We start from the raw sequence: 72089 nt of genomic DNA, 5'->3' as shown, positions 1-72089 counted from the left end.
GAGAGAGAGAGTAAAAAAATGGATAATCAAATTTTAAATCATTGTTATTATTATTTCAATGAAATCGAGGTATGTGTTCGTCTAGCATACGATGATGGGGGAGAATTTTCTGTTATTATCACTTTACATAATTACTATGATCGTATTCGTCTTTCACCTGATGAGTGGTATACTTTTCTATCATATTATTCATATATTGAAAACTACTTTAATTCTGTTACAAATTCTTCATTTCCTACACAATTTTCCATTAGTAAAAATTATGAAATATCATTGTCAGATACTCTTAAAGGTATTCGTCAGTGTTTTATTCACTCGTCAGATGACGATAGTAATGGTCAGGTAAATTTCTGTGTTTATAGATGGCGAAAACTCCAGCTTTATTTGCCGTGCATTCAGCGGGTCATAATTACTTGTTCTCAATTATGTAAAGATGTAACAAAGTAAGAGAGTACTACTACTACTACCAATCTACCGTCTGAACGTATTGCACTAAAAGTATTCACATTTTTGAATCGTAATAATAATAATAATATGTTATTATATTCATAATTATTTTGTGGTGTATCAGAATATGGAGTTTCAACATCCATTTAGTTGTATTATAGCTGGCCCCACTGGATGTGGTAAATCATATTTTTTAAAAGAGTTTTTAAAACATTATGCCAAAAAATGGAAAAATATAGTATGGTGTTATGGTGAGTGGCAACCTCTGTATGAAACTCTATCCTCAGGTTGTACATTTAAAGAAGGGCTCCCCAAAATAGATGATTTTTCAGCACAAGCGGGCCCACATCTTGTAATTATTGCGAGAATGTGATACACTAATTGTTGACTTTTTTACTAAAGGTAGCCACCACCGAAATTTAAGTGTTATTTTTATAACGCAAAATATTTTTCACCAAGCTAAAGGTATGCGAGACATATCATTAAATTGCCATTATATAATATGTTTTAAAAACCCCAGAGACCAGACTCAAATTAATTATCTAGCACGCCAATTATATCCTGTAACAAAAAGTTTGTGCAGGAGGCCTATCAGGACGCAACACGAGATCCTCATAGTTATTTGGTTTTTGATTTAAAACAGGGCACTCCCGACGAACATCGTATTCGAACAAAAATTTTCCCCTCAGATTCTTACAATTATGTTTATGTACCAGTAAAAAAATAATCTCAATAACTGTTATATTTTAAAACTCAATTTTAGTATAATAGCTACAAAAAATGATTAGCAAAGAGAGTGCGCATTTACTAAAACTTTTAGCAAAGGCAAAACCCAAAGTACGCCAAGCAATTTTACGAAATGCTGATACCGAATTAATTCGCTCTATTTGTGAATGTTCCTATAACGTATTACAAGGAAATGTTCCGTTAAACAAAAAAGAGAAAAATAGATTAAAAAGATATAGAAAGGAATTGAGGTATTCAGTGAAAACAGGTCCATCATTAAAACAAAAGAAAAAACGAATAATTGTACAAAAAGGTGGGTTTCTTACTGCTTTGCTTGCACCTATTATTGGAGGTATACTATCTAGTTTAATTAAATAATTATGCAGCATGCACAAAAGCATTTTAATTGCACCAATGTCAACCTATATCTAGTTTAGATGATGAGATGAAAAATATTTTAAATAATAAAAATATGAGTGTTGAAGAAAAATGGATACGCTATAAAGAGGTGTTACAAAAATATTTACACATTGTGCAAAAACCTACTGCAACAACATCAACTAGTGTTGGTATTAAGGAGGAGGAGGACGAGGAGGAGGAGGACGATGAAATACTATCTACTCTCCCCGAAAATTGTCTGCGTAAAGCAAGACCTTTATTATGTAAATTAAAACAAAATTCCAACATTCATTGGGATGACAATGGTAATGTTAATATTTATAATAAATTAATTCCTGGTGCTAATATAGTAGATCTAATAGCAGATTTTGTCAGGTGTCGCAAGAAAAATATTCCTTCCGCAGGTTGGGAACCCTTTGCTGTACTGTTAGCAAAATCTAATATACCTTTAGAGTATATAGGTAACCCACAGCGTATAGAATATATTCGTAAGCTGACATCATCATCTGCCGCTGTTGCTGATCCAAAACAGGAAGAAAAAGAGGAGGAAGAAGAGGAGCTACCACGTAAACGTAAAGTTGTCAACAGTTGACGTGATTATAAAATATGAAGAAGCTGGCCGATATTTATTATAACCCTTCACACCTTGCCTCGTTTTCAACTGCTACGTCATTATGGAGAGCTGTATAGAAATCAATTCTCACAGGGTAACCTTGTACACCAGGAACTTTTCTCACAGGGTAAACTTGTACAGGTTTACTATTTGTATTTGATTTTTCTCCTTTTACTCCATTAGTGTTTTTACAGGGACTGTTGACCATTTGGTTCGTATTCGGCATTTATGTGTTACACTGAAGTATTTAGGCATTTAACTGTTAATAATGAATGTACTTAAACTAATTATTGTAAACTTGGAGCACAGCATACTCCTCGGTATTTCGATAAGCTTATGAGGCTGTGGAAGACAGCAAAGAGAAGTTATGCGCTGGAATTATTCGTAACATAAGGCCCCTTGAAATAGTCGGCTCCGGGGTCCCAAAAGGTTTAATCCGCTCTGAGTGCTATGCGCAGAGACGCACGCAAAAATTTATTTCGGGAGGAGTCCGAAGCGATTCGCGGGGGGGGGGGGATCCAAACACAATTTCAGGCTAAATTATACTAAACTTTGTACCTAAAATTAGACTAAATTGAGAAAAAAGTCCGGATTTCGAGGGGGGTGGTTCAGAACTCAAGACGGCACGATTTTAAAAAAATAATTAAGTTTGTTCTTTATTCAACGAGAATGCTAAAAAGACGCTAACAACGCTGAATACTATCTTGTCGCCGAAAGTTAAGAGATCAGCGCCACGTGGTTTTTGAGAACAAACTGAAAATCGAACGCCCGCTGTCTTTTAACTTCAATCTAAAGAAAAGAGTCTCGCAAGTTAAGCATAGGTTTTCCGCACTACAGCTTGCGCTAAACAGAAATAAGCTTTTGTGTATAAGCCAAAGCGAAATAAAATAAAAGCAACAGGCAAGCTTGCGGCAAGCAAGCATGTTGTCTGGGAAAATTTTAGTGAGAACTAACGTATGTATGGGAAATAATACAATTTAGTTCGAAACCAAAAGAACGCTTATCGTGAATATCAATTGTAATGCCAGCGTATAATGAATGAGTAAACAAAAAAAAATTGAGTGTGAACAATATATGTGATTATACATTCTGAATGTTCATTATGTACCAATACGGTCATTTAACATAACTAATCTCTTTAGTAACTGTTAAATAACCCTAATATTAATGAAAGTATAGTAAAACATTCGCAGAAACACAAGCATGTTGGAGTTAATCTGAATTTATTGGATTACAGGTAATTTCACAGTAAATCCTGCAAAGAGGAAGCGTGAGACAACATAATCCGCAAGTAGGGATGAATTCGTAATCGCCGCATTAAGAAGACAAAGCTGCAAGAAATCCTTCTAAACAGAATTACTCCAAGTTCCCCCTGAATCCCCTGTAATTGAAGTTAGTGCAGTGATGTATTCACTGAACCAAGGTGTGCTAAGTGGTAGTATATCACCAATCTTAAAATAAGCCAGCAATAATATATTATAGCATTTTCAATTAATCTTTCGTCATTTTTATATTTTTTAATATACATATATCAATATGGGCTAAAAGGTTTTAAAAATAAATCGAAACAAGTTTATCAATAGAAATATATTTAAAAAGGGTGCACGTAAGTAAATGTAGTATGTGAATTACTTTTGATCAAATAAAATTTATCTTATGTATTTGTTTTGTTTCTAGTTATCTTTTCCGAGTTTCTTGCATGAATCATTAGAGGAATTGTTGGTATTATGTACAGGTATTTGTGTACACTATGCAAGTATAAAGAATGGCGTGCCAAGGATGGTGGGTACGCGCGAGCGCAAACTTAGCTTGGATTTGTTTTGGTTTGTGATTTAATTAGGAGGCTTGCATGGTTTTTACTCTAAGCACTACCACCTGCAGAGTGAAGTACTTTTTTGTTCTAACCACTAAGACCCCTTCAAGACGTAGAATTGACACCCTGAAGTTGGTAAACTGAACCCGGCCGGTCATAAAAATGGCTTGCCGAACAGAAACGGACGAGAAACGAACCCAGTCGGGTTATAACGTAATCCAGTTGGTATGCATTACTGAGCAAAATGTGTACGCAGCAGCTGTAGACACCGAACTCAAAACATGTTAGTACGTATACAGCTAAAGGAAGTTGATTGCAAGTGTCAGGTAGTCTAAAAATATCGAGGCTTTGTAGGGTAGAATTGAGAGTATGTTAGTTGTGATTAGAAAATAGTATAAACCATATTTGCACCAGTTTAGTCAATGGCTTATGTCATTTCTTCGGCAACACCATAATCCCGTTGCTAAAGACCTTCTGTAGTTTATGGTCAAAAATTGTGACACACGGTCTCAACAGATTTCTTTTTAAATCTTAAGTTACACTGCTCAAGGAGTTTCCCAGACATCGAAACAAACAATAGTCTAACAGTGCTATGTCCGTGCTATATGGTAGCAAGAAAGCTTTCGGTCATTTGGTGCGTGTGTGGCTTTAGGCTTTCTACGCTTGCTGTATTAACACGTGCTTTCATACAGTTTGCCTTTTGTTGTACTTGCATGCAATATTTTAGATGATTCGCAAAGCGTCGTAGCATCACTGGTAGTTCATTAGCTTATTGGCTTGCTACCAGCGTAAAACCCTTGAGTCAAGCTTGAATGGAACACTGAATGCAAGGTTGCACCCATTTAACTTTGTTACTGGAATCCAGTTTGTGGTATGCTTGCACGCTGTCCAACCAAGCCGGATGCAAGCTTACCAATTTCGAATGCAAGCTTATAGTACGCAGTTTGCAGGTTGTCTCTGCTCGTATGGTCATCTATTCTGAACCGAGTTCTCTTAGTTTCTGACAGGTCAAGTATGTAAGCGCACTAATGATGTTAGACTGGTTTACCACACTCTTGCTGTTGATAAGTTGCAGCCGTTTAATTTCAATTCCTAGGCACACTCGCATTAAGTGTCGACAATTCAGGTCCGAGTCTGTCGTTCTGCCCGACATCATCAGTTCGTGGTGCAAGATACTCTTTCAATTCCACCAAACGCACAGCTTAATCTACCGTGGTTATGTGTAAGCTTTGCCAGAGATTGTAGAACTTCTGGTCTCTTCGACTTCAATCTTTCCCGTATATTGATGTTGTAGGTTATCTGCTTTTCATCACTTGTGATCAACTGTATCAAAAATGGCTCGAGTACGTTACGTTTCAATAAGATTTTCAGATAAAATTTAATCCTGTATAATTCTTTGAGTCAGCTCATATGCCACTAAAGTGTCGTGCTCTTTTTTTCTACCTAGCGTTATGCAAATGACTTAATACTATTTGATGATGGACATTAGGTGATTGGCAATGTGATTAGTGCCGATCATATTTCTGGACTTTTCCCATAATATAGTCCACTACTTCTGTGCTTGGTCGCTCACAGCGAATTTAATTCTGGACATCAAAATTTCTGGAACGAAAGAGACTGAATTGTGTTTTTGCTGTTTTTCAACGTATCTTGTTCATAAACAACACTAATTTCTTTGCAGGCCTTCGCAGCATTTTCATCTTTATCGCATAAAATCGTAAGATATAATGCAGCTTTGCCGAAAGCGCACATATTTTCACGACATATCTTACGTCTCAATGCGAGAATTTCGATTCGTTTTCCATATACTTGCTTCAACCGTCGCCTAACGAATGATGTTAAGCCTTACTCGCTGAGACTCATTTAATCTGAGATTGGAGATACTCACACCATATTTTGTGCAAAAGGCTCACCTGATAGGCTTTTGAACTACCTGATAGTGAAAAAATGCCTCTGTTGCATCTTAGGACTTGAGATTCATAACAGCAAATTATTTTAGGTCTTCTCTTGGCCCTTTATCAGTGTATTTTCTACTACTATACAGCTCACTAAAACGTTTCTATAGGAGGAAATGGGAGTACCCCGATAAAACCCACGGAAACGATGTTCTCCACGACAAGGTTACTTGGTCGGGGAACCTTGTCGTGGGATGAACCAATCCGTTTCCCGTGGGTTTTATCGGGGTACTCCCATTTCCTCCTATAGAAACGTTTTAGTGAGCAATGTAGTAGTAGAATAAACATGATATGGGCCAAGAGATGCCTAAGTACATTTGCTTATGAATCTCAAGTGATGTAATGCAAAGTAAATTCAATTTTCTAATACTTAATTTGTTGAAAATATGAAATTCTATGTATCATATTACTTTTGTACTCAAAATGTGAATTATATCTTTTTCATTCCTTTCAGGCAGTGGGGAATTTCGGAATGGATACCATGGACAGTATTGCATGTATCTCAATAACATGCGTGACAGCAGTTTTCAAAAGAGTACTTTAAAAGAAAGTTGGAAGAAGATTGGATGCGGTGTCCTCTACTCTGTGACAATGAGTATCCGTGTAGAAAACTCACGCCCATCGTTAACTCCGAGAGAGAGAGAGGCTTAGTGAAGATATAAATAATTATTCACAAAAGGACAGCAAATGTAGCTGTGTGATTATTTGGAATGTGAAAAGTAAATCTTCGTGTTTTAAGAAGGAGTTGTCTGTATTAGTAGAAACAGTAATTGTAAAGTTTTACATTGTACTAACTTTATAGACTGAAATTGATTTAAACTAGTCGCAGAGTAAAACAATACGCTTATTGACAAAACAATAACGTGTAACAGATTCGCACTCTTGGCTTCATAGCAAAATATATTATTGTACATTAATTACAACTTGGTAGTGGTGATGATAATGATGAGGCCATAAAAATTGAACGTTTTATGTGAAATATGTTTGGATTGTAAAATAAAAATAGAAATAAAAAATTAGTCTATCGAAATCTATGTAAATGTTATTTTGAATCTTCGAAGTTTGACCTTTTAAATGACATTATTTTATTTGATTGTATTGCATTTTTAGTATTATCCCTCTATGCTTCTATCCCGTCGGCTAAGTAAGACGATGAGAAAAAATATAATGTGAAATAAATGTTCAGAAGCATTACATGATATGCATATTCTATCCTGCTGTTGCTTTAGCTAGCTTTAACATGTTAGACGGCTTTATTTTATTCGCACTACTCTTAGGAGAGTGAAATTCTAAATATATATCACAGGCTATCATTTACTACATACAGAACTCTATGTAATTGTCCATATAGATATCGATATAGGTTTTTTCATATAAATATTTTGAGTATTTGTTGTATGTCATATATGGTGCATTCAGAGCACAAAAGAATCAAGTACTTTGGTTTTTGTTCCTTTTAGATGCAATTCATGTTTGAGATATTTAATTGAAGTTCCTTTTATTGTTTATAGATTTATATGAAGATATTGTAAATGCCTTTTGAATAAAAAAGTTTTGGTTCTAACCATGTACTCCCATGCGCAAAAAAAAAAAATTGCGCGTATACTGTAACTCAAGATTTTTCGCATTTATTCCATTTTCCTTACGTTTATGGGTAAAATTCAGTTATTAGTATGTGGAGATAATAGAAGGCAATCCATCTAAGGAGATATTTCAAAAAAAATATAATAAAAAATAAAAATATAAGCAAAAAACAAAATTATGCTCGGTTTTGTGTATACTGGCAACGATGGTTTCTAGGGATTTTTCAGTAGTAGATCACAATTGCAGAGGGAATTCAGTAGGGGAGTCGAGGTGTTGGATCAAGGAACTGGATAATGGACTAAAACGTTGCATTTATTGGTTAAAACCTAGTGTGTAGATTGCCTGCCAAATATAAATTAGTTTCTGTAACTAAGATGTCGTACGAAAATATAGAATTAAACAGAAAAACTCTTTTCTTAAGGTTCGAAGTGATACGGACCATTGTTATGAAGATTATTTCTTTTAAAAAAGAAGCTGACACCACGTAGCCTCCGTGGTTCAGTGGGTAGAGTGGCGGAGTCGTAGTTATTTTATTATTTTGACACCACATCGAATCCCATCCCATCCCATTTTTTTTTTACAAAACATTATAATTTTCATGTTTATAAGAACCGAAGCAATATAATAAGGACAACTTACTGATATTTTCCTGTAATGACGTATTTATCCAGGATTAGAGAACTATTGTTAATAGCTATTGTTTTCTGTTCATGCTGTTGTATAGTTTCTCTCATCCTGTTTTCTTTGGGGAAAAACAACTTTGTCTCCAACGAAGTGTGAAGGATATATACGGACAGAAAAAGACATCTTAGTACCAAACGTGATTTATCGTGATGAAGTGGACTAGTTTGCCATTATTAAAAAAAAAAATTGAAGTTGGCTTTTCTTTAGGTTTTAGCTTTAAAAAATATTTTTTTTTCTTTATAAGACTATACTTTATGAGGCAAGGTGTGTGATCATACCCACAAATTTAGCTAGGGAGTGAAAGATAATTGTTTAGACAAACATTTTACAGGTTTAGGTGCGTGAAACACCAATACACCATGGTCTCGCTTATCCGACCATCCTTTGTTCCACATACCGTATGATCCGATATATCATTGCAAATAGCACCAATCGGCAAGAAGATCTGCAAGTTGTGGTCTTAATCTATTTTTCATGCTCTGGAGTCTATCGCCCAGCGCGCCCGTCTACACCTTGACTCATACGTCTATCATTCAGTGCAGACACGTATCCAGGTTTTCTATTCGGAGGGGGGCCAACACGAATCCTCGTAAGCACGTAATTCTAATGATCAGTGGCGTATTTACGATTTTGTTTCGGGAGGGGCTTTGCTAACTTTCGGGGGGGCTTTGCCTGGAAATGTGAAAATTCTGCAAGATATTTCATTTACTTTACTATACTAAGTAAGACTTCGTGGGGGCTTAAGCCCGGAAGCCACCTCCCTAAATACGCCACTGCACCTGGTATAATGGCATTATGGTATGTTCTTACAATTATAACAAGACAACAGTACATTGCCCAAAGTTTGGACAGTGACTACCAGAGCCGTAGCTAGAGAAGGGCCAGCAGGGCGCTTGCCCCGGGCGCTGATAGCAAGGGGCGCCGAACTTGCGAGAAGAAAGGAAAAGTGTTGAAAATGAATAAACGATGAGGCGCCCCGTAACAGTTCTGACGCCCTATTAAATCAATATTGTCGGTTAGCAAAGAAATGGAATTGTTAAAAATTTTCTTGCTCGCTCCGCTCGCAACTTAAACGTTCCAATAACAGTCACAAATTATTCACTTATTAAAGTAAGTAATTATATATGATTTATTAATGACGATGTGATATCAAGGTGCCGAGTAATGTCTTATAGATTACGCAGGAACATTTTCAAAGTCAAACGGTCAAACTCTAAAAATGTGTTTTGATGGTGATGAATTTGCTTAGTTAATCACGCCTTTGTACCCAAGCCTGTTAATCACAATGGTGAAAATGAAGATATGAAAATTAGAGGAAAATGAAATCTTTGAGTTTTACGTCCCACGGTTATGCCGGTTAGGCCAAAGGAGACGGTGATGATGAGTAATGAATGAAATGGTGGAATGAAAAAGTGAGAGGAGATAGGAGAACCCCGAGAAAACCCACGCACACGGTGTTTGTCCACCACAAAGTTCACTTGGTGGGGGCTGGAATAGAACCCGCGACCCCAAGCACCGGCGGTGAACGCTCTACCACTGAGCCACCGCAGTGCGGTGATATCAGAGATCAGGTCCGGGTCTCGAAGTTTGGGTTGTGTTGTAAACCTTTGCAACGGTTCAATCTCAATACTTGATTGCGAGAGATGAAACCATCAATTCAGCTATTAAGATGGTTTTATCTTGCACAATCAGGTATTGAGATCAAATTAGAAAAAGGTTTACGACACAAATAAAAAATGGGTGCCCGGAACCAATTTCTGATCAAGGTTGTGTTCAAGTGACAAAGACTTCCAACGCCACCACTTTCATCCTACAACTCCATGTTTAATAGGCAAATAAAAGGAACCCGAGACAAAGATTTTAGGACCCCATTTCTGAGGCTTCAGGGTCCGATCCCCTGTTTCTGACATCACCGCAGTGCTCAGAAGACCCAGACCTTTCCTACTTTACCATTCTCGTCCAACAACTCTACATTTAATAGGCAAATAGAATGGACCCGAATCCAAAATTTCGGTCTGAAGCTTTGAGACCAGGACCCGATTTTTGATGTTAGACTGTGTTCAAGGGACCAAAACCTTTTCAACGCTACTATCCTCGTCCAACAACTCCATGTTTAATAGGCAAATAGAATGGACTCGAACCTAAAATTTCGGACCTTCATTTTTCAGGCTTCGGGTTCCATTTTTGACATCACCAATGTGCTAATGAAATCTAGACCTTTCCATTCGCTAACGAAATCCACTCGCGTCCAAGAATCCCACGGTTTTTAGTCGAATAGAATGAACGTGACCGCAAAATTTCAGGATCCTATCTTTATGAATTCGGGGTTCGGATTAGATTTCTGATATCACCACTATACTCAAGGGACCAAGACCTTTCCAATGCTACTTACTCCTTTCAACAACTTCATGTTTAATAGATGAATAGAAGAGACCCAAGGCAAAAGCTTCAGGACCCCATTTCTGGGGCCTTGAGTGCCTGATTCAATTTCTGACAACCGATGTGCTGGGGACAAAGATCTTCCCAACGCCCTCATTTGCGTCCAAGAACTCCATGTTTAATAGTCGAATAGAAAAAACCCGAGCCCAAGACCTGGCAGTTTCTGGGGCCTCCAGGCCTTGGCTCGATTTCTGACATTACTGCTATGCTCAGGAAAACCGGATATTTCCAACGCCACCACACGCGTCCACCAAATAAATGTCTAACAGGTTTCCCTGGCGTAGGAAAATTGGCTTTATGTTCTTTCCATAACTGTTCTGCAAATGAATTTGTATACAATCAAAAGTAGTTTTGTCAAGTTAAATAGAAAGTACAAAATAAGCATCTTGAAAGCAGCTCTTATTTGTAAAAGGATACATAATGATCGCTTTTGGCTGTTTCAATGGTCTGTCAAGAAGCTTGATGAAAATTTAGCATAACAACAAAAGTTGCTTCTCTTACATGTTAAAAGAGAGCTTGGTAATGTGAGTGTAGAGGGGCGCCGAATTCTACTTCGCCCCGGGCGCCGAAATCTCTAGCTACGGCTCTGCTGACTACTAGTGATATAAAAGAACCTCAAAAGGGTAAAGGCAAGTTTATTAAAAAGTGCTTGAGCTTCGGAGAGAGACAGCTCCCTGATTCAGTGCAGTGCAGTTGTTTGTTATAAAACATTATTATTAGATGCGTAATATGTAAAATTATATCATAAGTTTTACTTTTAATAGGTCTTTTCTTAACACATCCATATTATCCAGCGTACTGCCTGCCTGTTTATGTCGGATAAGCGAAACTCTACTGTATTTCCAAAGCTAGCATATATATGAATTAGAATTGTATCGTCCTAGAACAGACAATAGTCTGAAATGCTTATATTAAAAGGCTGGAATAAAAAAAGCATAAGTACTGTTTTGGTAGCGTGAGAACAAATTAAAAACAATTCAATATATTTCCTAGGTATCAGATTATCATCTTATTATGTCGATATGTATTCTTTTTTAAACATAGTTTTAAAAGTTATACCATTCGCAATATTCCTAAGGAAATCGAAAGAAAAACTCCTTGTGCCTCTTATGGCAAAGCGGATTAAGTGCATGGTCCGAAACCGATTCCCACGTTAAGGTATAGATAAAGTTCCCGCACTTCAAAAATACAAATCCGGGACGCTACTAAATTACGAGAGTCTTTGAAATGCTTAAAACTGAAAGAAGTGTTGAATACTAATTTACTTTCCTCCATTAGATAGAGTTGTTCAAGTATTACGTTATCACATTTTTATTCATTTCACTAGATCTTCCAAGGACGCCAATTTCTCTGTAAATTTGGGGGGGAGCATTCAAATGCAGAAGATATATATATATATATATATATATATATATATATATATATATATATATATATATATGAGGATTTTAAGACAAAGTACACTCAAATTATGCCAAATATTGTATATTCATAAATACAAAGGAGGCCTACATGAGCTTTGAGCGGGCCCGGCCCCCCAAGATCGGCGCCCTTACCTTCTTCCTAGTTAAGCAAACGTAAGCAGATGATTTACTCCCTCCCCCTGGTAAGCAAAAAGATTTTCCCCTCAAAATCTGTTGTGTTTCGTGAAATAACAGCAGGAATTTCCTGATTACTGAACCATCTAAATGAATGTTTTCACTTAGAGCCATCCCGTCGATTCGCGTTGCCTTGGACTAAAATAAATTAAGGGTCAATAATGAAGATGAGACTTCCATATCAAACATGAAGAGACATGTGGATCGGAGATCTTTCTTTGTTCCAACTTTGATTTTTTCAAATCCATGACGGGAAATTATATTATGAGTACAATTTTCGAAATTAATAGTATACAATCGTAAAAATATCTTACAAAACGATGGTTTATTGCAAAATACTTTGACTCAAAGAATAAATTACAAGTAATAAACTTGTTACTTTTCCTGAAAAGTCTAAGTCTTGAATGAGACGGAAGCTGTCGAGCGTAGTGCTTGGAACGATTGCCTCACTTGTTCTACCTTCCTGTGGCGCAGCCTTGATTCGACTTTATCCTAAACGGATTATTCAGAAGTCGAAGTCGGAAGATGTTTCCCATTTTTCCAAAACACTCTTGGTCGATTACAATCTGCCTCACTCGTGAGGGGACAATCCCATGCCGTAAGCGTCGGTGCACCACCGATAGGCAACTACTGACATGTCCCCAAAAATTGGCGGTCCCGCAGCCAAAAATTGGTGCCACTTCCGTTTTGAAAATTATACCACCACCGGCAGAGAAGCGACGGAACGCCAACGAACCAGTAAATTATTTCCCTAAAATACGTTAAATCGCATATATGCGTAATTTCTTTGCATCAAGATGAGTATAAAAACATTTTTAAAAAATAAAACGAAAGTGCCCTGAGCTGGGCGTGAACCAACAACCTTAGGGTTACTAATTACGTGTTCTTCCGAATTCGTCACGGAGGCGATTATGAAGACACAACTTGTAGTGATAAATCGTTGAAGTCTTTTTAATATTTCTAATCAGAGTGCTCCTTTAACCGTGTATATTTGAAGACTGTTCGGAATCAAATCTAATGCACTCGTCATGTAATTTTATAACAAAATGGCAAACGTCTATTTACTTTTTTCATAGTTCTCCCATATTCACTTGCTAGTGATCGGTGACAGTTGCCAACTAAATTCATACAATTATACGCACCCACCTCAAGATTTTTCACTTCATGATGTAAAGGCAGGAGTTACTCTTCACCCCCGGAGCTCAAGGATTGTCCTTATAATAACAATTCGCCAGAAAAAAATAATATATAATAATAACCGCATGCACATGACTGGCGATAGTTCATGTTGGTCTCTTTACGATTCTCCGTGACAACTCAAACAAGCGCGGACCAAAATGAAGTCCTCGTTCTTCCGTGGTGGTAACTTCAATACCCCCGATTCTAGATATCTGCTTCGAGTCGACGAATCCCTGCCACTAGTGGCACGCTAGCGGCAATCCTTCGACGCGTCGCTATATCTACGATCGCCATTTACCAGCAAGTGGGCCACTAGGAGTTGGCGACGTTCACGGCATGGAGAAGCTAATAAACAAAAGAAAAAGAAACTAATAAATCTAAAGCCTTATAAAAAAGATTTCCGAAAAGTTACATCTAGCAAAATCATTTGTGGGTATTCCAGAACTGCGAATTCACCTTTATTCATAATTTACTTCTATCGTAGTTTTGATATGAGAATGATATGTCCGAAACTGTAACACAGGTCATTAATACTTTTTTTTTTTTTTTTGCTTTACTCAGGTTTAGCAGTTTTACTTAACAGTCAGTCAATTTGGATCTGTGATATCAGAGTTTTAGAGATTTCCTTAACTTTTTCCTTTCTAAAAAGTTTGCAACTAACACCATTAACGTATCTCTTTCGATGTTTCCATATGTAATGGCTTGGTCACTCCCAGTATATTTCAAACAATAAAATATTTACGGTGTCTTACTCCATTAATCCGAACTACATTTTATATCCAACAACTCTGTGCATTTTCCCTTAAATCTGCAAACTTTCTACTAGGTTAAAACTCAGTATTTTCTATTTTCTTCCTTTCTTGCTAAAACGAAAGTGTTCTTTAGACAACCTGGAATGATGACTCTATACTACATTATGTTGCATAGGGCATTTTATGTAGCATATCATTTGACAGTTGGACACTTTCTTTTTATACTGAAAGCAACAGGGATTAAGTCCTTCTACACTTACATGAGAAGTAAACACATTCTTTTTAATTCGTGGAATTGTGCCAATGCACTAGGTCCAGAGAGTTTTTAATTTAAGATAATAATAATAATAATAATAATAATAATAATAGTTATTATTATTATTATTATTTTATTGACTTAGGTTTTCCTGAATATTAAGCAATATTTCACAAAAAGCTGGTATTTTTAAACAAATGTGTTTGATGTCAAGTTTTCATATAAGTAGTCACTCTCTCCTATAAATAATTTCAGACGGGCCGCGGTGGCTCAGTGATAAAGCGTTCACCTTTGGTGCATGGGATCCTTGGTTCGACCCCAGCTTGCACCAAGTGAATTTTGTGGTGGAGAAACACCATATGCATGGATTTTCTCGGGGTTCTCCCGTTTTCTCCCACTTTCTTCATTCCACCATTGCATTCATTTCTCATCATCACCGTGTCCTTTAGCCTAGCCGGTATAACCGTGGGTCGTAAAACATAAAGACTTGATTTCAAATAATTCCAACCCAAACAGTTGCAGGAAGTATGTCATTTCGAATAAAACAAACTACTCTATAAAATTCTGAGTATTATTATTTTTTATATATACAATTCTAGCGGACCTTATTTCTAAATTGAAGGGTAAGAAGACTAAATTCACTCTCTTATTATTATAAATTCATTTCAATTGAAGCAGTTAAAATAGTTGGGAAAAATTAGAAAGCCATACCTTATATTCCAATGTGCCACAACCGGATAATGTGGCACACTGGCGTGCCGAGCAAAATGAACATTGTGACGCAAACTTTTACCTATTATTTACAAGAATATTTGTCGAGTTTATTTTATTTATTATTATGAACGATTCTTCCACGGATCAGTTCTCTGTATACAGTTAAACAAACAAGTATCACATTCAGAGAATGACTGTAATTATTTACTTTAATAGTAATAGAAATGTATATTTTCTTGTATTTTCTACCGGGAATAACTGCATCCGGTCTAGAAATCTGGGACTAACAACAAAGGAACCCGATGTGCTAAACGCACACCACCTATGCACTTCAATACACCAACGAACGTGCAGACTATTCATGAGTTAAAGTCTCTCACCCAATGTATTCTCCTAACATGTCTCCCAGCGATTAGAACATTTTTTGGTATCTCAATCACTTCCTAGTAGGATAGCTTTACCTAGAGACCACTGATTAACCTGGTATTGGATGTTTCACTTTCTTACCTTTGGAGTTGACAGTCATCGGTTGGACAATCTCACACGCAAATATCTAATATTAACAACGTTTGTTCTATAATTTCGTAATATTGTATTATTTCTTTGTATTATTTATTAGGTTGGTTAGGCTTGTTTAAACACTTTTCTCTTTGCATCTACTTATTACCTATACCTTAACGTTGGATAAAAATACACTAGCTCTCACCGGGAATCAAATCCAGAACCAATGGACTTGAACCATTTGGCAACAACAAGGCACATTTAAATAGAAGTTTCGATTTTGTTAGGAAAATTGTGATTAGGTGTAACATTTAAAAATATATTTAAGAATGGGTACGGATGAAACGCACTGAATTTTCTCACTCGAATTTCTTAAACCGACTCGTCTTAGGCTGCAGCTATTACTGAAACATTTATTTGGGAAATGCGAATAAAATAATGTGTTTTTGGAAAACTTTGTTCGAAGCAACTTATGTCCAAAAGTAAAGTACCCATTGGTCATATTCCTGTTAGAAATAACTTATGCCATATATTAGAATTATTAAGGAAATAATTGTGTGAACTATGAGCAAAAGCGTCTGAGTACTTTCTTAGAAATCGTCAAAAAAGTCATCTCCAAGAGTAAAATATCCCTTGTGTATCTTTTCAGGACAAACGAGTTATGCTATTTATGAAATACGAACAAAATTGCCAGAGTCATTCTCGACAAAATCGTAGGGTAAAAATTGCCCCGAAAAGTAATATACCACTTCTAGCTTTTTAGGATGATGGAATTATACCATATCGTTAGGTTATTTATGTGACATTCATTTATGAAATATGAACAAAATTGCGTCAGGCGTTAATGGGAAAATCGTCGGAGAAGAGTAAACTATCTCTACTGAATGTTTACAGGACGAACGAGTTGTGTCATATTGTTAGGTTATTAATGATACAATTATTTATGAAATGCGATTGAGAAAATTGCTCGAAAAAACGCATCCCATACAGTAAATTACACCTTATGTACTTTTTTCAGAGCAATGATTCAAACTATATTTGCCAAAAAAAATAAGCAAAATCTTTACAGCTATTTTTGAAACGATTTAATTATTTTAAATTTTCATCCTTCAGTAAACTATCCTTATTTTTAGGTGTCCGAGAATATACAATACGAAACGATAAAGTTATAAAAACTTCATGTCTAGACTTAGGTCCAGATACGTCCAACAGTATGGCCTCTATTTAAATGCATGTAAAAGCGTGACGAACCAACAAACGAACAGATGGACAGACATCAAAATCACTTTTTCGATATGTGGGGGCGTGAAACTTGAATTCATTGAAATCTCGAATTCGATTTTTATCACTATTACTACAATTTCTTCTTTCGTCTCTTGAACGTGAAAAAGAATAGGAATACAACGACACGTAAGGTGATAATTTGTAATCCCCAAAATTTAATGAGTTACGTATAATGTGTTAGCATGCTAGAAAAAAAGCTTATGCCTGTTTGTTATATCATTTTAATATCAGTTTTTCACGCTACTATATAATGTAGAAATATGGTATGATTATCGTTCATATTCATTCTATATTTGGAAATATTCGTGTTCGGCATACATAGATCTGTATAATTTAGTTACGTTCAAAGAAAGCATTCTTGCACTTGTGGATATGAAAAAAAAAGAAAGTCAATACTCAAAAAAGCAAAAAACAAGCACACACACACAAACATAAACGATCATTTAACATCAGGTCGATGTAACAAGGGGTAAGACTGGACAGATTGTCAAGGTCGCGTATGTTCTTCCTGACACACAAACCCGAAGTGAGTTGTCTGCTGTTCAAGAACGGGAAGTAACATACAAGACTACAAACTGAAAACAATAACTGTTTCCAATAGTACACGTATTCTAATACTGAATAAATACGTCGATTAAAGGATACTACCAGTAAATTATTTCCTTATTATATTGTTTCGGTTCTTATTAACATCAAAAGTATACACTTCCTATAATGTTTCGTAAAAAAAAGGATGGGATGGGATGGGATTCGATGTGGTGTAAAAATTATAAAATAACTACGACTCCGCCACTCTATCCACTGAACCACGGAGGCTACTTTGTGTTTGGTTCTTTTTTTAAAGAAATAATCTTCATAACCATGGTCCGTATCACTTCGAACCTTAAGAAAAGAGTTTTTCTGTTTAATTCTATATTTTCGTACGACATCTTACTTACAGAAACTAATTTATATTTGGCAGGCAATCTACACACTAGGTTTTAACCAATAAATGCAACATTTTAGTCCATTATCCAGTTCCTTGATCCAACACCTCGACTCCCCTACTGAATTCCCTCCGCAATTGTGATCTGCTACTGAAAAAATCCCTAGAAATCATCGTTGGCAGTATACACAAAACCGAGCATAATTTTCTTTTTGGCTTATATTTTTTATTATTTTATTACATTTTTTGGAAATATCTCCTTAGATAGATTGCTTTCTATTATCTCCACATACTAATAACTGAATTTTACCCATAAACGTAAGGAAAATAGAATAAATGCGAAAAATCTTGAGTTACAGTATACACGCAATTTTTTTGCGCATGGGAGTACATAAAAGTACCTACAAACAGGTTTCTCACTTTCTCAGCTTTCTGAAGACTTAATTCCGTTGTGCTCTGAAAGCCTCATGATATTCGTAAGAGATCACCAAAAACCAATAAATTTATTTGTTCACGAATTATTGTCATAATGATTTGTTTTGGTTAGCGCATGTCCATAACAAAGGTTAAATGATGTCACCAGAAAGTTCACTGATTATCTTCTGATATATTGTGCTCTCTTATTTTTTTGAGTATTGTGCATCTATTGTGTACAAATTTATAATATGCATGCATATACACTTAGCTATATAGCATGAAGACGTCAAAAGCAAAAATCACGCACACGACTGCAAGAAGCCCAGAAGTGTTTTTTATTATTATTATTATATCTGGTTCAATTCAAAGCAAAGGGAATTTGAGGAACTGAGCTCGGGTGTAATCCTAGGAGTAGGCGAGATGACAATGGTAGGTTTATGTGGAAAATAACAAGAGTTTGAGAAACACACCCATACCCTATGGTAGGTGGTCCCAACAAGTAGCTTTCAATCACAATCGCGTAGGAATGGATCGCACTGCATAAAACCGTTTTTACGATATCAGATGACACATGCTTAAAATGAAGAAGGGGTCCAGTATTTGGACATTTCCAGGTGAAATAAGTCACGTCACAACAAAAGAGTATGCAGAATAGTTACTTCACTCAGGCGACATAGCTGAAAAGTAATAGTGAAGAACTGACACAGCAAATACGAACACTATGTACAAAGTAATCTTCACAGAAGGAGCAATTGTGGACTGTCAAAGATGAAGTGCTTTTCATTATTTTCGGAGGTGCTTTTACAGGCTTACAACCTGAAACGTGTCAAGCTAGAAAGGAACAGCAATATTAAGAGAAATTATATAGGTCACTTGTAACCATAGAAACGGTTCACTGCTTCCAATTGTAATCAAAACTAGCTTGTAGTGGCCACCTTTAACAAATTACTATTTTTCGACATCTTGCACGCGTATACCCACCACAGCTAACGCGCCTCTTCTCTATGGACACACACGAGTTGGTGAATTGCACCCTAGTATATATATATATATATATATATATATATATATATATATATATATATATATATATATATATAACAGTTCTAAGATATTTTCATCAAATTTTGCAGTTTTAAAAGACGCCAGTCTGTCTCCTCTCTCTGACTCGAATTTCTGAAGAGGTACTCGAACTTCTTTTACATGTGAATTCACGCATGGAATTTCGAGAAATAGGCAGGAAGAAAAGTCGTGTGTAGCAATGTTACATGCAAAATTAAAAAAAAAACAGGAAAGACATGCAAATATTGTGAACATACATATTTAAGCGCAAATGTTGACAAAATGGTGGGGTATCTGTGTTCTGGCAATTACCCAACCTAATTTGTTTATAACATTTAGAAATTTAATCCGCCTTATGCAAAGTCGTTTTGACAAATGATTAGCGTCATGCTAAACGCCCGACTTCTGCAGGAAGCATATGTAAGTCGAAAGCTTTAGTATGGTACTAATCACACGCCAGAAGGACTCTGCATATGGCCCAGTTTTCTTTATCATCTCTGACGAGTGTTGATATGTATATGATCATTTCTAATTCATTTTCGTACTCATTGATAATTAAATTGCATCAAAGTGTTGCAAATGACTCATCTTCTGCTCCAACTGATATTTGATTCTTAACCCTCCAATACGCGCGCGGGCTACTACTGTAGCCCAGCTTTTTTGTTTTCCTTGCTACAAAGTAATTCGAGATGCTAACTCAAAGGGTATCTGTGTACCTTTCTATCAACTATCATTCTGCGTGTTTAATGTGTGGTCGAACGTAAAATCGAAAGGAGCTCTAGTTATTCTGCTTGAAAACTTCATGGGCTACATCTGTAGCCCGCGCGACTATTGATATCACGGGTGTTCCAAAGCGTCAAAATTTTTTCATTATAGTTTGAGTGTTGATGAGATGGCCAATGAGTTTGCAAAGTGCCAATTCTGATTAGGAATGTTTTCTATTTCGCGATGTTGAACATTTTGATACCGCAGAAATGCATTTTTCGGACAAGAAATAGTGGAAATTCAGATGTGACTGAGAATTCCGGGCGGCAGGGATCACTGATGCCTGTTGATGATAGTTATAGTAAAGACAGTTGTGAGGTAAATTAGTATCTAGCAAATGAGAATCTTCAATGAAAAAAAAAAAACAATTCTCGTAATATTCGCACTCGTGCTCATAATATTGTACTTCGTTTTCCAGGACCTAAAGGTGATTCTAGGTCTGCGTTGTCGCAACTTGAATGTCTAGAATTACTTTTAGATGCAAACATTTTGAGACTTATAGTTGATTATACCAGTATTTACATTGACAGTGTTAGATTGAGATTTGTGCTTAACTGTGATGCAAAACTTACACACGAGACTATACGCGCCCTTATTTGGCATTTTGATGCTTTTGATGAGTGGTCAATGTTTGAAGGAAAGTGTGCATTGACCACTCATCACTTGTGTGCAGAAAATGGTTAGAAGGACAAGAAAAGGGAAACATAATAAGAAAAATATATGAGTGTAAATAGCATGCGTATAATTATGCAAATTCGTAATCAAACTTTGATATCAGAAAATCATTATGCTGAAAAGGTATATGCTTTATGGATAATACGTTTATTTGTAAGCTTTGTAAAATTTTTGAAAAAAAAAAATATATGTTTAATTTTTAAAGAATTCTAATATATATGTTTAAAATGAGGGAAAGTTTAAAATACTCCAGATTCGTCCATTTATTGCTAAATACAAATAACTTTTACAGTCTTATTCGTGTATCACTTTTGAAAAAATGATTGGTATTGGTCTTATTTGTATATACATATGTCTATAGCTTTCAAAATAAACATATTTCTCAAATTGTATATAAAACCTTTAAAACAGTTTATAAATACTATTCTCTACAAGAATGATACAAATATTAACAAAACTAGGCAGCATAATAAAATAAAAAAATGGGCTACAGGGGTAGCCCGCGCGACTATCCACGTCACAAAAATCCGCGCGCGTATTGCAGGGTTAAATCTGCGCTTTAGTTTGTCTTTTAACAATTCACTTACATGAAGGAGGTTAACCTTTAAGTACTATGGACGAAAATAATCACGTAACTACTATGGAACGATCTGTCAGACCGAATTGTTGTTTCGCATTTTCTGAATAGTAGTTTTATTGCATATTTTTTTAATGCTATCCTACATATCTTAGTTGCTTATACAAAAATCAAAGTAATTTCACGATGTAAAAAAACCTTTATATTTTTAAAACAATAAGAAATAGAACATAGTCAAGATTTGCAACAATGCTTTCATTGTTATTCTAAAATTGTAATTGTTGATATATTTAATTTTTACTCCGTTTCTAGGTTGTCAAAATAACACTAATTTAAAATACAGTGTTCTTGTCTATGCAGTGAGAATAAAATATACAGGAAAATCGGAGAAAAAAACAAAGAATTTTAGGTTTTTTAAACTTAAAAGAAGGTACTGTTATAGTTGCACTGTTACATTTTTTGTAGTGAAAAGGTAATGAATAAACCTTATTTTAGTTCTTTATGATGGCGAAAGTAAAGAAAATACATTTTGCCGGTAAAGACAATACCGCACGAACTTTTCTGACAGCATGTACTTTCTTCAAGTAGGCACTTATATATTTTTTTCTACACTGCAAGGAAATCGGTACCACACACCGCTGACACGAATATCTTTGCTTTTCCCTTAGATATTCATGAACAGAAGAGTATGTTTTCCTCTTCAACTCCTTGTGTGCGAAGGTAGGAAACTTACTTTCAAGCTATAGTATGATTTTGATTTAAAAACTCAGCTCTCTTGGGAGATGTCTGATGAACAATCTACGTTCTATGTGAGGCCTAAGAAGTCCTTTTCCCATCGGTTTCATGAAATCAAGTGTTGTCTCACTGAGGACTTAGTGTAGACTTGATGCAAGACATACGCATTGACACCACACGCAACATCCACCAGCATAAAGAAAATTGTCAATGGCTATCGTCTTGTTCGACGACTTGATGTGTAATCTGTACATTTTTTGTCTAGAGTATCCCACTCCGCCTTTACTCGTTATAAAATATGAGTATTTCAGGTTTTCCAATGTCTGGGACATTATTTGATGTGTGGTGCAAGACGTGCCACAAGGTGAGACACAAAACTGCTAATAATCAGTAGATAACGAAAGACAACTGAACAGCAAAATACTCACGTAACTACTATAGTACGTCTGTGAGACCGCTCGACCCCTCCAGCGCCGCGTACAGGGGATCAATTATAACACGAACTTCACAATACGTAACCATTTGCTAGACAGGGAGATAGAAGAAAAGATCCACTTATAGTAGGGAGACTGTGAAAATTTAATGATACGAAAAGTAGCAGCGGTCTGAGAGACGGTCCATAGTACTTACGGGTTAATGCCAGCAGCCCGTCCCATTTTTTCCACACTGACCTAACACTAATTCGAGCTTACTACGACACAGTGACCCGCCAGACTGATCATCACTCAGCACCTATAACGAAGAATTTAACTGCTAGTGTTTCGAAGGATAGGTAGCGCTGTCGGCGGAAAACGAGTTTTACACGGGAATGACTTATCATACAGTATTCACTATTTAGTCCTGTATATGTATACCAAGTTTTATGCCGATCATCGCGTTCTTACCGAAACATGTCTCTTGTTAGAAAAAAATCATATGACTAGTTATATAAAATGCAGTCAACGAATTTTAACTTTTTTAACCTCCAAATTGTTTAAAATCTAGAAGTATATCATAATAAATGAAAATAAAGTAATTTGTCATACTTTTCTTATAATTTGGAAAATAAAATAAAGAAATGGAAATAAAATCCTTCCCGGAAATTGATATGCAAGAGAACAACCCGGGACTATTCCGGTTTTTTATTTTCCTTTTCACCGGAAACATTCCCACTGCCTATCACTACTCTTGAATGAGTTGACATTGGTAAAAGTTAACATTTTACGAATTCAATAAACGAAAAAAATAACTAGTGCAATTTAATTGACGGTGGAAAATAATAATGATATCAAAACAAAAGTACAAAGAAAACACAGCAACCACTTTTCGTTCATTGTTACGCATATTATTATTATTATTATTATTATTATTATTATTATTATTATTATTATTATTATTATTATTAATAATAATAATAATAATAATAATAATAATAATAATAAAGTCAGTGGAAGCTCATGCCTTCAACAAGTATACAACAGTGACTTTAAACACGTTATACATATTCAATGGTCTTTGTTAGGTCGGGCTTTATATTTGAGAAGAAGAAGAACTAATTTTTTCAATAAACAATTATTCTGTATCATATTAAAACCTGATCGTATATTTGATTGCAAGTACCGTCTATAATTGCCGGGAGAGTATCCTTGAAATATCGAGTAGAGTGGCCGTTATGGCGAGTGCATCGTGCTTTGTGTGTCCTGTGATGACGAGAGTTGTGTGGGGTTTTCTATACATATTTACTACACTTACACAATTTTTTTACCCTTTACACGTTTGTACATTCTTTTCTTTTTTCTACACTTTTTCCCAGTCATTTTACACTCCTCACTTTTCTCTACCTCTTGTTCTGTTGAACTTGGCCTTCAGCCCCCTTTATCTGTTCGAAATTCTCTCCTTATTCTGACCTTTTCCTATTGTACCATACTTCTCTCCAAAAAATCACAGAAGAAACAATTAAAGAGAAAGCACAGGAAAAGTGTTATGAAGGAGTTGTCAAGAAGAGCAGTTTGAAAGGAATATACACATATAAAAGGCGTTATGAGAAAATAAAATATATGAACAATGATTTACGAAGCATTTTACTATTCAAAGCTAGTTCAGGGAGACTTGAAACAGGGGTAAGATTGAAAAAAATTAAAGAAGTGAACGAAAAATGTCAATTATGTTTTAAAGATGAAACATTAGAACACTTATTGTTAAAATGTGAAGAAACCCTAAAAGTCAGGGAAAAAATGGAAATGGATCGATGAAATGAAAGGGGAAGGAAATTTGGTTAAATTAACTTGGAGGCTAGGCTTTAATGTAAATGGAAGTGAACTAAGTGAGAAAGAAATATAAAAAAACAAAGAACTTCTTGAATTTTGGTGGAAAAAAATGGAAAACTTTAAATGAAAAAGAGCAGTACTTACTTTTTCTCTTTTTTTTTTCAGGAACCAAACTTCCGAATAGAAGGAAGGAACATACCTTGAACCTGAACCTGAAATTTGACTTATTCCCGATTGCGACACTTCCTTTTTCACTTATTTTCGCTTTATCATACTTAGTACTTTCTATCTGTTATATGACTTTGTACACATCTTGTTACTTTTTATCATTTTTAAACTATTCTAATCTTTACATTTTATACGTTTAATTACTTTTCTAAATTGCTGATATTCTTGTTCAATACAGTGATAATGATACTATGCAAAACTTTAGTGATGTTTACTACAAACAAACAATCAATTGTCGAGAGAGCAATCAGTGATGGCAATTCCTTCAGAGCCGTTTTCCCTTCACAAGCTTCAGAATTTCCCTTTCCCGGACAAAATTTCCTTTCATCCAATCCCTTCATGTACTGCATTTAGTAAATGTATTTTTAATCGTTTTCTCTTCCACTCCCTCTCCCCAATCTTATAACCACTTACAAGCAGATACTTGACAGCCTTCCTTTGAACTTACGCAGAATTTGAACTTGATTTGTTGTTTAGGTATCTAAGGCGTCACAATAGAGGAGGGGAAAGGATATGGAAAGGTGTAGGCCAGGACCTATGTTAAAGGTGCAATCTCTGCATTTGCCTGGTGTGACTGAGGAAAAACCCTATAAATACCTCGGCCAGGACGGACAACCTAAATCAATCATAAAAAATATAAAAAATATTATGTAAATTTAATTTTTATCCTAGATATCATGATAGATTTTAATATTAATGTAACCTAAGGTACAAAGACAATATTAAGTATATATTTGGCATACACTTACTTAAGAACAGCACTCCAATATTTACTGAAACGAATACGAACAGTTACAAAGAAAACTTTAGCTGCTACTCTCCTTGGCTGTACACGAGGAATGTTCGTAAACACAATACAAAGATTAGAGATGCGGAATTCTTAAGAATTTATAATTCTGTACGCACAGTCACCAGAAAATTTGTAATCTTACACAAGGACACATACACTAATGACCCAATATTCGTCCCTATATACATATTTACATTCACGACACGCAGATTTTCTTCTCTTACATCGATTAATCCTCTTCACAATGAATTTTCTCGTTGGGAAAAATATCTTCTGATTGGGAAAACCAAACTGTTATAATAGTTGGAGTGATAATTTAATCGAGAAATATTTCTTCTTATTGCACTGCATTTAATTCAACAATGGGAAGATTAATTTTGATAGAAGATTTTAAATAAGCATTGTTGTAATGTTTCGAATTTAACTGAATATGTTGATCGATGTGCAATGTTGATAAATATTAACGAATGCAAAGCAAGATAACTTGTGAGAATTTATGTGAAATATGTGCAACGGATTTTGTTTGGAACAAATAGAATATTGAATTCATACTGAATTTTAATGAGATTAATCAGATGCGTAAATATATCTATCAATCTATAAATGATTGAAGAGAGGTTCAAATTTCCTTGCAATATTGAGAGATTACAAGCAATTTCCCCTTTTAACTTTTCTCCAAAATGTACTCGAAATTTCCCTGCGGCAAGGGAAATTTCCCTTCAATTGGCATCACTGAGAGCAATTGTGTTGTGGCTGATCTAGGAGAATAAGAGGAAGAAGAAGAAGATTGGAGATATAAAGTTGCTTTTGTGAACATACTTGTTAATCAATTCATTAACACTGGCACAGTGTTAAAATCTTACTATATTTCAATTCACAATGGCTGGTAAGGCGTCTGTTAAGTTGGAATTGATGTACAAAGAAGAAATTGCTTATGACTTACCTCATGATGATCCGCTCGAAGGGAGAGGGTGGACATACGAAATAATGAATGACAACAAAGAGTTAATATTATCTACAACGGAAGGAGAGGTATCAGTGGACAAGGATACAGCTATGTGCTCTTTGGATGTGAAACTAAACGTTGATAGGGTGAAACCAGAATTAGAACTAAAAGAAGATCCTGCATTTGAAAGTAATATAGAAACGCTAAGAAAAATAGTGGTTCAGGAGACTTGCGCGTCGTATTCTAATGACTCCCAACAATTAACAACAAAAAGTTTAAATTCAGTTGGGGCAGAAAGGTAATGTTCAATTTTTCATTAACTAACTGGCTCAGATTGATAATACGGTTACATGGTCTCGGAAATTTTGTTGGTTAAAAGCAATATTTCACGAGAAATATTTACGTATGGGTGATATCATGAACGTAAGTTAGTAGCCTACAATTTGGAAATGACATGGCACACATAGACAAGCTGTATACCAAATAAAAATAATAACAAGATTGATACTATCCATACAATTCTTATGTAGTTCATATCTTGATAAAATTATTATTTCTTTATTTTTGGTTACACATTTCTCACTAATTGTTCCACATATTTAAAATATGGGTGCTCGACTATATTGTTTTATTTATATAGAAACTTATGTAAAATAACAAATAATGAGAATGGTAATTATCCTACTATTTTACAAATGTAAACCTGTAATGAATTTTATTCGCAAATAAACTATGCACGTGTGTGATTTTATTTAGGATTTAGCTCAAATGGGTCTAGCCTCATTTTACCTGCGGGCTTCGAGAGACATAAGCAAAATACAAGATAAAGAAATCAGTCCATTTCATAGCTCCACTCATATTTTCAAGGTAGTCGACTTTTTATATTCCCAGGAATCATTTCTAAGGTATGGACCTCCATTTCTCAATATGGAATCACTTTAGGGGCTTAGTGAACGTACATGATATATGAATTATTGTAAAAACAACGCTAACCAGCATGTGCTAGATGGACGGTAAAATAAGATTGCTATGGAGATTAGGGCATTACGCAGAATGTGTTTAAACGAGGATAGCGCAAAATTCTGTATTTAGGATAACTTTCATGTCTTACGTGTTCAATGTGTTCTTGTACGTTCCTAAGTATTTTATAGGTAATATCCTGAAATGCTTTCTTGGCTTGTATATTTGTGTTCCAAAGTAACACTATACATTAGGGAAGAAACTTTTTACTTATATGGATCCCTTCATTCCCAAACATTATTATACTTCCGTGCTCTGATTTGCCACATTGAATTTTGCTTCTTCATTTCGCTTACAGTGGTTACTAGCTACAGTAACGCGGGGATACTTTGCACATCCGGCATTTCTTCCCACAAAATATGAAAAGAGTTTCAGAGTCCTCTGTAGGTAAAACCATGAACTGTATACACGAAGTTTCAACAACTCTCTACGATAGAACATGTAACTTTATTTTGGCGTTAATGATGTTGTAGTTGTATGGAAAGCAGTCACTGTAAAGACCGCCGAATTTTAAAAGAATTTCCGTCAATATTAAGTCATTTTCGTTACATTATACAACTTAACTAATAACCGTTTGAACAATTTGATACAAATAAATTAGTTAAGCGGCGGTTAAGCCCTATGCAGCGCCATTCTGTGCGTCATTAGTTGAAAACACAGGTTGTAGGTCATTCATAAAAAATAGAGATTAATGAATTGGTTCCTAAAACCAACGGCGCTGACAACCTCCTACAGTTGAAGCTTGCAGGGTCGCAGTGTCCCTGACGATTCGAATGAATCGCTTCTACCCTAACACCTTACATACCACCCTGGTTGCATGCCTTTGGCATTCAAGTCATGACACATCCGGGTTTGTTTCCCAACCGCAATTGGGCTGCCTTGAGGAGGCATTTTAGGAAAATAAATATAATGAGAAGGACGACAAGAAATATACCCTGGGAGGAGATTTAATGCTACAGCCCCGTCTTTTAGTTTATCAATCTTTTAATCATTGGTATTACCTCAGGCCCGCCCATACCTACAAAATTGGTAGGTTTACAAATATAACCTTTTAAAGAGCGCTAGCTAATACTTGTGTGTGGCTTAGTAGCAATTACACTTATCTTTATCGAGAATAAAGTCATATCCGAGGGCAATTGTGACAATAATGAAATACAAGATAACAGTAATATTAACTTGTTTATTAAACATTAATGTTGCTCAGGACCTACTCGTACGTAGCAATCTTCATATGTTCTCACAACATAAACTTCAATTTTACCATATAGTGTCTAACTGACGTAGGCATTCCGTACTATCGATACATAACAGTATCCGGTGTTTATCGCAGTAAAGGGTACCGTGGAATCATAAGCGGGCTTCCCTTTTTTTCTCGAGACCGGTTTATGATTCCCGGCACAAGAATACAAGAATTATTTCCAAACATCAAAAAGAATAACATTTAATTTACTTTCTCTAAATCCAAATCAAAACTGTAATTATTTTCTATAAATTCAAATCAAAACTAATTATTATATGAAAATCTAAAATCCGATCATCAATTTTATTACTATTATACTTTTCTCTAATTATGGCAAACATTCAAAGTTAGAACAAAATTTTGAAATTTTATTCAATTGCCGAATCTGCACATTAGCTGGGACCCAATCAGAGGTCGCACTGGTTTCATCACTTTAATTTAAAACGAAAGTAGGGATGTCCCTAGGGGATGAACTATATTTTAACTTTCAACTCTTCTTAACTTATAATATCGCTTTCTCTGAAGTCAATTAACTTCAGGTATCATTAGTCACATTGAATGCACATTGACGTTTCATAGTAGACTGCATATATATATCGAACGACGAACAAATCAACGAGCAACTTTATCAAATTCAAGGTTATTGAAAATTACTTTCAATATTATACTTAATTGTGTTTAACTTACAGTATTTTGACGGCGTCTTAATCTTACATTACAAATTTCGCATATTTTCTCATTATACAATCACAACATCAGATGAAAAAATTCACTATCTGAAGAGCACATTTTCTTAATCACCCAAAATTTTAACTGTATGATTAATTTTAGCTATTACTAGTATTTCTCTAATTATGTTCGTAATTATCTCTAATTGCCTAACATGTCCCTAAATGCTTGATTGTTTGGGGACAGCTAAATGTTAATATAAACATAAAGAAGAATGATTAAAAACTCAAACAAAATTTGATAATAAAATTTTATTATGAAGTATGGTTTCCAAAACTGGAAAGACCTAAAAAAAATACAAAACTTAAACATCCTAATAAGAATTCGATACTGAAAGTCAGCATCCAAAGAAGATAGCTATACTTTTCAAAAGTGGTGCGGCATTATTACAATTTCGAAGTCCGAAATCGCGTTCTAAATCAATTACCTGTTTAAAATGTCCAATGCTGTCCTTCCTCTCCTTTCCACATTCATCTTTCATCTCCAAACGCTGTAAGGAAACCAAAAAGCATGACATCTAAGTGAACGTACCTGATTGTAGAGCGATATTGATGGTTTCTTGGACTGGTGCGTTAGTGGCGGTGGGCACACACTTTGATTCTGAAAAGTAACCTCCGAAATTCTGGGAAATAATCAAAAAATTAACAATAATCCTTTTTTCATATATCTAAAAGTTTAAAAGTTCAAATTCGGTATTTCTGATTTCTCATCTCTTCCGGGGTTTAGCCCGAGTTCGGGCGAAGTTCACGCTTTTTTTGTGCTTAGATTTTAATTTTCCACCTGTGCCGCTTACGCTTGTAAGGTGTAATTTAGCACGTTTATGTGTACTTTTCCAGCTAGTTTGTTTAATTTCGGAACTTTTCTCTTTTTTACATCGTATTTACTAAACTTCCACGTAATGACACGCCTTCCTTTACGACGTTTGGATTTACGCTGCATTGCGATATCTGCCATAAATTTCTTTTAGGTTTGCGCTTACTATTACTATATTTTGTCATGCAGTTTACTATACAATGTTCGTACATGTTTTCGCTTAAGCTTTTTAGTGCTCTTCGGAGTCGATGTATACTTCTTCCGCATGTTAAACTCGAAATAACCTCGCCTACAGCTCGACATTAATTTGCATGTAGTTCGTCTTTGACCGAGTTTACTGCGTTCCGAAATACTCTTACCAAAGCACTTTTCTTTTATTCTCAACTTATTTCCTACTGTACGCCTAATGCGTGGTTGTGCGTGCTGAGAATACGCTGTACGTGGAGGTCGATGAACATTGTTTTCATCATGAGCAATCAACATGTCTACATTTTGAGTAGCACTACACTTGAATTTTCGTTCTTTACAATTTCGCAATAGTGAAGTACTAGCTTGAAAATTCAAACATTTCGGCAACTGAAAATTAATAAATGTTGCATCTGATGTACTGATATGATCACGTCTGCTCATTTTAATTCTACTGATTATGCTCCTCTTAATCGAGTTTACGTTAGTAATGAATTACGAAAACTCAACTGGGTATCATTGGCCATCTTATTTTTCTTCTTAACCTTGGTGTTACATTTCGGTTCTATAACGGAAATATACTTTCGACTGCGCGTGCTTTATTGGAAGTGTTACTTTTACGCCTGTTTACGGTAAACATTTCTGACCGATATATTATGTACGAGACCTTCACTACGTAAAACACAATTCGCTTGGCCAGTCTATTGTGAATTTGAAGTCGTTTCCTTCTACAATACTCAAAGCTGATAAAGTCGGAATGGATTTGCAGCACTAAAATGCAACTTACGTTAGATTACACTGTTACAAATAAATTTGAATTTGTTAAGTCGCGAAAAACCATTTGCCTGCGGCACAAAACCGACAACACTGTAACTTCGTTATCACACAAAATCATCAATTGAACTCTCAAGCCTTCCCTGGCTTTTTCGAGAGGGCGGATACGCGCAACCTGAACGCTACCTCTTATCATGTATGAAACATCGGTATCCCTTGCCGCCAAAACAATTACATTAGAAACAATTGTCTACAGGTACGCGTAACGATTCTTCTTTTTCGCTATCTCTACACTGCATATTTCCTTTTCCTGACTGTAATCGACTTTCTGGTTTATTTGGCACATATCTTTCACAACTTGGGCCGGCTCGAATTCAAGAGTACTTACGGTTTCTTTTCCGCCTTGCACTCTGTTATTTTGTTGGTTTTCCTACACTCAAACTGTGCCGTTCGCATGTATTCATAGAACACAGTGAGACCTTTCTTTCATTCCGTTACACTATTTTTAAACTCAGTAGTTACTGAATCAACATGCTTGGCCGCGTTAACTAAGAGCGTACTTCAGTTAAGGAGTTATTGGCTACCTTGATATTATTACATAAATTGTCTGCTTTGGCATTCAATTAGCTCTTTCCTACGCTCCCAAAACGTTTCTATTACAGGCTGTTGAAGTTCACCTACTGATTCACGTACTTTTTGTCCTAGATATCCAATATTCATTACCATTTTTGAGCAATGGTTTCTAATTGTTTCTCTAATTCCTCTGTCAACATTGCTTGAAATTGTTCTAAAAAACTAGCCTCCATATTGATATGAATTACGAGCAACTAATTCAAAGTACAAAAATGTAAATGTCTGAGTTTAATACGAAAATAAGAAACATGCACTTAAAACATGAAATACTAAGAATTTTGATATTACGACCATTAACAACCAATCCTTCTTTTCACAACTCAGGTTTCACTTTGCGAAGTGCTTCAATATAAAATTAACACAGATGTAAACTAGTACCATACATAAAATATTTTCTATAACTATTCTACCAGGCCTTGATTCCATTTTGTACTAATACACAATAACACACACAGCAAGGCCATGTGATAATATTTGAAAAACAGTATCACGTGACAGTTTCTACACAATAACAGTGTCTTCATCAGACTTCCACTCCTTCTGGCTGCTGGAGTTGGTCATCACTTATATATACTGTCCGGAGATCAATTTTAATTAGGTTCCGCCCCTTCCTTAAAAAGTAACAATTGTCTGGCTTTCACTTTTACGTTTTAGCTGCACACGTGTCCAATTAAAGGTTTACTTTTTTCCGCTGGATTCGTCCTGTTCTCTAGTTAACCTTATTTTCCTTGTTATTTTGTTTCTCTTTCTTCCTTTTTATTCCTTCTTCTTTAAGCAGAATCCTCTCCCACTCCTTATTTATCGAGAATCCTGCATTCCAGTTCATCACCTTGCCTCCTGCTTTCATAATCTCTCTGGCTTCCTTCCATTTTCTCACCAAAGTCCTGTTCTCTACTTCTATGACCTCTGCTCCTTCCCACCCTATCCTGTGGTTTGTTTCTTTCTGATGCTTGTATATCACATTGTTGTCCATTTTCAATCTTACATCATCCTGGTGCTGTTTAATCCTTTTTATGCTTTTTTTTTGTTTCTCCTATGTAAATTTTGTTACACTCCTCGCATCCTACTCTATATATTACTCCCCCTTCATCTTTGTTCGCTATTGCTTTTCTCTTTTTCCTTCTGACTAGTTCAATTATTCTGCTTCCTCTTTTCCTGTACGTCCTAATTCCTGCTTTCTAAAAGATTCTCTATATGTTCTTATTTTGTTTGCATAGTGATTGTGTTGAAACTGTCACGTGATTGTTTTTTTTTTTTTTTTACATATTATCACATAACCTTGCTCAGTGTGTTATTGTGTATTAGTATTAAAAAATTTATTCATAAATGCACAGGAAGGTGCATAGTGTAAAACATGTATGTATGTGTGTATACGGAATCAGCTGTTTGCTATCCACTCACATCTCCATAGAATTAAAAATCAACAAGAAAAATTTTTATGAGCTACATTAATCTCTCTGTTGCTCTCAAGGTCAAAACATATTTACTTAACTTACATGAAAAATCTTCATTAATTACTTCTTGTTTTTATCTATCCCTCAGCTTTATTTTTAATTAATTGTGTTCGCCGTGGATCTGATGGAAATTGACTGTCGACACTAGGCTAATCAGATTCAAAACTCAACACGTTATCTGTATAACTAAAGGTATTGCATAAGCAGTTGTAGGAAGATTGCTATAATTTAATCCGGAAAACGGTCGCCATGTGGTTGAAATCGTGTTTTTTGGTAGTTGTTAGATTCTTGTAAATATAATCGTAACCTTCACATTGATTTTCGTTTTTTCCCAAGATTTGCCCTTGTTTATTGCATTTATCCCAGCTTTGCTACAGCAGTGAAACGTAATATTGAGGTCTCAAATATTCAATAATAATAATAATAATAATAATGGTATAGGTAAAAAATTCCGTATGAGGACACATTGTATTAAAGCCTGTAAAATAACCCGTAGCGTATACCATAAGTTACAAAATAGTCTGGATTGGAGAGAAGTGTCAGGACCAACAGCACGTACCCTCTCGATACATTCCTGCAACTAGCTACAAGTTATAACGGAAAGTTTCGACTTAATTTTCGTGTAGAAAGTAGGGATTCTGAACTCACAAAAGCCGTAATTAAATTTTTTTAAAGTAATGGTTGTGCTGGCTAAGTTACAGAAGATGTCGAATAGTGATGGGCGGTGGGAATATTCCCGGTGGGAAGGAATTTAAAAAATGTTAATATTCCCGGTTTTTTCCCTGGTCTATAAATTCCTGGGAAGGAATTTATTTCCATTGCTTTACTTTCTCTTCCAAATTATAAGAACAAGATGACTAATTACATTATTTTAATATATTATGATTTACTTCAAGGGTTTAAAGAATTTGGGGGTTAAAAAATTTGAAATTATTTGACGGTACGTTATATTACTAATAATATGAGTTTTTAAGTTCCATTTCCATTTGCACTAAAAAGTAAGGTAATTGTTTCGAATTAGGGGACCAAAATTAGGAAAATGTAGGATGATTTACTGAAGAAATGATTTGATAGTGATGATAAAGAAAGTATCGAACACATTTTTTTAGGGCAGTAGAAGATTTATACAAAACGGTTAGGTAAGTGGAAGTGATTTATGTGAGAAAAGAAAGTGAATTAATGGTAACGAAGATAGAAAACAAAGTGCCATGCGGGACTCTAACTCACCTTCATTCGCTAACGCACGCTTTGCAACGCTGTCTGAATTTAATGTTGGTAACGTAATTTAACGTAAGAAACCATAAAACAAACGCATCGAAATAGAATATCGCAAAAAAGTAGGTGCAAATCTTTCCCCCAACGCTAAAGCCAGCCACAATTAGCAAAGTACTAATATACAAATGATGAAAAGGAACCATTTTGTAAAGTATTTTAGAATTATATAGAAATAGAGATAAAGTACTATTAGTAAACCCTGAACCACCAATAGTAATAGACGTCGGTCTGTCTCCTCTCTCTGACTCGAATTTCTGAAGGAGTAGTCGGGCTTCTTTTACATGTGAATTAACATATGGAATTTCGAGAAATAGGTAGAATGAAAGGTCGTGTATGGTAATGTTACGTGCTAAAACATAAAGATAAGTAAGTATCCTACAAATTTTGTGAACATAAATATGTATGCGCAAATGTTGATAAATTGGTGAGACATGTATCTTTGAGCATTTATCCAATCTAATTAGTTTATAACATTTATAAATTTAATGTGTTTATAATATCAGCAATAGAGTCAAGTTGAGCTAATCCACTTACATATAAATTTAAACTGTTACTATATAATTTTCTCACACATATTTAATTGATAGAACATTTTGTGTATACATATACATTTATGCGTACTTTCTAAATGTAATAAAGTGTTAATAAAGTAACACGGTACCGTTCAGAATATTCATTTTAAAGAATCCTCTGTGGACAACAGTAGTCATATGCTGTAATATAAAAATTAATTCAATTTTGAAATCAAAATATAGTAATAGAATGCAATTTTCTTTCTGATTGATCATAAATTCCCGGATAAATTCCCATTTTGGGAATATTCCCAGGGAATTTTCCCAGAATTTACCCATCACTAATGTCGAAGGGGTATCGGCAAAGGGGTTCCGTACCATCATGAGACACCTCTACAGCTACTCAAATTTAAACGAAAGATTTCCGCTAATATTTCGTTAGAATATATTCTACTGTACGTTTTCAGGAAAATAACTGTAAAAAAAGAAAACAGAACTGAATATAATTGAAAACTAAAGCTTGTAATAAACTAACTTACTACTAATGAAGTTTACAGATGTAATTATAAAAGCTTTGCTACAAAAATATATACACAGACCATAATTCAGTGAGCTCTGAAATACAAACTAACAAAATAATGTATAAGATTCAGTCTACAGAGCAATTGTTGCTTAAAGAGTGGCATAAACTATTTCTAGAATCGAGATAAGATGAGAAATGTTTACGATAGTTTTGGTCTCGTCTCGGTTCTCATCTCCAAAGCATGACTATAATGTGAGTTAACCTTGTCCCGTCTCGAATTAAATATTTCATCCCGATTTTGTTTGGTTTGTTTAAGAATCGAGATGAGAAATTCGTCTTTTCATGGGCAACATTACACAAAACCGAAATATTTTTTTTGCCTAATATCACGTTTCTGCTTGTAATGGTAGGACCTAAGCGATAATAAGTTTTTAATTTTTAAATATTCTTCGAGATAATTGTTATTATTATTAGTATTATTCCTGAAAATTTGATAGTTCAAGCGCAGAAACAAACGAGTATTCAAATATTTGAATCTAATGAAGCGTGTGTTATCGCCGATCTATTTCCATCAAAATTCCTAAAGTAAAGAAAAAAATGCTTGACGTGTATTCGATCGAAGAACCTCGAGATTACTGGTCAAACCCCTAGACCATTGAACCACGATCAGAACGCTGTAAATGATTCCTCTTTAGTCTTGTTACTGTAAGTTTCTCTGCCTCAGCTTTGAAAGTTTTATGTAATTTTTTAATTCGTTTCAAAACGCCTTTCGTGTTCCTCTTAAGATGATATAAGTGAATGATCTTCGGTACAGTTTCTATTAATACGTTGAGTTGTTCTTAAACCTTTGGATCGCAAGTTGGTGTTTTCTCCACACGAAACTACAGATAAGATAGATTTAGTTCTCATACTGTGCATGTGTGTCAAGGCAGCCGACAATACCTGGTCATAGACTTATGTCCGCCAAGATATAAATGATGGATTAATTTGATATAATGAAACAAACTACAGCAACTTATTTTGAGACAACAGTGATATGGTACTCCATTACATATTTCTACAATATTTAATGTAATATAGCGAATGTTTACATGTTTACTTGCTACTTAATCATTATCTCCATTTACATTTCATTGTTGAATTTGTTACAGGCGCGATAACATCTTTGCTTTCCACGGAGAAGGCTATAAGTTTACAACATTAAATAAAGCCATCTCTCTTTCTTATAAGGAATCTGATACTTCGACGCAGTTTGGCAAAGGATTTCATCGATCACGTTTGACAACAAATTTGGTGACACGGGAGAGTGAAAAGAGTCATACGTACCAAAATAGTGATAAACGCTCTAGTCAAAGTTCAACTATGTCAAGTGGTGAATTTGTGCATTCAGGTGAAAAATCTCACATATGTGGAGTATGTGGAAAGGTATTTAGAGTATCTTCAAGTTTGGCTACGCACATGGTGATTCATACAGGAGGAAAACTACACACTTGCCAAGAGTGTGGAAAGGCATTTAATCATCGTTCGACTTTGGCAACACACATGTTAATTCACACGGGAGAAAAACCTCACACTTGCCAAGAGTGTGATAAGGCATTTAATCAACGTTCGACTTTGGCTACACACATGTTAATCCACAAGGAAGAAAAATCTCACACCTGCCAAGAGTGTGGTAAGGCATTTACTCTTCGTTCATATTTAGCTACACACATGTTAATCCACACAGGGGAAAACCTCACATGTGCCAAGAGTGTGGTAGGGCATTTAATCGGCGTTCGACTTTGACTACACACATGTTAATCCACAAGGAAGAAAAATCTCACACCTGCCAAGAGTGTGGCAAGGCATTTACTCTTCGTTCATATTTAGCTACACACATGTTAATCCACACAGGAGAAAAGCCTCACACGTGCCAAGAGTGTGGTAAGGCAATTACTCAACGTTCAAGTTTGGCTACACACATGTTAATCCACACAAGAGAAAAAGTTTACACATGCGAACAGTGTGGTAAGGCATTTAATCAACGTTCACATTTGGCTACGCACATGTTAATCCACACACGAGAAAAAGTTTTCCCATGCCAAGAGTGTGGTAAGGTATTTTATCGAAGTTCAACTTTGACTGCACACACGTTAATCCACAAGGGAGAAAAAGATTACACATGCGAAGAGTGTGGTAGGGCATTTAATCAACGTTCGGCTTTGGCTAGACACATGTTAATCCACACAGGAGAAAAATCTCACAGCTGCCGAGAGTGTGGTAAGGCATTTACTCAACGTTCACATTTGGCTACACACATGTTAATCCACACAGGAAAAAAACCTTACACGTGCCTAGAGTGTGATAAGGCATTTAATCAACGTTCGATTTTGGCTAGACACATGTTCATCCACACAGCAGAAAAATCTCACAGGTGCCAAGAGTGTGGTAAGACATTTACTCAACGTTCACATTTCGCTACACACATGTTAATCCACACAGGAGGAAAACCTCATACGTGCCAACAGTGTCATAAGACATTTAATAAACGTTCGAATTTGGCTAGACACATGTTAATCCACACAGGAGAAAAATCTCACACGTGCCAAGAGTGTGGTAAGGCATTTACTCAACGTTCGACTTTGGCTACACACATGTTAATCCACACAGGAGAAAAACCTCACATGTGCCAAGAGTGTGATAAGGCATTTAATCAACGTTCACATTTGGCTACACACATGTTAATCCACACAGGAGAAAAACCTCACACGTGCCAAGATTGTGGTAAGGCATTTAATCGACGTTCAAGTTTGGCTACACACATGTTAATTCACACAGGATAAAAAGTTTACACAAGCCAGCAGTGTCGTAAGGCATTTAATCGACGTTCAAATTTGGCTACACACATGTTAATCCACACAGGAGGAAAACCTCACAAGTGCCAAGAGTGTGGTAAGGAATTTTCTCACCGTTCTCATTTGGTTACACACATGTTAATCCACACAGGAGAAAAACCTCACACCTTCCAAGAGTGAGAGGGCATTTAATCGGATTTCAAGTTTAGGTGCACATATGTTAGTCCACACAGATGAAACGTACACGTGCCAAGCGTGAGTTAAAGGATTTAGACTACGTTCAAGTATGGCTACATTTATATAATTCACACAGGAGAAGAATATTTTACATGCCAAGAGTGTTGCAAGGCATTTAATCGAGGTTCCAGTTTGGCTGCGCACATGTTATTCCACGCACATGCCAAGAGTGTGGTAAAAAATTTAATCAACCTTCAAGTTTGGCTACACTCATCTTAATCCAAAGAGGAACAAAATATCAGACATGCTACGAGTGTGGTGGCGAATTTAAATATCTTTTACGTTTGGCTACACACATGTTAATCCACACAGGGGAAAAACCTCACATGTGCCAAGAGTGTGGTAAGGCATTTAATCGACGTTCAAGTTTGGCTACACACATGTTAATCCACACTGGATAAAAAGTTTACACATGCCAGCAGTGTGGTAAGGCATTTAATCGACGTTGAAATATGGCTACACACATGTTAATCCACACAGGAGAAAAACCTCACACGTGCCAAGAGTGTGATAAGGCATTTACACATTGTTCACATTTGGCTACACACATGTTAGTCCACACAAGAGAAAAACCTCACACCTTCCAAGAGTGAGTTAAGGCATTTAGTCGAAATTCAAGTTTAGGTGTACACACGTTAGCACACAACTGATGAAACTTACACGTGCCAAGCGTGTGGTGAGGGATTTAGACTACGTTCAAATATGGCTACATTTATATAATTCACACAGGAGAAGAAGATTTTACATGACAAGGGTGTTTCAAGGCATTTAATTGAGGTTCCAGTTTGGCTGCATACTTGTTAATCCACGCACGTGCCAAGAATGTGGTAAAAAGTTTAATCAACCTTCACGTTTGGCTACACACATGTTAATCCACACAGGAACAGAATATCAGATATGCTACGAGTGTGGTGGCAAATTTAAATATCGTTAAGTTTGGTTACACACATGATAATCCATACAGGAATAAAAGTCACGTATGCTAAGAGTATCGTTAGAAGTTTAATCGAAGTTCAACTCTGACTACACATGTTAATATTAACTAGAATATGCATTATAAAGCCCTGAGTGTGGTATGTCATTTGATATACGTTGAAGTTTGGCTAGAGACATGTCAATCAACACAGTAGTAAAACATCACACATGTCAAGAGTATGGTAAGGCATTTAATCTACGTTCGAAATTGGCTACACACATGTGAATCCACACTGTAGCAAAATCTCACCTTGCAAAAATCCTGGAATAGAATTTAGTCAACGTTCATACGTGCTGAGCCACACAGGATCAAAACCTCAAACGTGAGAGGTGTGGAAGACGATAAAGTCTACGTCAAACTTTGAAATGCAGTTGAACACAAGTCAGTCACCGAAGAGATCCAAAGAGCTTACAAGGCATTTACTCAAGGTTCACATATTGCAAAGTAAATTATAATCCACAAAGGACAAAATCTCACACGTGCGGAGAGTTTATTTGAGATGTCGCATTCTGTTGGAGGAATAGAGATGATATAAAATAAACTGTTATTTTTGCGCGTGCTATGAAAATTGTACTAACCCAAATAAAGTGCTTGTGTAAAATAGTCGACAAAGGGATGTCATTTGTGTCTGACGTTATCCCATGTTTACTGTAGATCCATATCTAAGTTCAAGTTATAGTCACCAAATAAGCAACTTTGTCACCTTTGATAACATCTGGATATGATTCGTGGCATCTTTAAAGTAATCTTTAAGCACTGTTCCTATATGGTCTGCAGAAACACCCGACGAAGATTGTTTTTGGACAGACTTACCTCTGCTCAAATAGTTTCACACTCACGTACGAGATCATTCTGTGCTCTGCTGCCCCACTAATTTTAATACTACAAACAATCCTGCTCTATGTAGAGAATTCACTGAATTTTTAGCAGCATTCTACTGTACATCACCACATTAAACGCAGAATATAAAACATCTGATTTGGCACACTTCTCTAGCGTGGGATCACGTTGTCCAAGTCACTCTTACTCTTTTCTTGCCATCTGAGTTGAACATTGTAAATTATTTTAATTGAGTGTTCTCTACCAATAAATGATAACGATATTTCACTGCATCTACAACTGTCAAACGCAGTCTCCAGCCGCAGCCTTACTACTGGGTTCACAATGGAAATGATAAAGCATATAGATAGCAAAAATATTTTTCCCGAAGCAGTAGCTCGAACTTTAACTTTTCTGCGGTTTGATGCCGTCTTTTTGTATTTTATGCATAGACGATCCTAAGTACATACAAAGATTTGTTACTGCCAAACTTAACATACAGATTTACAGTGTGGATAGCTTCATTATTCAAAACCTATAAAAAAACTGTTGACCCTCTAACCAAAAGTTTTCCACATACCTTTCATTGTCCGATTAGATAGTCCCACTCTGGAGCTATACCAATGCATAACTTGTCCATATTACAGTAATATATCGAAAAACTAAATCTCACCTATATCAACAAACGCTTCCAAACTCAGCACCCTTTATTCATGCAATATATACTACCTCACTTTAGACCCCACACCAAATCGCTATCAGCATATTCCTTGTCCCTAAGGTGTACGCTTTGTCAGTACACTTTACCCTCGTGAGATTCATTTTCCTTAACCGTATAGTGGTAAGGTGAAAAAAATTTTTATGAATGGTAACATTTGGCCTCCTGGACCTAGGACATTTTTGTCTGATAAGATGTGAACTAGGATTTAAATTTGTATTATATTTACAATATTAAATACAAACACCAGACAGTGGATACGCTTTAAGCGAAACTGTACATTTTTATTGAGGCAATACCTTTCTTGTTAAAATTAAGTTCGATAATTATGTGACTATTTTATTGCTTAAATACCGGTACTGAAAATAAAATATTTATTAACTAGAAAGAAGTAAACCAGGATTTCTCCTAATAGCGGTATATTCACGTTTCAATTCTGCAGCAGTCTCCACACATCATTTTTGCGTGACTTAGGCAAATCCACTTACAGCACTTTTGGCAAAATATCTGGCCTTACTGTGTTGATACATGCAACATCGTCCTCGCTTTCCTACATGAGGAGGTACAAAGCATCTTCTAGAGTCAATCCGAAAAACCTTGCTGTGTTCGCTGAATGTATAACATTACTATTAGTTGGTTCTACATTTTAGAAGTGATAAAATTATGTTATTTGCCATCGTGCAGTGTTTCTTTCTTCGTCATATTCAGTAGGTATCTGGTCTACTATGTCCACCCCACCTTTAGTATCGTTGTAAAATGTGACGATTTCTGGCTTCCTGTTAACTCTGGTACTCTCATCTAATTTGACGTGATTGTGCATACTTGAAATCAGCACTAAACACAGATTATTCTTAGATGCATACGACCCAATGGTGCAGTTCTAATGAAAACCAAATACACTACTGTATTCTTTCCTCCGTTTGGCATTCACAAACGCGGGGGCAACTCTCTTGTTTTTACGAATTGTCCCTATAATTGTTAACTTACTGTCTTATTCCATTGATTTAACCAAATTGCAGCTTGTAAATCGATTATTGTAAAAGGTCCCTTTGCAAGATGAACCATGAATCTGTTGACACAATCTCTTCACTACTTCCTCAGGTTTGTTATCTATCTGGAACGGGCCTTTGGTTGTGTCCTCACATACAGTTCTATATTTGTTGTGTAGTATAAGGTTTCACCAACAAGAATAAAAATTTTATTTCCACATTTTGGAGGTCTTTTAGGCATATAAATACGAAATCCACATCTTCCCCGGAAACCGACAAGTGTCTCACCCAAAGTTGCTAACATACCAATTAAGAAAACTGTTGTTGCAGTTGTTTACAAATAATTCAAGAAAATCACGAATTGGGGCTAATCTGGGGCTGAAGGTTATATCTGATTATGTTATTCATTAGCATCTTCCACTCTTTCATCCATCATATCCTGCACAGTAATCACTTTCTGCTCAGTTTGGCTTCTCCGGTTCCCATCATCACATAGAGATGACCCTACGCAGAGGACACATTCATTTGTCTGATTAACAATACACATGTGTTAACTTGTGCTTCGCACCTCTCCTCATTCTCCATCTTCGTTATCCCTTTACACATGTTTTATTTTCTCTAATTGTATTGTATTTATATTGAATCAATCTGTCTATATTAAGTTGTGTTATATATGTTTGCTTACATTATAATGCTAAGGATAAAGTTCCATACGCCCATTTTTCTTTTTCTTTTTGATTTTTTGTTATTTGTTATACCGTATAATTGTAGAAAATTTCGATGGAGCACAGATCTCCACTTACACTTTGGAAATAAATTCTTTTCCATCACTCACGTTACAGAGGGCGTAACTTTCTCATAGGTTGCTAGCCACTTTGGTTTGCCGGTAAAACGTAGTGCATTCACATACTTTCTCAGCTGGCGCACATGTAGTGAAGCGTAGCTGCCAAGTCTAGACTCTGTTTATTGCACTCATGTGGGCGCACAGTGATGCTAATTCATTAACAGGCGACAGGTTGCAAGAAATTGAGAGTTTTCACGAGCTTAAGTTGGTTGGAGTACAGAAGTAGTATAATTTTTGATCATTATGATCATTTTCACTCTTATCCTGTTCTCATCTCATAGTTTTGGATACTGTTTCAGTTCGGTTATTTTACCGCATATGATAATTAACGATGGAAAATCTTTCATACATCCTTTGAAGATAAAGTTGCCGGGGTGGTTCAGTTGTAAAGCGTTCACCTCTGATGCATGAGGTCTCGGGTCCAAACCCTGCTCCCGCCAAGTTAACTTTGTGGTGGGCAAAAACCGTGTGCTTGCGTTTCCTCGGAGTTCTCCAGTTTCCTCCCACTTTCTTCATTCCACAATTGTATTCATTGCTCATCATCACTGCCTCTCTTAGCGTAGCCGGAATATCCGTGGGACGTAAAACTCAATATTTCATTTCGTTTTTCATTTGGAGATAAACGAGATGGGGAGAAATCGAAGAGACAGAGCATACACTGAACCAAGTTCCCAGAGTTCTCGATCTCCAATCAGTGGCAACCACCAAGCATCATCAACGAGTTCACCACCATTTAAGAAGCATACAAATGCACATAGCATCTCGAGCTCCGACTCTGACTCCAACCAGCATATCCTCCTCTGCAGCCTGTCTACAGCTTGCTACAGCAAAACTACAATCCAAAGTACTTTAGTTCGAAGGTTTTACTTCTCTAACTTCTCTAGTATCGGCAACGCAAAGATATTTCGCAAATGGTAGAAACAAAAAAAATGGATTCATCATTAAATCACAGTCGGCTAACTTCGCAAGATAATTCGTGACAATCCAGTTTCGAAATTTTCAGGAAAACTGCAACTTTAACTTCTCTCAACAACATCCGACACTAGCAACCTCAGCCACATACCATGTCAATAGTAGTACGAGGGGTCCCTCTATCTATAACACTTGATATATAGGTTGAACTTCCTGAAGTGGGATACACCTTTAAAAATGCATCCGTATTCGGAACAATCAGGGACCAACGTACATAATTCGAATTCTGAGAACATCACAGCATACTATCAACGACTTTTTGCATAAACAAATCTTAATTTTCAAAAAGAGACGCCGACCAATTGCTGCTCATTACGACAAATTCCTCTCCCAGGTAAACACTGTCAAGAAAACAAAGTACATCCTACTAACAGGTGCAACCTATGAACCTGTTATCCTGCAAAGAGGTGCACACTCTTCCTCTTCCTATGAAAACTGTCCAAATCTGCAACAAGTTCCAATCTGCAACACTTGGTATCAATTCCCGCCTCCGACATACAGCTACAAGTGCAAGTCTCAGCTTGCTCCAGAAGAATTCAGGCGGAAACTTGTAGTACCACTACTGACTCATTATGTTCAAAATCGAACAGGTGAGACCGAAAGACTAATCAATTTCTTTATAAGCATAAACTATTAGCATTTGTCACCCACAATCTTAAAAACGTTCATCTTTTGCACAACCATTAATTTTAAAACACGTTCAGCACGCAGCTCGCAACATTCTTCACCTCGACCTTCATGCCACTTACAGTGGTTCGTACGTGCACTTTAATGTATCTCCACCCGAAAAAACTATTTAACTTCATAGTGATCATGTATCTAGTTATTTGACTATGACTTTTATTTCTGTTTCTCAACATTCTCTTGTACTTACCTCATAAACTCATATTTTAACAACTATTACACGAGAAACAATTTGACACATTACTTATCAGTAAAACGCATCTCACTCCCAAACTTAATTGCAAATTTACCGGCTATCAACTCATTCCACACGATATGAAGCTCCCGCTCGATGCGCCACTAGCGGCGTTACAATAATATTTTATCCTTACACATGTAATACTTTTCATAAGTAAAAGCTTTGCTTTATATATACTTAAACACATACAAAATATTTGCTGAGCAAAACAATATATTCACATAAAAATATTACATACGTGTTACAGTTTCGCCAACTAACATTTTGGCTTCATGAGATACATGAGAAACGTGCAGTCTTATATACACACAAGAGCTGAGATATCTTGCTTCTGATTGGCTCCTGGCAGCAGCCAATCCACTTTCCCTATACCGAGGCTTCCTATCTGTTGTAAATTACACACACACATCAAAAGGACGATCTTGGCACAACTAATCTAAACTAACAAATAATTGGTATAAATAATTAAATAATATTACATATATATATAAATACACATAAATAAATAAATATATAAATAAACAGATAAACATACAATTACTCATACGCTTAAAAAGACGACACCCACATACAGTATATACTAGTAGTAGGCACAGAAACCGGTTTCCAGTTTTAGGAAAAACCGAAACCGGCTTTTCACAATTTACAAAAAACCTGTTTTCTCAAAAAACGGTTTCGGTTTTCTAAAAAACGGTATCTTTTCCTCAAAAACCGGTTTCGGTTTTCTTCATTTCCGTCTCGGTTTTCATTGCAACCGGTTTCGGTTTTCTCCAAAACCGGTTCGTGTATTCTTCAAAAACCGGTACGTTTTTTCTAATGAAACCGATTTCGGTTTTCTTCAAAGCCGGTTCAGTTTTTCATCAAAACCTGTATCAGTTTTCCAAAACTGGTTCTATTTCTGACCCATTTCCTTTCCACAAATAGTTTTATGTGTTCTCCAGGACAGTTTTGAGTTTTAGTTTTTACTAAAACCATTGCGATGTTTACCGAAGCCGGTATTGGTTCCTTGAGAATCTACATATGTTTTAGATCTTCAAATCGGCTTAGTTTTCAATCAAAATTGGCTTCCGTTTTCATCAAGAACTACCTTTGAGCTTCTACTTAAATCCAGTTTGAACTTTCATCAAAACCCAGTTGGGATTTTTGTTATAACGGTACTTTATTGTTGTTATTATTATTATTAGTAACGCTTAATAACATATTTTTCCTTCGATTCAATATTCACTCTTCTGTAAATCTCTAGTTGTTTCGAATACAATTACTTTCCTTATTATCAATAGATTTTCAGAACCTGGATTTATTTTAATTAGACTAGCTTAACCTGCACTCTCTACACTGCGCATCATTCACATATGAGCATGAATCTCCTTGTCATTCCTCACAACACCTGTACATGTCCTCTTATAGACACAAATGTAAGACGTCTAGATAAAAATCGGCAAGGGGTACCACAAAGGAGAGATTTTTTCGATTATTTTTTCAATATCTCGCACCGTTTGCAAGATTGAGCCTACTTCTGGTTGGAATTTCTAATTCATGTATGATCAGTGCTTTCTTTCTTCTTGCATGCAGTATGTAATAAGCAAGTACATTACATACACAATTTATTACAATGCCACTGATATATGGTGTTCATTAGCAAAAGTATCTCCATCACTCGAGAAATAGTTTTCTTCGATTTTCATTATCAATTGATCATGAAACAAACGCCTGAGAAATATACAACCACTGTATACAAACATGTTGTGTTGGAGTGTATAACTTATAGGATGTGTTATTTTTTAAAATGTCAACACTTCCAGTGTACCCTAAAAAATGTATTACGGTTTTTTAAATATTCAATTGGAACTGGACCAATCTACACAAAATTTGGAATCGACCAGCAAAAATGGCACGATTCTAGCAGTTGTGGTTTTCGAGATCTCATTGTCAAAACGATTGGAGACAAACATATAAACTTTTCTTTGCACACAAACATATAAACCTAGCATTTTAATATATAGATATTTATAGTCACAAGTGATCAATTTAATGGAGAGAATACTGAAATGAAACACTATGCCCTATATGATAGAGTTGCGTAATATTATGTAGTAGATAGAAGAAATGGTAATACTAGTACAAAAATTGCTTGATTTATTGTCTTCACGAATAAAGACAGACGAAGGCATTCCTATGGATGCTCATCTACCGCCTTTTCAAAAATTACTGTGTATTGTTTCATTCAAACAGCTCTTCCTTAGTACCATCGTTGAATTAATCTACTATAGCAAACTTTTTGGATTGTTTGAGAACTGGATACCGAAAGTCCGGATAACTATTTACCAGTAAGAAATTGAAATGTTTGTAGGCCTATTGGTGTTCATTTCCTGGACTCAGAGTACAAAATTATTGTGTAAATCAATTTTTTCAAGCGCTCTGAGCCTTCATTCACTAGCTGTTTTCGAGTTCGACACAACGTAATATTTGCGTGTAGTTTCCGGTAATGAAAATAAGCATTAATAAATAGCATTTTCAGTTTTGTTTCGTGCTGATGTACGCAAATTTTGCTTTGCATGAACACAAATCGCTACCACGTAGTGGTCTCATGCAGTGACACACATCACAAATGGAGTGTTATGTCGAAGCTTCAGATTCTTAAGGATGATCCTATTTCGTTCGTGTACAGTTAATGGAGAAATTTTGTGTCTTCTTTACAGGTCAAGTTGCTATGATCAAAAATACTAGAATTTTAAACCATATAAAATGTTCTAATTTGGGGGTCATAAAAGGGGATAAAAGTGGATCTGAAAAGGTAGGAGGACGGTAGGTAGCAGCATGACGACACGCTTGTTCCCCCTTCCTATCTTAGGAACTGGGCGATGCCTACATATTTTTTCGAAGTCGGGACGGAGTCCCCCCGCGTTTAGAATCTATACCCTAAGTTGCCGTTTATATATATATATATCAACGCACGAAATATTGATATAGCCTCTCTTCGTCAAATAGTTTTGAACAATGGAATAACAAGGCTCCCTCTACGCGGTATGTTCTTCCTCATATAGGTGTTATTTTCTCCGTTAGTGTGATTTTAGGAAAGTGCATTTGATTTTAAAAATAGGAAAATTAAAAATAAAAAATAAGTAAAATAAAAATATTAAGTAGGGGATAAATGTATGTTCTAACGCACTTTCACCCCCACCCCTCAATAACATAGTACACCCCTGCTTCCAAATATCTTCTAATCTACCCCCTAATAATTTTTAACACTTTTTATCCCCCAAATAACTTCTATCACATCTCAAATAACTTCTATCTTACTCATAATAACTTCTAATGGATTCTATCACTAAATCTAGTTACAAAAATCACTAAATCTGGTTATAAAAATCACTAAATCAAGTTAAAAAATCAAAAAAATCACTAAATCTAGTTATAAAAATCACTAAATTTAGTAAAATAAAATTACAAAACACTTTTATGATTTTACCATAAAAGTTAACTAAATTCTACATAATTACATAATAGTTACAAATTAGTATATTGATAGTTACAAGTTTGGATACTGATAATGGAATCTTCTGTTAACCTCGTTCTCTATAGGAAACAATGACTTCTTAAACTCTGTCCACTGATCATAATTCAAGCTGAATAGACAACCGTTAATATCAAAAACAACTTGAACTTCAATCTGCACATTTTTCACAATTACATTGAAATTATTAGTAAGTATAAATTTCTTTTGAGGATCCATTCTATTCACTCCATTTTTTACTTCTGACGACATATTTTGATCATTTTTATTATTTTTGGATTCACATACAGAACTCAACAGTTGGATAATTATCTTTTAAACCAGTGTATTTGATTTTTATTCCATCTTTAACGATCTCATCAATCATTTTATCTGTTAAGTGTTTTGTAAATCTAGGTGGAAGAAATACCTTAAACTCTTCACATTCAACTAAAACACTCTTTCCAAACTTAGTTTTAATCTTTTCCATTTTCACAATCTTATATTCTGTATTTAATTCTAATTCTCTTAATCCAATAACTTGTTTTTGTTCAAGACTTCCAAGTTTATTTAAAAGTTCAATATGACTCACCATCGTATTTATTATATTAAAACTTTTTAAAAATCAGTTTCTAATAGCCTCGAATTTCATTAAGTATGTCATTGATTCTGTTAACAATATCTCTTACATTTTCATCTGTTAATTCACCATTCATGAGCTTAATTACATTAAGCTCATCTTTAAACAGCCGAATTCGATTCACCATATTTTTATAATATTCTTTCTTTGAAGCTATATTAAATCGTGTTGATAGGCCAGTGATAACAGCAGAAGCCGAAGCAAATGCAGTTGTAATAATTGAATACACTGTAACAGGAATAAATACATTGATGAACCCTGTAGAAGCTGATAATAGAATTGATAACGTAATAAGAGTAATATAAACACATTTTATTCTCTTGAACTTCCTTTTGTTTTTCATTAATAACTTCTCAAGATTTAATATAGTATCTTCAATTAACACAATTAAATTCTCACGTGGAATGTTATCTGGAATAGTCATTTTATTAAATAAGTTTTTTATGATATTGTCATAAAAAACACTTACAAACTAAACAAATCTAATAAACATATAATTGATTTATATCTTCTCAATTATTTTTTCTTTCTCAACATCATACTCTAAATTTTTCTTACCAATCATAACAACATAGCAAATTGTTTTATCTGATACATCGCTTTCAAAATTAACAGTCAGTTTCAAATTAGGTCTATCACTTACAGTTACTGATTTATGCTTCCTTGTGTTAATTACGAACATTGGTCTATTTTCTAAAAACTCTTTAGGATAATAAAACATCTCAGTATTTCCAATTGTAGCTCGCTTATATACCGTATACATTTCATAAACTTTCAAATATTTATGTTTTGCAAAATCTAAGTTTAAAGATTCTAATGGGAAAGATTCATTTCTAGAATTACGAAAATGGATATTCTGAACTTTACAATGATCAAAATAGCTTGAATCTCTTTCTTGATTATCATTTCTATCAGTTTGGAAAAAGGCAATCACGAAATTAGGCATATCAAATTCACTTGAGTTAAATTGTGTGGTTAAATCGAATTCTAAATACTTCCCACTAACTGATTTCTGTAAACATTGATGCGTGTTGAATGAAATAGGAATCTTACCTTCTTTTAACATATTAGATCTTAACAAGGTGGCATAGTTAGGTTCATAATTAACAATAGGCATTCTTAACTCCATATTTGTAATCTTAATTTTACCTGGATGTGGTTGATCATTCTCATATGTTCCATCCTGCTTTTTTGTTTTCCAAATAGCAAATGCGTTATCATCAGAACCACTTCTTTTAAATGTATATTTCAAACCTCCTTTCCACATAATATCTTTAAAATCTGAACAAAATCCTGGCAAAAGTCTTAGCAAAAACACTATATCTTCATCTGTTCTTGCCCACGTAATTCCTTCCCCTCCACATTCATCATAGTGATTTGCCTCTGGTTTTGAAATCGTACATGTGTTTACAGCTGTTGAAGTTAAACCAGGATAATCTATAATATCTAATATCTGTCCATGCTTACTAATTTGAATTTGAGAAAACAAATGTGGGAAGAAATTATTAATAAGTCTAATATTTTGACCAGTAGTATATTCTCCATCACCATCTCTACCTCTAATTTCAAAAGTTACATACATATCAGCATAATAAGGATGTATGAAGCCATCACCCACGTCAATATCAAATTCAATAGACCTGTTTGGCTTATTTAAATTCTCGATTGTTTTTTGATTAGGTTTAAAGGATTGTAATTCATATGATTCTATCTTATCCATATTTATTATAAAAAATATTTTTAATCCTTTTATGAATTAGGTCCATAAAATAAACCCATAAAAACTTAAATATAACTTCTCCAAATATCCTTATTCCTATTCATCTGACTAATAATTTCTGAAAAACTATACCCATCTGTAAACATTTTTAACACTGTAATGCATAAATGTCCACAAATTACCTCATTAAAATGTTGTATACGGCTGCTATTGTACTCTATATTATGACCAAGATATTTTACGAGCGTTTTTGGCGGATTACCTCCAAATGAATCAAACACATGCTTTCTATTTCCTTTTTTCCAATAACAAATCCAATGCGTTCCTATATTTTTAGACGTATCAAAATTAACAATACCACACTCATTCTTCCTTGGTTGTTTAGGCAATTCATCACTCATAAATACACCTCTAAAGTTTCTTATCTTAAGTTTTTTAACAAGTTGTATTAGGTCTAAATTACTTAAAGGTTTAATTTCTTCTTTTTCTTTACTGTTTTGGAGTTTACGTTTTTTGAAAGCTTACCACCTTGTTTATCTTCCATTGCTAAGTTATGTCGCTTTTGTTCCTCTAATTCCATTTTATTCTTTTTTGCATCATCTACAGTCTTAGCAATAGCAGCCGCACCTCCAGCAACAGAACCTAGAGCACCTATTAAAGCTAAAATCGTTGGAATAGTAAATATGAAACCACCATAATGAACTTTATTATCATTTGCCTTCATTTCTTTGTTTATTTTCTTAAGTTGTGGTATAGAAAGAGATAGAGACATACATTGTCCTTTACTTAGTTTTGCTTCCTTTTGTTTGAGTTGTTTGTTAGTTAAAATGTGATCTATATTTAATTGTTTAAGTTCCTGATTAGGAATCGTAAATGTAAAACCTTTTAACTGCATATTTATTATATAATTAAAAGCTTTTTATGAAAAATTTCCATAAAAAGTACATATAAACCTAAATCTAAAAAATACTTATAAACCTAAATCTAAAAAATACTTATAAACCTAATCTTACATTTGTAACTTATAAACCTAAACCAAATCTTACTTTTGTATTCATCACTAAAGCAGTTCCAAGAGCAGGTAGTTTTTCAGTTATTAAATTAGCATCTTTATCAAAAACTCTTTCCCAAGCTTTATTTTCTAATTCCTTATCTGCAATATGTCTTGATTCTGTATCTTTATTATCCCTATAGTATATATCATGTTCTTTACAAGCCTCATCTAATGCATTTATACCTTTATCACCTCTTTCTAACCTTTCTCGAAGTTTTGTACCCGGACCACAATATTGAAATCCTGGAATATGCAACTCAAATGGAAGTTTATTAATCAAATCATTTACTAATCCTTTTCCCTACTTTTCACTATTCCAAAATTTTGGTGGCAGCGTATTCAAAATCTTTATCAAATAACCTATACCTTTTGGATCATTAGGTATAAATTGTGCAAGTTTAGAAATAATCATATCCATAATACCTACTTTCTCATTATGAAAGTTATCATTTCCAGATTTTTCTTCCCCATCAATAACAATCAAGCGATCAATCAGTTTTCTCACATCATCCATCCATATGTATTCTTTTGATAATTCGTTATATACCTTTATTCCTTCTCCAGATTTTGGTGTCTTTTTGAAGGTGTTGTTGGTTTTATATATTCATCCCAAATAGGTTTGATAATTTCTTTATATTTTTTACCTTTACTCGATTTTTGTTTTCTTGTACTTGGATCATTATTATGCAATGCAACACTAGAATCAATTACTATTTGTTTATATTTTTTCTAGATCATCATCATTATAATTTGTTGGATTATGTTTTGTCAATAATTTCCATAAACCTTCTGTTCCTGTATAATGTCGATTATTAATAACTAAATCGTCACCATGAATTTAACTTCTGCATTTCCTATCATATGTATAATTTTCCCATCTTCATCATATGGTTGTATTCCAAAACTTTTATCATCTCTAGTTGCATAATATCTTGAGGCAATCTGACCAAAATGAGTTGTTGCTAAAGATTCTATTCCTTCTACTTTATATTTAATTTGTTTTTTCATGTGTTTTATTTCTTCTGTTATAGGCGTATCACTTTCATTTATAGGACTATCATACATAGGTGGTGTTTCTAATAAGCTTGAACCCACTTTCGCACTTTTATACACAACTGGAACTAACTCTTGAATTAGATTTTTATTTTCTTCTGCTACTTTTGATATATCTTGCCCTAAATCTTTAATTGCATCAATAACAGGCTGATCTTGTTCTTTAAATTTTTCATACTTACTTCGATTACTTTGTTTAATTTTCTTAAATCTTTTAATAAGTTCTTCTTTTAACTTAATATACTTCTTAGCTTTATTAACATCCATTTATTATATAAAGAAAAAAATTAAAACATAACATAACATAACATATACGTTCACCTACATTCATATACGTTTAGTTCACACTTTTAGAAATTCTTTAATTTTATTTCTATATTTACCATTATTCACCTTCCTAGTCATATCTATTGTTAAGAAACCATGTTCTTCACTCCAACACTTGCTACATAATAATTGTAATTTTTCAAACGACATATCAGATGCAACAAATTCATCATATATATGTTTTAAATTTACATTGTCCTGTCTAAATATACAAAGAAAGTTTAAGTTGTCCCTAATTAATTGTTTTGGCACTTTAGAATATGTTTGTCCAAGATAGAAACTGTTCAAACCCTTATGACGACCTCGAGTAAAATATTCTCTAACGTGGTTTTGTTCTTCTAATATGAAATCATCAAATACTACAACAGAATAGTCCTCACATTCATCTAATGGAATAATCTCTTCATTGTTTCCTTTTGTTATTGCTATTGTGTCTTTAATATTACGTTCTATATCTCGAAAAAGTTGTATTAAGTGTTGGTATTTAGGTTGATTTAAACTTTTAGAATAGATATAAACATTTGCATATTTTAACCATTTAGGTGCCAACAAAAAATTATCAATCATTAACGTCGTTTTACCACAACCACTAGGCCCAACTATTAAACATCTTATATCATCAGGTAACAACTCTCCATTCCTCTTTCTCTTCGCCGTTTCTTCTGTTAACCTTACTTTAATATCCCAATTATCCATTTTAATTATTTATTATATAATAAATGAAAGTATTTGATTTAAATGGTTATTCATCTGTATTAAACATGTCATTGCACTACCCATTTGAAAACGATTTAGAAGTAGCTGTTGCAGGATTTTATACAACATACTTAACACCAAACATTACAGAAAAGAACACTAAATTAACGTTTTGCACTGAAGAACTTGAAGTTACAAGACAAGCCATAGTTCAACCTGGTCAATATAGTTTAAAAGAATTATCAGAATATATTAAATCAAACCTTCCATTCTACACTGATGAATTCAAAGATACTTTTGAAATTACAGAGGACAGGAAAAGAAATAGAGTTAAAATATTTAGTGAGGTTTGTGATATAACCTTAGATACCATTAATACTGTATTAGGTTTTAGTGAGAAAAAGTTAGCTAATAACATAGAACGTATTGGAGATAAACCACCAAAGTTTCACCCATTTGATACTATAAATATTCATTGTGATTTAGCAGAAGGTATGATTTTAAAACACAATGATACAACACACAACGAAACAGACTTAATTGCAACATTTAGAACAAATACAGAGTTTAGAGAACCAATTATATATGAACCTAATGAATAGATATTTTTCCCAATACATCACAATAAATTTAATAATTTCAAAGTTTTAATTAAAGATGAGAATGGTGATTTGATTGATTTTGGTGGAGCTCGTATAACTGTTTTACTTGCTGTTAAATAACTCAAATTATTATATAATAAATATGGACATCTTTGGTAATACTAAAAGGAGGACTACAAACCTCAATCATGTAAGTGAAGTTTTTACATCAAATATAACATGGGTTGATTTCAAAAACAAAAGACTTGTTAATGTAAGTGATGCAATTGATCAACAAGATGTAGTAACTTTACAACAGCTAGATTCAATAAATAGTAATGTTAATAGTCAATTGGAAGGTGATAGAAACAAATTTGAAGATGTATTAAAAACATTACAAGACACATATATAAAGAAAGATGATTTTCAAAAGATTAGAAAGGATACTACTAAATTGATTATGCAGAAAGAAACTATACCCCTAATATGTCGATTGAGAGTTAAAAATGTTAAGGAGCCAATCTTTAGAATATTTAATCTCTCTAATGGTTACAAATTTCTATATAATGGGAAAATAATGCACATGGAATTAAGTTTGGATAAATACTTTCTAGAGATATATTTAGATGATACTTTGATTGAAAATTTACCTGTAAACATTAAAAAGGGTGATACAATTATGTTTCAAGCAAATAAGAATTCAGCTATGGAAGAAGGGCAACCATTGCAAGTTATTATGTATATAGAAAGAGAACTTTCATAAAACAATTTACTATATTCAATCTATATAACAACATTCTAATTCAATCCATATATATATATATATATATATATATATATATATATATAACATTTTAATTCAATCTATATAACAACATTCTAAATTGAATTATACAGATGAATTATAAATTGTTATATAGATTGAATTATTGTTTGAATTATAGACTAAGTTATAGAATGTTATATTGATTAAATTATATAGATGAATAGTGTTTGAATTGTGGAAGTTATTATATTGATTGAATTATAGATTGAAGTTCATGATCAATTATAGTATTAATCAACAACAGAATTAATTATAGTATTAATCAACAACAGCATTAATTATAGTATTAATCATCAAATATCAACACCCGTTAATTATAGTATTAATCATCAAATATCGACAACAGCATCAAACAAACATATGCTTGAATTATAGTTTGAATTAGGTCGATCTTTAGAATTATGTTGTTAGTTGATATAGTGTTTGAATTATAGATTGAGGTTAATAATTTTCCATATAATAAATAGTAAGATGTATTGTGTTAAGTGTAAGAAATCAACAGATACAAAAATAGATAACATTAGAATAGAACAAACAAATAATGGAAGATATATTAAGAAAGGTATATGTGTTGTATGTGGTACTAATAAATCCCAATTCATTAAAAAGCCTGATTGACTATATGAAGGTGAAGGTATTAGAGAAGATATTATAGAAGAAATTCATAAACCATCTAGAAAAAATTATCCTAGGTTAAGTGTTATTGTTAAAGGTATAGATGATTTATGGCAAGCAGATCTTGTGGAAATGGATAGTGGTGTGTTAAAAGGTGTTTCAAAATTAAATAAAGGTTATAAGTATCTGCTAACGATTATAGATGTGTTCTCAAAATATGCATTTGCTGTTCCTGTTAAAGATAAGAGTGGTAAGAATGTTACAGAAGCATTTGAATCAGTGTTAAAAGTAAGAAAACCTAGTAACTTACAAACTGATCAAGGTAAAGAGTTTTATAATAAAGAATTTGAAAATTTGATGAAAAAAAACAATATCAATCATTACTCAACATATAGTGGTAAAAAAGCTTCTGTTGTTGAAAGATTTAACAAAACACTTAAACAAAATATATGGAAAAAATTTACTGTTCAAGGTAATTATAAGTGGTTAAAAATATTACAAGGTTTGGTTGATGAATATAATAACAAAGTACATAGAACAATTGGTGTGAAACCTGTAGAAGTGAATAAGAAAAATGAGCATGTGATATTGAAAAAAGTGTATAAGAAAGAATATGAGCCTGTTAAGTTAAAATATAAGATTGGTGATTATGTTCGTATAAGTAAAATTAAAGGTTTGTTTGAAAAAGGTTATACACCAAATTGGTCAGCAGAAGTGTTTGTTATTAATGAGGTTATACCATCTAATCCACCAACATATAAAATTAAAGATTTAAACAATGAAGAAGTTAGAGGAAGATTTTATGAACCGGAATTATTGAAAACTAAATATAAGGATGAGTATTTGGTTGAAAAAATATTGAGAAAGAAAGGTAATAAAGTGTTTGTTAAATGGTTAGGATTTGATAATTCGCACAATAGTTGGATAAATAAAAGTAATGTAATAATATAAATATTATATTTTATGATTATTTCATAAAAGGTATAAATTGTTTATTAAATGGTTATGGTTTAATAATTTGCATAATTAAATAAATAAAAGTAATATAATATTTTATGATTATTTCATAAAAGGTATAAATTATTTATTAAATGGTTAGGGTTTATTAAATGGTTATGGTTTAACAATTTGCATAATAATTAAATAAATAAAAGTAATATAATATTTTATGATTATTTCATAAAAGGTATAAATTGTTTATTAAATGGTTATGGTTTAATAATTTGCATAATAATTAAATAAATAAAAGTAATATAATATTTTATGATTATTTCATAAAAGGTATAAATTGTTTATTAAATGGTTAGGGTTTAATAATTGCATAATAATTAAATAAATAAAAGTAATATAATATAAATGCTATCTTTTATAGTTATTTCATTAAAGGTAAATAGGATAAGAAGGTAAATGATAATTATGACGATGAGTGAGTTTATGAAAATGATTCAGTTTTATCATATTAATAATGACTTTGATGGGGTGATCCCGTAAAAGCCCTATATTAACACAACACACTAATATATGTAGACAATGGCAGGAGTGTACAAGTATTAGCAGTTGTGTTAGGAAAAATAAGTATGCTAATGTTGGTATATATAACATGAAAAAAATATTATGAAAATGAACTTAAAAATTTGGTAAATATATAAATAAACGATACAGTATTTTTTCATATAAGATGAGTATAAATAATGTTAATTTTACTGGTGAGGAGATGAGGGTGATGTCGATTACAAAACTAAAACTAATATGTAAAGTCAAGAAAATCCGTAACTATAGTTCTTTAAATAAGAGTGAATTAATCAAAAGAATCGAACAATATCAAAATGAACCAGATGAATTGAAAGTTATATACACAATGAAAGTTGATGAATTAAAAAACCATTGTAAAAGGAAAGGAATAAAAGGTTATTCTAAATTTAGAAAGGCTGAACTTATTGACCGTATTAAAAAATATGAAGATGAACAAAACAGATCACAAATTAGAAACATATTTCCATTTAAACAAGATGTTTTTGAAGAATCGAAACCACAACGAATACCAATTAAAGTAGAAACAAAGGAAACAGCAATACAGAAACGATTACAAACTATCACAATTGAAAACATAGGAGGATATAAAGATCCGGTGAAGTTTTTAAATATAAGTGGGAAAGTAGTTATTAACAAAATCAAGGAAGAATTAAAGCACCACCCATTAAAAGTCAACCTTGTATTCAGTTGTGATTATATTAAAGATAAGGAAGTACAAGAACGCAATTTTAAAACTATGAATGAAAGAATATTACAATCAACTGACTTAGATGAATATATAACCTATGCTAAACAACAACTATTTAGAGAGATGGAGGAATTTCAAGGTAGAGGATCAGGATGGACATTGCACCAAATTAAACATTTAGAAATCAGACTAAATAAATATGTACCATTACGAGCTTCTTCCTACATTGACCTTCCTAAACCAATTAAAGACAAGAAAGCAGTAATTAATGTTCAAAATAAAGATAATAAATGTTTCTTATATTCTATTGCAAGTTATTTAAAACCAGCAGAAAAAGATCCTCAACGACCTTCACACTATACAGAAATTGTGGATGAATTACAAAATAAATATTTTAATGGTATTGAATTTCCTGTACAATTAAAAGATATAGTAAAGTTTGAAAAGAGAAGTAACATATCCATTAACGTGTATAGTTATGATGATGAATATAATATATACCCACTTCAAATCACAAAAAATAAGCAGGACAAACCCGTTAATTTATTATATGTAAAAGATGAAAATAACGGTCATTTTTGTTAGATAAAGGATTTATCGAGATTAATAAGAAGTCAAGTAACAAAACATACTGAAAAATTATACTTCTGTGATAGGTGTTTAACAAGACGTTTTAGAAATGAGATGCAATTACAAGAACATGAGCTATATTGTAAGGAGTATGAATCTGTTAGAATAGAACTTCCAAAACCATATGACAATCAAATACAGTTCCAAAATTATAATAGATCATTTAGAGTACCATTTACGATATATGCCGATTTTGAATGTTTGTTATGTAAAAGGAAGTAGACCATAATTGTTCTAAAACTGTGAAGTATCAAGAGCATTTACCAATGAGTTTCTGTTATTATATTAAATACTCAAATGGTGTGTATAAACGTCCTGTTAGTTATATTGGTTTAGATGCTGCAAAGGTGTTTGTGGAGAAGTTAAAACAAGAAGCAATAGAAATAAAGAAAATATATAACAAAAAAAAGTTAAAATGAATGGCCTAACTAAAGATGAGAACGACATATATAATAATTCCAATAGTTGTCATATATGTGAGAGAAACTTGAATGATTTACCACCAGCAATTGAAAAACAAATAAATGTGTTAAATAAGAAAATACAATTCGCTAAAGATAATGATAGCATGATTGAAAAGTTAGAAGAATGGAAACATGAATTAGGAAAATGTTTAAAGGATATAAATAAAAATAAAGCAAAAGTAAGAGATCATGATCATTTAACTGGAAAGTTTAGAGGTGCAGCTCACAGTTATTGTAACATAAGCTATCGAAATCCTAATTTTATTCCAGTATTTATTCACAACTTAAGTGGTTATGATACTCACCTGTTTGTTAAAGAACTTGCTTATGATAAGAATGAAAAAAAACTAATTGCAAATAATGAGGAAAAATATATAACATACTCAAAATATGTGAAGGTTGATAAAAAGAATGGAATTAATTTACGATTTCTAGATTCATTTAGGTTTATGCCAAGGAGTTTAGCAAAACTAGCAAAAAACCTTACAAAAGAACAATATAGAGAAACGTCAAAGTACTTACGTAATGATTTGTTAGATTTAGTAATTAAAAAAGGTGTGTATCGATATGATTATATTGACTCAATTGAAAGATTAGAAGAAGCAAAACTACCTTCAAAAGAAATGTTCTTTAATAAACTTACTAAAACCCACATCAGTGATGAAGATTATGAGCATGCGAAAAATGTTTGGAAGTTATTCAATATTAAAAATCTAGGTGAATATACAGAACTTTATAACAAGACAGATGTATTAATATTAGCTGATGTATTTGAAAGTTTTAGAGATGTGTGTTTAAAAGCATACGGTTTAGATCCTGCTTGGTATTTCACTGCTCCTGGTTTATCGTGGGATTCAATGTTAAAGATGACTAAGATCAAACTAGAAATGCTAACTGACTATGACAAAATATAAATGATAGAAAAAGGTATAAGAGGTGGAATTTCACAATGTAGTAAGATATATCTAAAAGCAAATAATAAGTATATGAAAAATTATAACAAAGACGAACCTTCAAAGTATTTAGCTTATCTAGATGCAAATAATTTATATGGATGGGCTATGAGTCAGTACATGCCTTACAAAGACTTTAAATGGGTTCAACCTTACATAAACATAATGAATATTCCAGATGATTCAGAAACTGGCTACATATTAGAAGTTGATTTAGAATATCCAGAATACTTACATGATAAACATACAGATCTACCATTAGCTCCAGAAAATATGTGTCCACCAGGATCGAAACATTCAAAATTATTAACAACGCTTTACAATAAAGAAAGATATGTTATTCACTACAGAAACTTAAAATTGTATATGTCACTTGGGATGATATTAAAGAAAATTCATAGAGTATTAGAGTTCAAGCAATCAAATTGGTTAAAGGAATATATTGATCTAAATACAAATATGAGAACAAAAGCTAAGAATGATTTGGAGAAAGATTTTTACAAGTTAATGAACAATAGCGTATTTGGTAAAACAATGGAAAACATTAGAAAGAGGCCATCTATTAACTTAGAATGTGATCCAATGAGGGTGGAAAAGTTAATAGCGAAACCGAACTTTGATTATAGAACAATATTTACTGAAGATTTGTGTGCGATACATATGAAAAAAGAAAAACTGACCTTCAACAAACCTATATATGTTGGTATGAGTGTGCTAGATTTGTCTAAACTATTAATGTATGACTTCCATTACAATATTATGAAACCTAAATATGATATTGATATAGGGTTATGTTATATGGATACTGATAGTTTTATATATGAAATTGAGACAGATGACTTCTACAAAGACTTAAAAGAAATGGTTGATTTATTTGATACAAGTGAATATGGAAAGGATAATCAATATGGAATACCATTAGTAAACAAAAAAGTATTAGGAAAAATGAAGGGTGAAAACAATGGTAAAATAATGACAGAATTTATTGGGTTAAGATCAAAGATGTATGCCTTTAAAGTTGAAAATAAAGAGAAGAAGAAAGCAAAAGGAATAACAAAATGTATAGTAGCAAAAGAGTTACAATTTGATGATTATAAGCAAACCCTATTCAATGATGTAAAAACATACAAAAATATAAATCTAATTCGAAGTTGTAAGCATGATGTATATACTATAGCTGTAAATAAGTTAGCATTAGATTCGAATGATGACAAAAGACATATACTAGAGGGTGGTATAAGTACATTAGCTTGGGGGCATTATAAGATATAATTAAAATGTATTTATGTGTAGTTTAGTTTTAGGTCATATTTAATTAACTTTTATGTATAGTTTAGTTTAGTTTTAGGTCATATATAATTAACTTTTATGTATAGTTTAGTTTTAGGTAAAATTTAATTAACTTTTATGTGTAGTGTAGTTTAGTTTTAGGTCATATTTAATTAACTTTTATGTATAGTTTAGTTTAGTTTTAGGTCATATTTAATTAACTTTTATGTATAGTTTAGTGTTAGATAAAATTTAATTAACTTTTATGTATAGTTTAGTTTTAGATAAATTTATATTTTTAAGTCATAAAAGTTGTTTTTGTAATTTTATCCTTAGACATAGGTAACCAGTAATGCATGAAAATAATTGTTTTGTAGTCTAGTATTTATGTCCTGTTTACATTTCCTTAATACATTCTTACATAGTGAAGATTTTTGATTTTTTATAATTTTATCCTTAGACATAGACAACCAGTAACGCGTTAGAAAAAATTATAAGAAAACAGAAACCATATACCGTTTGAATTTTGAAAATCGGTTAATATTTGACGATGTTGCAGCAAGTTCAAAATTTCGGGAATTTTTTACGGGTTTATTTTCGAGTTTTCGGGAAAATGTTATTCTTTCAAAAAGTCTTAGAATATTATTTGACTTATGGTAGTATTTTTATTTTTTCGAGTTGTTGAAATTTTGTGGAGATATTGAAAAAGGGAAAAGTATCCTTTGGGTTATGCAACCATCTATGCATTTTAAAAAATTGGTTATGTCATTAGTATTCATTTACCGTTTGAAGTTTGGAAATCGGTTAATTAGGGACCGAGGTATTAAATAATAACGTTATTTGGGGGCAAAACTGTCAGTGTTGCCAACTCATTTTTAACAATTATCATATTTATTAGTAATGGGGTGAATTCATCCCTATATGTTTTAAAGCAATATCTTGAAAAATTAAAATCCTGGAACGTTCCGAAAAAATATATTGAGTTGGCAACACTTATATGACGTTGTATAATAGCTGTTAGACGACGTCATCGGTATACAGCTCCCTCTGTTGAAAACAAAACGAGTGCTAGCTAAAAAGTTCTGTTGGTGTTAGGATAAGGAAAGAGAATCGGATTAGATGGTTCTGTGCTGGTACTGGAATCGTTCAAAATGAATCAGCATCAGATCACCTGTTCCGAAGTTGTATGTATTCCTTCTTATTGAGTTTTTAAAGCTAATTATTAACGGATTTTCATTATTCAAGTGTCAAATGAATGCTTATAAACTGGAGATTAAGATGCAATAAATATATTTTGTGTAGGATTCCATTGTAATATTTTAGATATAAGTTTTTATGATTTTTGAAGTCAAAACCGGTTATAACCAGATTTTGTAACTAGATTTAGTGATTTTTTGAAGTCGAAACCGGTTATAACCAGATTTTGTAACTAGATTTAGTGATTTTTTGAAGTCGAAACCGGATATAACCAGATTTTTATAACTAGATTTAGTGATTTTTTTGTTTTTGTAACTTGATTTAGTGATTTTTTATAACCAGATTTAGTGATTTTTGTAACTAGATTTAGTAATTGAATGCATTAGAAGTTATTATGAGTAAGATAGAAGCTATTTGAGATGTGATAGAAGTTATTAGGGGGATAAAAAGCGTTAAAAATTATTAGGGGGTAGATTAAAAGATATTTGGAAGCAGGGGTGTACTATGTTATTGAGGGGTGGGGGTGAAAGTGCGCTAGAACATACTTTTATCCCCTACTATATTAGGTTCATTGTAGTTCTAAACTGGCTATGATATGCTATACCACTAGTGATGGGCAGTGGGAATATTCCCGGTGGGAAGGAATTTAAAAATGGGAATATTCCCGGGTTTTTTCATTGGCCTATAAATTCCCAGGAAGGAATTTATTTCCATTTCTTTACTTTCTCTTCCAATTTATAAGAACCATATGACTAATTACTTTCTTTTAATATATTATGATTTACTTCTAGGTTTTAAAGAATTTGGAGGTTAAAAAAATTAAAATTATTTGACGATACTTTATATAACTAATAATATGATTCTTTAAGTTCCATTTCCATTTGCACTAAAAAGTACGGTAATTGTTTAGTATTGGGGGGCCAAAACTAGCAAAAAGTAGGATGATTTACGGAAGAAATGAGTTGATAGTGATGTTCAAATAAAGAAAGTATCGAACACTTTTTTTTAGGCAGTAGGGGATTTATACAAAACGGAAAGGTAAGTGGAAGTAATTTATGTGAAAAAAGAAATTGAATTCTTCGTAACGAATATGGAAAACAACGTGCCATGCAGGGCCCTAACCCGCTTTCATTCGCTAACGCTCGCTCTGCAGTGCTGTCTGAATTTAAAGTTGGTAACGTAATTTAACGTATGAAGCCATAAAACAACCGCATCGGAATAGAATATCGCAGAAAAGTAGGTGCAAAAGATGGCCCCCAATGCTAAAGAACAGCCAAAATTAGCAAAATACTAATTTACAAATGATGAAAAGTAATCATTTTGTAAAGTAATTTAGAATTATATAGAAAAAGAGATGAATTACTATTAATTAACACCGAACCACCATTAGTAATAGACGTCGGACTCTCTGACTCGAATTTCTGAAGAGGTACTCGGACTTCTTTAACATATGAATTAACTTATGGAATTTCGAGAAATAGGTAGAATGAAAGGTCATGTAAGGCAATGTTACGTGCTAAAATATAAAGATAAGTAAGTATCTTGCAAATTTTGTGAACATAAATCTGTATGCGCAAATGTTGATAAATTGGTGAGACATGTATCTTCTAGCATTAACCCAATCTAATTGGTTTATAACATTTATAAATTTAATCCGCCTTTTGCAGTCATTTTGAAGTATGATTAGCGTCATACTAAAAGCCGGACTACTACAAGAAACAAATGTTAGTCGGACTCTTTAGTATGGCACTAATCACACGTCAGAACGACAGCATAAGGCCCAATGTGTTTATAATATCAGTAATAGAGTCAAGTTGAGCAAATCTACTTACATATAAATTTAAACTGTTACTAGATAATTTACTATATAATTTTATCACACATATTTAATTCATAGAACATGTTGTAAATAAATATACATTTATGCGTACTCTCTAAATATAAAAAAGTTTTAATAAAGTAACACAGTACCGTTCAGAATATATGAATTTTAAAGAATCCTCTGTGGACAACAGTAATAATATGCTGTGATATAAAAATTAATTCAACTTTGAAATCATAATATAGTAATAGAATGCAATTTTATTTCTGATTGTACTTAAATTCCCGGATAAATTCCCATTTTGGGAATCTTCCCGGGAATATTCCCGAAAAATATCTTTCAGGGAATTTACCCATCACTATATACCACCAGTTACAGTATCAGATTTAATTTCTTGGGGACACACTCGAAGGGTGGATACATTTTATTTGAGGGGGGTTATACTGAAAAGGTTGATTTCACATTATTTGCGCAATATTAATATATACTACCAGTCTGGGGTGCAGGTATAGCCTACGGGTAGCGCCCGCCTCCTTGGCCCCCTTTGGCAATGTTACTTGTACCAGATTTGAATAACAACTCCAGGTAAGGAAAGTTCTATTAATATTTTATTTTGTTTAAGAGATGTTAGATTAAAACTAAAATATTGTTGTATTAAAAGATGTTTCGATGTGCACAATAGCTAACATTGTTAACATATAATGGTAATCAAATGTACGAAAATGTCATGTTCTGTAATATATAAAACAAAATCCTAAACAACGTTTTTGATAACGTATAACGTCATTAAATGTACCTTATTCTAATTTGAACGTTTTGGAACCTAAAAGTCTTAAGCCTATAATGTGTCGAGCTTTTGATAGTAAACATTTGCAGGTGCATATGGTGCAACGATTGTCAAGGTCAACTGCGCAAACGCACTGAGCAAGCATTTAATATTCATTTCAGTGAACTGCAAGATAACGGTGAAAGTAGCAATTAAGTGTTAAGCAATTAAGGTGAAGCAAAGCACAATATGTCACGGAGTGAAGTGTGGAAATACTTTGAACGTGCCGAGACTAGAGAAGAAGCTAAATTCTTCTTGTGTAAAAAAGTACTTAGATGCAAAGAAGGATCGACAAGTGCTTTATTATCGCACTTGAGAACTAAACACATGTCTTGTATTAATAAAGTGATTGCACGGAACACTCAATCAGAAGATGATGACGATTCTGGAATCTCTGGTTCTACAAAACACATCACGTTAAGGTAAGAAGATTTAAACACTTTTCTTTCTTATGTAATTTGATTCAAGGGATACATACCGTCGTGTGTTTTATCATGTAATATTTCATTTAATATTTAACTTTCGTTATTTTGGACATGCGTTTGGTCTAGTGGCTAACAAGCTTGCCTACGGCACTCGTGGATTCGGTTCCCGGTGGGATACAGTTCAACGGAAGAAGTGGTTCAGGTTCCATTATAATCAGTAAGTCCAAGTCTCCTTTAGTCGTCATTTCATAACCGTGGGGCGGTAAACTGAAACAAACCAAAACTTTCGTTATTTTATTTTACCTTAAAAGTGGCTTTGCAAACACAAATCAAACAAATCTCATGACAACATAGTATTTTCACATAATTTTTATGTGAATAATAATATCAAAATAGCTGAATTTACCTCTTATAAGACAAGGGATGCAGTTAAGTCACCGTAGTTTCCATAAAGCTTCCTTTGATTTGTTTTCTTCTGCCTTGAGATTTCTTTCCTAGCAACTTGAGAGGGCGTTATTTCTTCCTTGTGATATCCAGCGCTTAACGTACGGGAGGGGTTGCGGACAATGGCGGGTCATTAATATTTATTGTAATTAAAGATGACACACTTCCAACCGATAGCGCGTTTCTAGTTGGCGTGACAACATTATTCATTACACTGAAACTCCTCTCACACTCAGCATTGCTGACTGGTATCGTTTGCACACACTGCATTAGTACCTTCATTCTACTCAAGACCTTCCTGCCACCACTATCCTTAAAGTCCAGATAAATTTGAATAGTTTCTCGAAAACACACACACACACACACAAAAAAAATCACACAATTCTTTCAAGTCTTGTTCGCTATAATCAACATTAATATTTTCCGGCCAGTACTGAGGGTAAATAATTTTCATCATTTCGGAGTACACAGTGTCCTTCTCAGTCAAGCACCTTCTGTTCATAGAACTGTCCTTTGTTAATTTCCGAAGCGTTATTTTTACTGCCACCCATTTTCAAGGGAACTTCTTTAAAATATTTATTTTTTATGGCTCTCTGTACTTCTCTCCAGTACATGCCTCCTCTCTCTTTGTGGGCCTTAAACACCTCGATTGTTCTGTATATGAGCTTGCTTGTCTTCGGTAGGGCTATAGTCTTTTCTTTCAAGGACTCTGAAAAGCTAGAAAGCTCACGCAAGACAGTAGAAGAAAGAACTTCTTAGTTTCTGTCACTATCCGCTCCCTACTCCCCCAAGGATTTTATAGCTCAGCTATAGGCCCTGTTGAAAAACAAATAGAAAAAAGAAAACCACCAGCAGCGATCGGAGAGAAAAGAACCTTGTTTCTGCTATTTTTTCACTCCCCGGTTGCCTCAATAATGCACTTGAATTTTACATTAATGTGAGCCACCGAGCTACCGAAACAGTGACAAAGGAAAGTTAAAGTACGGATTTTATCAACATTATTTCAGATGCGGAGAAAATTTTTCAAAAAGCAACGAGAAAAGATCCGGGGCTGAGCCCCGGCTGAATTTAACCACTGAGTAAGGGACACTTCTGGATGTTACACTTTTGCCGTAAATTTCCATATGGGTGTACCATTCAGAAGTGTTCCTTACTGTACATAAAATTTTGAGGCTTCTTATATTGTTATAGCCCTGTGCATACTAACTACGGTTGCCAACAGCCCGTTATTATATGTTGCGGTTATTTTTATTAAGGTCAATGACCAGTACACACTATAAACTTCTTACTACTGATGAGCAAATGCAAGACCAAGACCAAGACCGGGGTGGTCTTGGTCTTGGTCTTGGTCTTGCAGATTGAGTTTTGGTCTTGCACTGGAACCTTTGGTCTTGGTCTTGGTCTTGGTCTTGCACACTCAGTCTTGGTCTCGGTCTTGGTCTTGCATGCAACAGTCTTGCAAGTCTTGCATTTAAGAAATCATGAATTTACATGTTTTCATAGGTAAATTTTACTATAGATATAAGGGATAATAAACTCTACAATGCACCAGTAGTAACGGAAATACAATGTATGTTTCTAAATGTAATATAATTTCACGTCGTGTAAGTATGATGATAGTGTACAACATAGCTGATGGCCTTCATTTTTTTAATGGGTGCCACGCTTCGTTACTTATAAAATATGCCTAAATAACAACGTTTCGTAATCTGTTTATATTTTTTAAGAGATCCAACACTCCACTGGTTCCCAAATCCCTGAGACGCATGAAAGAAAATCAGACGGCACAGTTTATTGAAATACCGTGAACTGCAATATTATTTTTACACTCTAAAGGAGTCTGATTTTTCTTTTCAAAAACGGTTAGCTAATCCTTGTATTAAACAAACTTCCAATTAAATATTGAAACTTTGTTTTAGTGATTCCAATATGTACTCTATGGGGCAGAAACATTAACATATGCAAAATCAATGAAAAAATTGCATACTTTCGAAACATGGGCATGAAGAAAAAAGGCTTGACTTGGCTTGATTTTGAGTTTAACGTCCTGTTCAGCAGCGAGGCAATATGAGACGTGGAGCTATCGATTAACGTGGAATCCGAACCGCATGAGCTACCGCCGGGAATCGAACCCGGGCCTCCCACGCCAAAGACATGAAGAAAAAAGGAGAGAATTAGCTGTGTTGAACGAAAACGAATGAGATGTTAGAAATATTAGCAGTAGGAGCAAAAAAGAAGAAATCTAGATATTGTTAAGAGGAGGAAGAGCAACTGGTTAGGATATTGGCTGAGAAAGAACTGTATTATGAGGGACGTGCTAGAGAGTATTGTGGTAGGAAAGAGAGGGAAAGACCGAAGCAGACTAGTTGAAGCAAGGTATTAAATCAGAAAATTGCTACATTAAGACGAAGAGACTAGCTAAGGACCACCGAACGTCGAACCTTGCCTGTTGAAGCAAATAACCTGCCAATAATGGCAGAAAGCTACGATGATGATGATGATATGTTTAGCAATATTGACCAAAAAAGAGGGAGAGACAATTAAAATAATACTTATTATAATCAAACCTCTTAATATTTTAGAATAATTTGAGTGAAAACTAAAAACGATTCAACTGTCTGTCTTTTGTGTAAACTCAATTTATATAAATACTGTTGATCTGTATTAGAAATACAAAATAACGGCATCAAACTCCAAGTTACTTGAAGTCTCACTTGTGAATAAGGATTACTAGCATCAAGTACCCACATCGTTGGGTTAAACTATACTAAATAATAATAATAATAATACTAATAATAATAATAATAATTCGTAAGTCAATCACTTTTTTACTATTAGTAAAGCGCTCTCTAATATCGGTCATTTTCGATTATTTTTATGTTTCTCTCACTTCCTCCTCCGCAAGTTGCGGGGCTGAATTTGGATTTAAACGGCATCACAAGTGTCACTCTTCGTGTCAGAGATCCCGAAAACTATGGTATCGGCACTAATATTTGGTCATTTTTTATAAGTTTTATATATCTCCCCTCCCCTCCGCCAAGCTACGGGGCTGGATTTTGATTTAAACAGCACCGGAAGTATCATTGTTTATCTCAGCGATCCCCAAAACTATAGATTCCATTTTAATGTCGATCATTTTTAAATATCTTTCCTCTCCCTCTCCCCTAAACTGCACCGTCAAAGTGATATGACAGAAACCATCTCAGGTCCGATCTTCATCAATGTTGAAAATAAGATTGAGTTCCGTCGGGTGGATCAAGAATTATTAAGTTTTATTTATTATATATCCCCTTCCCCCTTCCATCCCTAGGTTTTACCATCAAAGTGAAACAAACTCTAAGAAACTTTCCAGGAAAGAACCTCATACATGTTAAAAATTTGATTGAGATCGGTTCAAGAGTTATTGAGTCACAAACTTAGCCACTTTTATTTTTATGCATATTATTGTTTTGTTCATCTTCGCCTCCCCTACGTTGGTCCGTCAAAGTGAACTGACATATAAGATTCCAGGCTTGAACCTCATCTATGTTAAAAATTTGATCGAGATTCCTCGTTTGATTCATGTTATTAAGTTTCATTTATTATTATATAACTCCCTCTTCTCCTCTCCTCTAAGTTTTACCGTCAAAGTGAAATGACGAAAACACTCCCAAGCCCAAACTTCATCTATGTTGAAATTTGATCGAGATCGGTCGGGTGCTCCAAGAAATTAGGAGTCACAAAAATAGTCACTTTCAATTTTATAATATAGATTTATTGTTGTGGTATAATGTTATATCGCTCAATCCTCGATGTGTCGTATACCTAAGGAGGATAAAAGTTATATTGATAAACAATTATTCAACGTATAAGCATCCTCCCATGAAATCAAACTTGCGGTCACATGTACTATGTTTTTGTCAATGTCGTGATAATGTTATTTCGATATTAATTTTATGAGCATACATTAAAAATTTCCAACGGATGCTTGAGTCTCGGAGACAAGTCCATACCCATGTAGTCAACATACCCTGTAGGTGTACGGTATTACCAATGTTCAATACTACATTTCTCTTTAGTTTTGGAAGAAAAACACTACTATTTTTTTGATACGAAACGAAATATCTAGTTTAACGTCCCACGATTATGCATCGAGGCTAAGGGAGACGGTAATGGAAAGAAATGAATGAAATAGTGGAATGAAGAAAGTAGAAGGAAACACCAAAACCCCGAGAAAACCCACGCACACGGTGTTTGCTCACCAAAAAGTTCGCATGGCGCAAATTAGAATCCAACCAGGGACCCGTATAACTACACGTGACTACTGTACCACCGAGTCGGTACTTGTGCAAGACTCTTGCGCAAGAGTCTTGGTCTTGGTCTTGGTCTTGCAGGTATGGTCTTGGTCTTGGTCTTGGTCTTGCACCCCTTGGTCTTGGTCTTGCATCGGGATTACTGGTCTTGGTCTTGGTCTTGCATGCAAGACTCTTGCAAAAACTGCAAGACCAAGACTATTGCGCTCATCACTACTTCTTACCAGCCTCTTTATGACCAATATTTTCAAATTTATAACCCAGAATGAAACATTAAACATCCTAATTCTTCAACAGTGTCTTATTTGCAAATACAAATTGTCATTGTATTATACATTAGGTGATTTTTTAAACCTAGGACAGTTCTTTTCATGATTTTCATTTTGAGTTTAACGTCCCTTTTAGCAGCGATGCTTATGAGTGTTCTTTTCATTTATTTAACAAGAAATTTGATAATTAAATTTTATTGTGAAACATTGTTTTCGACAATAGATACAGACAGGGGCGGATCCAGAACCGACTTCTGGGGGGCGGTGGGTTGTCATACTGCTACTTTTAAAGGCTCCAAACTTTGGGATGGATTTTAGTTATATATATAAAATAAGAAAGTTTTCTCTTCTGGGGGGGAAGGCGATCGCCCCCTTCCCTGGATCCGCCCCTGGATACGGAAGTGTTTAATTTGTCATAATTGTGCGGCATAAATATAGCGTGAGGATTTGTCCAAAATTGACACGTACAGATCATGGTGGAAAGACTACAAGGTGGATGCTTCGCTCTTGCGCATGACGTCATCTTGGTAGCAGACGTGGCCAGCGAGAGTCAGATGAACTTTTAACAGGCGCTTGCTCGCTGGTATCTTACAAGCAAACATCTCTTCTATTTATAGTGATCTTCAACGAAGTAAAAATTTTAGTAGAAATAATAATTATATAAACGTAATGTAATCAATGCTTAAGCTAAGTGAATTCAAAGGAAGATATTTACAACAGCAAAAGAAACAGCAATATCAGTTCATATTAAACAACTTTGAAGCTTGAACAAACTAATATTACTCACTACATTTTTTGCTTTTTCTTTCTTTCTTTTCTTTTTTTAAACATCTGAAGTAATACACTCGAATATGTATAGGTCTGAATAATCTATAACACAGTGTGTCGTTTGTGCATTTCATTATTATATATTTATATATGCTCAAGTATATTTTCGTAACACATTGATCGGTTTTGATTTACTGTTATTATTATTTTGCTTGAAAGAGAATTCTTTACTGATGACTCCATATAATTTTTGAGAATATCTCAAGGGAAAATTCATTGTTTTCGTGAACAGAAATGCACGTACGTATATTTTCGTTATGCTTGGACAGTTTTTTAAAGAAGTTGCTCCCACGTAAGTTTCGTCAGAATCTCAGGGGAGGTTAAAAACTTTATTGAGCAGGGAAGCATGTATTTAATGTTTTAAACATCGTTTTTATTTTTGATTTACAAAAAAGGTCATCTTATTTGAAATCGCTGATCGCTTATTTATAGAATTTGTATTTAAACAAAAGGTTTGGTGAAACTGACAGTTCTCTGATTATTAGTGTCAAAATTTACGCCACAACAAATTGTATTATTAAACATTCGTACAAAATAGAACGTTACATATACTATTGTGTTCTAAAAATATATAGAAATAAATATGTATATACGAAGCACCTCAAACAAAGAAATTGTAACTTGACTATTTCAAGCAAGAAACAAAGTACTAGGCGTAGGTGAA

At 33.9% G+C, this 72089-nt stretch overlaps 1 protein-coding gene across 1 annotated transcript; it reads left to right on the top strand.

The window, feature by feature from the left end:
* Window positions 1–26106: 26106 nt before the first annotated feature.
* On the top strand, window positions 26107–40119 carry LOC145674762 (uncharacterized). Its single transcript, XM_081744951.1, has 2 exons — window positions 26107–26608; window positions 36621–40119. Exons 1-2 carry the CDS (start codon window positions 26244–26246, stop codon window positions 37252–37254), a joined length of 999 nt encoding a protein of 332 aa, XP_081601077.1. The 5' UTR covers window positions 26107–26243; the 3' UTR covers window positions 37255–40119.
* Window positions 40120–72089: the final 31970 nt, after the last annotated feature.

The sequence above is a fragment of the Thermobia domestica genome, chromosome 18, assembly GCF_964235325.1.
Source record: "Thermobia domestica chromosome 18, izTheDome1.hap1.1, whole genome shotgun sequence".
NCBI lineage: Eukaryota > Metazoa > Arthropoda > Insecta > Zygentoma > Lepismatidae > Thermobia > Thermobia domestica.
Note: the sequence above shows the minus strand (reverse complement) of the source record. Positions and strands in the feature narration are given on the sequence as shown.

What these genes read in the sequence shown, in the direction of transcription:
- LOC145674762 (XM_081744951.1), top strand. Translation starts at nt 26,244, where the DNA reads ATGGCTGGTAAGGCGTCTGTTAAGTTGGAATTGATGTACAAAGAAGAA. An exon ending in AATTCAGTTGGGGCAGAAAG is followed by an intron (nt 26,609 to 36,620) that starts GTAATGTTCAAT and finishes AATTTGTTACAG; the next exon opens with GCGCGATAACATCTTTGCTT.